At 32.7% G+C, this 60715-nt stretch overlaps 1 protein-coding gene across 1 annotated transcript; it reads right to left on the bottom strand.

The window, feature by feature from the left end:
• Positions 1–10966: 10966 nt before the first annotated feature.
• LOC126978851 (transcriptional repressor scratch 2-like) lies at positions 10967–58171 on the bottom strand. The gene is made up of 2 exons (XM_050827961.1): positions 57885–58171; positions 10967–12925 (listed from the first exon to the last, which is right to left on the bottom strand). Exons 1-2 carry the CDS (start codon positions 58057–58059, stop codon positions 11868–11870), a joined length of 1233 nt encoding a protein of 410 aa, XP_050683918.1. The 5' UTR covers positions 58060–58171; the 3' UTR covers positions 10967–11867.
• Between the last annotated feature and the right edge of the window lie 2544 nt (positions 58172–60715).

Here is a 60715-nt window from a genome sequence, read left to right as displayed (position 1 = left end):
TTTTGTTGTTTTAACGAATGTGTTAGCTTAAATTATAAGTTGTAAAATAGTACTTACGTGTGTAATATGATTTTCTTATTAGACGCGTTGTGACCCTCTGTTACTGTGCAGTAAGTCATTTTTTTAATAAATTTCGCGCGCTCTTTGTTATGGAACTTGACAGCGTGACACTGACTCGGCGGGAAACGTATTCGGCATTAAAAGGCCGGATTGTTACTGCTTCATTTCGCTTGGGCCTACTCACGTTCTGAGTGTTATTATTCTAAGCTCTAAGATTTTTAGTCGACCGAATAGTTTCTTTTTAATTCTTTATTTTTTGGGTTTTTCTTATCTTCTAGGATGCTCCTCCTAATTGCGTGCTGTGTTGTAAGTATTTTGTTCTTAATTTTGTTGGTGTAGACCCATATTTTGCGAACTAAGATTATAATATAAAAACATAAATAATATTATATCAATTATGCCAGAGTTTCTGTTTAAGAAGAATTTAAATCATTTATTTTTCTTTCTTTGCGTTATAGAACCTACGGTCTTGCTAGAGGCGGTCTATCAAGCGTTTGGATTATCCAATGAACTATTTGGCCGACTTTACTAGTCTTGCTGTCTTGGAGTCACATTTCATTCTTATTCTTGTAATATAGTTAAAGGTCACAATTAGAAATATAAAATGATCCTATGTACAAAGTTATACCAACTGCTCATTGTGTACCGAATTTCATTAAAATTCCAGTCGCTTAAGAGTTCATCGTGGACATATCACGTTGACGGCCAGCTGCGTAGTTTTTTATTATGACAGTAAGGGACGAGCCGTGCATGACGTTCAACTGATGGTAATTGATACGCCCTGCCCATTACAATGTAGTGCCGCTTAGGATTCTTGAGCAACCCGAAAATTCTGAGCGGTACTACAATAGCGCTCGTCTGCTTGAGACATACGATGTTAAGTCTCATTTGCCCAGTAATTTCACTAGCTACGGCGCCCTTCAGACCGAAGCATGGTAATGCTTATTAAATAGGCACCGTTGATATGTCGATACCAATAATCTAGCCGGCTTCCTGTGCAGAGGAGCCTCCCACTGGTAAACTGATAGTGTCGGTATATCGTGAAAAGTTATGTATTTTGGTCAACATTTATCATGTTGATGATCAGTGTATTGTCGTATGACTCATGCAGGCTATCCAGGGCCGCCGGTTCAGGTCAAAATGCTATCATCTCCGAGTCTCTCCTGACTAGTTCTTCAGTGCCAGGTAAAATTTAGTCAAATAATTTTACAAGGTCGGTAATTTATGGGACGTGTCAAGAAAAATAATCAAAAAGCTTCGTGAACGGCTGTTGCTATTTTGAGTGGGGGCAGCCTACTATAGAATATATTAAAGAAAAAAAGTATTTATACTTGTACATATACTTTTACAAGTATACATACTTTTTTTCACGCAAGACGATGAACTTATTTAGCGTAATTCTTCGTGCTATTTTACAATATTTTACTTTATTAAATACAACCACTATCAAAACAAAACTTCTCACTACAATTCACTTGACAATCACTCCTCACACTTTTGTAGTTTCATGCAGAGTGCCCTCTATCGAGCCTTTACATCATTGAAATGTTCTTCACGTAAGCAAAGAATTTGATAGGAATTAAACCACACTACAGGTGTCGCTGTTAACCCAAATGTCTTAATTATTTTTTTAAATGAAATCTAGACTAAAGTTAATCGACATACCTATTTGATATAATATAATAATATTTGAATAATATAAAATTATTGAATAAATAAAATGAAGTATCTGTTTCTAGTTAAATTAGTCTGAAGTATGATACAAATAGTCTAGTTCACCATTTAACGTCAGGGTGTCGAATTTGCGAGACGGTGTGCGCGCGCATCGTAAAAATTCACTGTTAAATTTTTTCCCTAAAAATAATATAATTTCCTCCTACTAATCTTATTACATTGTATTTAATCCAATATCTCAAACAAAAAAAATATGAAATTACTATAACATGGTGTATTTTATGTCAGTTGGTCGCTCGAACGTGATAAATAAAGTGTGTATAATCTTAACGCGCTGAACTTAACTTGAAGTTAAACTCAATAATAATTAACTTTAGAATAATAAACATAAGGAAAAGATAAGGAAAGAAAGAATATAATAAATATATACATTGGGTTATAACTCATTCGGTGCTATGAACAACCGCAAAGTAAAGTTATTCCAAGTTTCAAAACTTTTCGTCTGTAACTTACCTTGGTCACTGCATGACGGGTAGAAGTAATTTTAAACTTGAAGTAATATTACACTGTGGTTATTAAGAAGACAGATTTAGTACATGATTCTTAATTAAAGCCGTGTTAACAACTAAATAGTAACGTATTGCTGAAGAGCTAGGAGCATTGTTAGATTTGATAGCTATTTTTGAAGTGAAACCTTCTTTAGCGGCGTTGAGCACTTTTCTTGGGATGGGTATAAAATGTTAACCTCTCGTCAGGACCACGCGGCCTGAGCGAAAATTCGTAACACAGTCGTTGAAATTATGCATTAACGTTGATATTTCTAAGAGATAAACTTTTTAATATAAAATATAATATAAACATGATAGTTCTGAAGTGTTAAATTTTTTATGTAATATAAATTGTCATTCTTGTGTAGGTACGATATCGCAATAAATGTGTATTGAATTTAATTACATATATGCTAGTACTTTTATACTGATAATAAAGTAATCCGAGCGAAATTATTCCCCATTAGCATTCCAATATATTCAAAAATGCACATCGTTAATGTTCAAGTTTTCACTTCTGTCGGCACTCCCGGAGTGCAACCCGTATTTTTTTTCTCGCGAACGCAGATGAAATAAACTCATAAAAGAACAACAAATTAACAAGTGAGATTTTATATATTTTATAAAGAATGATATAAAATGTTATATTTATATTATTCATTAAAAATAAACAACTTTTTTTAGACGTTATTAGCAGGTTCTTGACTTCTCTTATATTTTTACATATTAATAAAAGAGTAATATGTTCCTGAGACTCCGCCATTTTCTTACTTTTACTTCTTTACGTAACGCGATACGAAAGATTTTGTAAACTTTTTGTTTTAAAAAAATAGATTTAAAATGCTCGGTAATATTTTTTGAAAATATTAGGTGTATTTGTTTGTCACGGATTTGAACAATATACCTGAGAAATATACAATTATTAACGCCGTGTTACCAACAAAGCCGATCACTCACGTACCTATTGCTGAAGAGCTAGGAGCATTGTAAAATTTTGCTATTTTTTTTCTCGAGAACGCTGACGATATAACCTTATCTGTTGAGCAAAGTTGGCATTACCTCTACTAGGTAGAGGTAATGCCAACTTTTAAATAATATAATTTTAAAGTATTTTTTTTAACTAAAATTAAAAAAAATACTTTAAAATTATATTATTTTAACAAGTGAGATTGTATATATCTTACAAAGAATAATATAGAGTTATATTGATATTTTTTATTAGAAAATAAACACTTACACTTTTTACAAGTACAATTCATTATCAGGTTCTTGATTTTCTCTTTTATTCTTATGTAATATTCTATTTATAATACATTGATACAACTTTTAAAAGCACATTCTAAAAGTTTCCCTCATTAAATAAAATAATTAATAATAAGAATTGAAGGTTAGATTCTTAGATTAAAGAATGGTTTCCGCTGCGCTCCAACTATATACAACTACCTATGAACATTAGCTGTTTTTACTACGGCAACTATTATTTGCTTGTGTGCGTCGTATCTTGACACTCAATGGCATCTTTCAAATTTGAAACATACGCTTCGTGTTATTTTACTTTGAAAGTAATAAAGTACAAAATTCTTATACTGATGATATGTGATCTTACTGTCTTTCTTATTTCTTGTAGTATTATTTTTACAAAGTTTACTACGGAACCCGGCATTTTAGTTTAAATATATTTTAGCAAATTTTAACAGAACATGTACCACGTCAACGTCACACATTATCCGAGACAAGCTCGAGCGCGCCCACTTGGGCGTACTATTACTTGCCGCACTTTGCGACTACGCCTGCGGTATCTAGTTGGAGCGCAGCGGGGATCAATCCTTAATCTACGGTTAGATTATTATTACCACATATCAATATGACGTTGTTATTGAATAGTAACGAATATGGCTGTATGGGCTCGAACCCTTTGCCTGTCCTTATAGTGGGCTTATGGGTCCTAATAATGGACGAAGAAACCAAAAGTAAATGAAAGAATAATTTGTTATTTTTTAAAGTGATAACCCTCACTTCTGGGATTAATTAAACAAATTCAATTTGTAAACAAAATTTATGAACAATGCGGGACTCGAACCCGCGACCTCACGGAGTCCGAGCGCTCTTCCACTGAGCCAACCATTCGAGTAACGTATCATTTCTAATGAATGAAACATTACACGACTCATGAAAATTCACATACACATATAATTTGGGCGATAAAGGCGGATAAAAACGGCGATAAGAAAAGCTGTTTTAATTTGTTTCATATCATTTCACATCACTCACAAATACCGGGTGCCTTCGTGATGAAAGTTTATAAGCTGATTAGTGTAATAATTAATAAAAAAAAAACAACTAGCAGTAAGTCGAAGGAAACGTCGTTATTTGATGCATTTAAATAGACGATGGTGAGGCCTTCACCTATAGAGGAGTTCTTACAGAATGAAGAATAATAATATAAGATTAAGGAAAATGTAACACAAGTAAATTTTAGGAATCAAAGTTAATTACTAACAAAACTAATAATTGTATGTAGGGAAACTAACTTAATCTAATATACTTCATTCTTCATGTTTTATAAGCTGTAGGAAATAACAGGCTTTTTTATTTTCATTTAAATAGACGATAGATGCTCCCGCCTACTTCCTGCATAATAATTTTTAGGCTGACGGTAAGATATATTTTGCCACAGTTTCGTACCAGCAACCATCTGGTACACACTTCTAGGTCGTGGTATTTAGTTGTTTAATTGCTTAATACCTTATTTAAAAAGAAACGGGTAAATGGCGCAATCTGAAGGAAGCCTAGACTAACTGTTTGAGAATGAGAGAGAGTGTTTATTAGACTAACGCCAAGCCATTAAAAGGATTTGCATGTTTATTTCTATAAAAAAGTTATTTTAACTGTTCTTATCTTGTATCGTACATTACATTTCAGCATTATTAATGCTGGAATTATAGTAATTAATTTGACTTGTTGGGTGAAATAAAACTAGATTATTAATTACAATACAGTTTTATTGGTAGAATAACACAAAAGTAATGAGAACCGCTGCTTACACTGTTTCGTATGTTTATGTTTAACTGATCATGGTGTACAGGTGTCGTGATTTTGAACATAATACATTTTTCCAAGCAGAACATTTGTATGAGACGGACGATTGTAGTAAATCGCTCATTGTATATTTCATCATTAATTTATTTGAGAATAATTAATGTTCGCATCAATACTTAGAAGTGTGCTCGGATAGTACATATTATGTTTTACAGGTAATGTACAGCAAACTAGTTATGTACGATTTCTTATATCTAACAAGGGCTGTAATTCAATATTCAACCCACCTTTCACGAAATCGGCTTCTACGAAAGCCAAATAGAATGCAGTGGACCCAAGATACTTATTTCTAGGTTAATCTTAGGTGGATGTTAACTGGAATGGAGTTTTTTTTTTTTTTTGCAAAAGACATAGATGAGTGTTTGGCTAATATCTAAGTTTAATTAAATAATAAAAGCCACTACGCCTAGCTAGTGACTAAGACGTTACTGATAGCAGACATGGTAATTTTATTGTATATATGTATACTCTCAATTAACTGTGTTCCTGATATAATTGTGATCCAATATTGGGAGCTAAGTATACATATATTATATAACCTTTTGATAGGCCTTACTTTTTATACCTTTTACGTATAATATTGCTATTTATATTCGTAGCTGTGTTCACATATACCGTACTAAGTATATTTTTTATTTGGGTAAGTAATTGGTTTTAAAAAATCAAGAAAGCTTAATATTTTCTATTATCATTATAGATGTAGTACTGTTTGTTAGGGGTCATGTGAGAAAAAAATAGTAAGAGATTTGAAAATTAATATAATTTATCATAATATGATTATGGTATTTAAATTGGGTATAATAGGTACGTTCTAATTAATATACATAGTTTAAATTTATGCAGGGATACCTAATCATCTAATAAGTAGGTATTTCTGTACCTAAACACTAATTACAATAATTGATTAATAGGAAGGATTAATTGAATAAAAATTGACTCACTACTTCTAAGTAATTTTTGTATTGGATATTAGGTACTTAGGATGACGTGCGATTTTTAGTTTTTTATGGAAGAATAATGTAAGTATAAAATTACCTAAATAGGGTTCGAAATATCAGGCCATGAAGGGGAATTTTACTTATTGTTTATTATTAATTTGATTCTGTTCTTATTATCTTTTTAAATTCAAAGAGTTATGTCTATTTTATATAAACTTGATATAGTAAAAGCTATGGCAGTTTTGATAGAACATTTATTTAGTAGGAAAGCAGAGCGGCATTGATTTTCAAAATATTATAATAAAATTAAATCATTCAATCGTAAAGATAAACCAATATTATTAAAATTATAGAAATATAAGAAAAATAATTATTTTTTTCAATAAGATATTTTTTGCGCTAAAAAGTACAGTAGGTATATCTCCGTTACTACACACTTGAACAAAAATGTCTTCAAGAAACCTAAAGATTATATTTGATATATATTTTGAAAATCACTTGCTACGTCATGGTACCTTAATGTATTTGTATACTTATAAGTTTTATAGTAACGAAACTAACCTTCTGTTACCTGTTTAGGCTTGTATGTACGTCATACCTACAACATTATATACTTCAGAATGATAATATACTTTTATGCATCTTATTCTAATCTGATTTAATGTTCTTAACTTGTACAAAAGACTATTGTCTGAAGAGTTAAATAGGTACACAATAAAAATTTACTTATTCCAATGAGTCATGTATTCAGACCCAAAGGCTTTATCAAGGTATAGTCGTTGGCTAACTTACAAATTTTCTTCATTTATGTAAATCCTGACAAATACAAGTCACAATTATTTCGATAACTATTGCTTTTCGTTAATATTGACCGTTTTAAAACGGACTAAGGCAACTATCGAAGAATATCCTTCGCCCTGCACTACATTAATAAAACTTTGATAAGAAAAGAATCGAATACCACTCGACCTCTATTCTAAACTACTAAATTTCAATGGCAGACTAGTAGGTACCATGGTTTTTCTGCATCAAAGTTTCATTAATTTCTACCACGTTATTTTCCATCACATATTATTAATCACGTTATTTACTACAACTACCGGTATATCATTACTTCTAAATTTAAAATAATAATATTATTATCAATAAATAATTAAAACGCGACTAGAACAAAACGTGATACTTGAAAACAATAACAAAAGCTTTAAAACATTTTAAAATCTTCTAAAATAAATATTTTACTTTTAAACATGAAAACAATATAATAAACCTCTTAAAATTATGAACCCTATATTATGTTGCAATAAAAAGCATTGTCTCTTAAATATAAACGTTGATGAAACAATTCGTTGTAGAATTTCGATTGTGTTTATTGCTCGTTGTAATTATTGCTTACAAATTTCCTTAATTTACTTAAACTTATACTTCAGATCATAAAAAGCTTCGGAAAATTGTAAACTCCGAAACTACATCATGAATTTAAATTTAATTTATCAATATACATATTTAAATGACATTTTAAACAAATGTCTGGTGTTTTATGTTATGTTTTTATTATCTGCCTTTTACGACTACCACCACAGTTTGGCGTTTTCATTCCTCTTAACATACTTCGAGAAAAATATATGAATGTAACAATGGTATATTTCCTGTTGTTGAATTGTCATTTAATATATTATATGCTTATCAATATTATGCATTTAATCATTATTAAAACCAATATCCTCTGTATTCCAAAGGGAGTATACGAAAAAGAGCTATAAAATACAAATAGACTAGATATTGCTTTTCGTTTAGTTAATTATTGCTTAGTCATTATAATATCATGCTTATAATAATATTGCTTTTATATTGCTTGTTTTTATTATTTTAATTTTATAGATATACCTCGTTATATACGCTTATGTCTGAGTTTTTTAAATTATTTGTATTTTGGTAACTCTAAAAGTTCTGTATCCATATAAGTAACTTATTTCATTATTCAAAAACCGTGTATATTTACGTTGAAGTTAGAAAATGTTATTTGGAACGTCAACGTCTTTAAAGTTGCAAATAACCTTAACCTTAGAATGAAAGTGTAACAAACGGTACACAAAATTATATATTTTTTTGTTACATTGCAAGTTGCTTTTAGGCAGGAAAGTTTTCAGTTTTACAGAGTTTTGTATTATTATTGCTTTCGACGTAAGTAGACAGATATATCTACTCTATGCTATTATAATTACATTTTTAGATATCTATCGCTAGAGTTATCCTTGTGTGTGAACTGAGTAAATCCAATAGGATTATTGTCAATATAATTTGATGGAGATAAAACAAATTACTAATTCATTCAACAAACTGCGATCACAAACGAACTTTGGTTCCATTATGGCTTAATTTAACGAAAAATTATTTCTCTGTTAAAATGAAATAATGTGTAAGGAACCGCTTGTTTAAAAAATATTCGATGACAAAATAATGATGTGTATTAAGAAAATTAAAAAAAAAAAACAATTCTTTTAGTTGTACTTACGATAATAATATACTGCTAATAATACTTAATTACTTAAGATAAGTCTTCTAAGTTCTAGGACTACGAAAATTGTAAAGAAGTAATATTTTGGTACACAATGAATTGGTATTTACATTTTTTAACCATTTTTAGTATGTTTTGTATATGTTAACTATACTTAATAGAGTCAATTTAATTTCACCGACTACTAAGTTTAGAATAACTACAACTACAATAACATTAGTATAAATATTTGGATAAAATATTTTCTCATTTTTTGTTTTTTTTTTTCATTAATATATTAAAAGCCACAATAATTTTGCATTATTCTACAAAACGAATGTATGTAATAGCTAAATATATTATCGTAGTTATGATAGAAGAATATGCGTCGGAGTACACACGCTATGCTATTTAATAAAGAAACTTTGTTGTAAATGTAATTCAAGTGAAATAGATATAATAAATAAAAGATTTTATTTTATTAATTCGAAACATTTATAAATTTTGAAACAGAATATCACAATAATTTATAAATTATGTTTTATATTCGATGTGTGATTCGTTTAATACTGTACTCCAAAGCACCAAAATCATCTATAAAACTACTAAATATACAATTTTATACATACGTAATATACAACGTGTGAAATACGAATAATATCTTATTCTAATATTGCTTATCGATTTACATTATATTGCTCTTCTTCGCGCAAACTTGTACTAAGCTATGTTACAGCAAAACTTTTTAAACTGCAACTTACCAACGCCACATCAACGAAAACAATAAAGTCAAACTACTAATGATAAAATAAAACAAAGATACGAAAACAACAACACATCTAATTGAAGACAATTAAATATTTAAAATGCACACGCTTAATAAAACAATGAATTGACAGTTATTACATTTCAAATTCACTAAACTTTTTAAAGAGAAGATTCTCTTAATTGACAGTATTAAACAAATTCACAAATTGACCCGCGAGGCTCTACCTAAAAGAGAATACTTTTTATGACATATTATAGTGCAATTGGTGATGTAGTGACAGCCTCATATAATCCTTAAATCGACCTATTCTACTTCGCTTTATCTAAGTGAGTAACGCTAATAGTCTTCTTTGCTAATTGGTCGCGTTTATAATGCAGCTATGATCAATATGAGTCAGTCGCTACATACCGCTTACAATATCTACTGAACGCTACACGAAAATATTTAAGTCAGCTCCGTCGATTGACAGTTGCGCGACATAATTACTACATTATTATTGCTTTTCGAATACCCATTCCTCCCGAACACCTCGTGCTCTCGTCTCCTTAACCTACATTAATACTATCTTAAAAAGTTTATTGCCAGTTACGTTTTTCTTGACGCTAATAACACACTCAATCTAGGCTTATGCACTGCATAATGAGGATTGCCTCACAGGCATCGGCCTGTCACCTAAAGAAGCCGTCATTTGCCACCGCCCGCCCAGAACGAGAGTTATATCATGCTGCGTTGCGCTAATAGCAATTTTTTTTTACAATTTTAGGCTATTAAGCAAAAACAACATTATTAAATAACCTCAGTAAGCATTTGTACTTTTAAAACATACTGATGCCAAAAGGGATATATAGTAAACGCATAATATATCCAATTATTGCGATAAACAACAGTTTGTCGGTTCAGTAGAATGTCTTTTTGTATAATAATAGTTGTAAACAATTTTGAGTTTCTATAAATTTATTTGTCCAATAGCACAAAGCTTCTCATATCGTTATTAATCGACAGATTTCGAGAACAAGAAATACTTTTTTATGTGTATATATTTTTTTCTTAATTAGTTTAAATTGAGTAAATACGAGTAATTTTGTTGTTCGGGAGCAACAAGGAACCTTATAAAAAAGGTTTCGTTATAATAGTGATTACAAAAATTTGCAAATGTATACGTATAATTTTAAGTTTAATCGATCGAATATGTAATATAATAAAGTGTTATTAAAAATTTATGTACTTTTTCTTATGAAAACGATAAGTTTCGTCGTAAATATAATTTTTTAAAAGTACAATTTAATTGAAGTTAAATATAATTTTTTGAAGTTCAAGATTGAGATAATATAAAATATTTAAATTTACATGTACTCATTAGATTTGATATAGCTATGCTATCGTATCATTAACTTTGTAGACAAAAGGATAACTTCTTTAATCTTATATTTCGGTATATTGTGTAACCCGACCATTCATTTACCCAAATTTTATGGTTTTGTTCGTCAAGTAAAGCGCAGGAGAAATGAAGCTAAACTGATGCTAAAATGCCTAGCAATGAATAAACACTGACGAAAACTCGTAGTGACAGGGCCTAGCTTCACTGTGAATTAGTAAATGTGTTTGGAAGACTTTGGCGAGTGCTTAGCGGTAGCGGGACGGGTGCGGCGCTTAGTCGCCGCTAAGGCACTGGTAGGAGCGAGGCGGCGGCGACGGCCGGCGAGGGGCGAGTGACGAGCGACTAGCGGAGCGGTGAGCGGCGAGCGGAGCGGTCCCCGTGCGGAGCTTCGGACGGAAAGTTTCGGCAAGTCCCCACCGAGACGGATGCGGCGCATCCCGACATATGCGCTCCACCGCCTTCACTGAACTATAACTCCTCGACCCTCGCACCTCAAATATACTTACACGCTGATAATCTCTAACCTACGTTGCGCTTGTAAAAATTTCCTACAAAAGATATTAATTTCATTCGTATTTCGTTACTTCTATATATATAAGGGTATATTTACTGTTAATATGTACATGTTTAAGAGGACGCGGCCGCCGGTCTAATCCGCGCGACCAAAGGCAGATACGCCTTCCTAGGGGATTACAGTATTCGTTGTTTGCGAAACGTTGCTCGATTGCGGCACCGCAGGCCGGCTGACGCGTTCGAACGCCACCCGGCCGCCAGTCGCCTCCTATGTACTATTATTAATTTGTAAATTTATATTACTCTAAACAACTAAATTCATAGTAATACTTTAAGTTAGTCAGTTAACCCAACGGTCCCTAATTACATACATATATAAAGCGCTGGTAACCTAGCCTGATTCGGACGCGGATGTGGGAGCGGGCGAAGACGGGTCGTCCTCTCGTACACAGGCTGACTCTTGATGCTTATTGAGGTAGCTTTTCAGAGCAAATGTTTTGTGACATCTTGAACACTCGAAGTTCTTATCTGAAGAATGAGTCTGCATGTGCGCACGTAAGTTGGAGCGATCTGCGAATGCCTTGCCGCAATGCGCACATCCGTAGGGTTTCTCTCCAGTGTGGGAGCGGAGATGTCCTTGCAGCAGCCACGGACGGGAGAACAGCTTTCCGCATACACCGCACACATGCGACAGCTGGTGAGTGAGCACGTGCATAGCGAGGGCGGGCATGGACACGTATGCCTTACCGCATTCTCCGCAACGCTTCGCTGCCATCGAATCCAGACTGCGGTGAGTTTGTTTGTGTCGGGAAAGGTTCGAGGATGTGGCATAGCGCTTTCCACATTCGCTGCAGGTATACTTCGACTTGTGTTCAGGTTGTTGTGCACATTCTACTGGTGCGTTTGCGTAATTCCTTCGCTTAGATCGCCCGTCGCTGACAAAGAAAGCGTCGTATGTATAAGCTACAGTTTCCCGAGCCCGGTCGGTGGATTGCTCTTGCGGGGGCTCGGGAGGTGCGGGGGGCGGTGGCTCAACAGGTGATGGCTCAGCTCTCGGCGGTGTGGTAAGGTAAACAGCGTGTTGGCTCAGATCTAGTATCGCGTGGGCTGCATTGAGATCCTCTTCCGGTCGCTGAAGATAATCGCGATCTCCTAAACAATATGGACGATATATGTCCTTCTTCTTTGGTGGTAGAGAGAGGAGAGTTCCACTACTCGTGTAACACATTGAGTTAGACTTGCCGCTCGCCGGTGGCAAAGGAGGGGAGATAGGCGAAGATTGGATTTGTACTTGTAGAAAGGGCGTTTCAGTCGAATCAGAGTTGGAAAGTTGCAGAAGAGCGTAGGAGACAGGCTGAGGTGCCGGCTGGGAGGGGCCCGGAGGAACCGGACTCACCTCGGTCGGAAGCTGAGCGGTGAACTGAGTGGAAGGCTGCTCCTCGGTGTAACCTGCGATACAAAATAGTCACTATTAATAACATAAAGACGAATATCTATGATAAAAGTGGCGGTCTCATTTATAACAAAACAATAATGCCAAAACCGGGTCTGATTCCAATAAAAATTTCCTTCGATTCTGAATTATTTTAATCATTTACTGATAAATGGCATTTAATATAAAAATTGTGATCACACACAATAGAAATGAGGCTTTTAAAGAACAAGACGAAGGCAGTATCAAATTACGACAGTGCTGATAGGATTTTACTGCATAAAAATAAATATAGAAAATCCTTGTCCAATATAATATACCTAGTGTTCGAACAGACACTCCCTCTCGTGTACAGGAGTATTAACCTCGTGAGGTTAATACTCCTGACGTTTGCTTTATAGATCTTAGCCTAACACGTGTGTTAGGCTAAGATCTATAAAGCAAACTTAGAGTTTACTCAGACTTATCTAGCGAGTTGAGTCGAAGTCCGTATTTATAGACATCGCTTTGAGTGCGCGCTAAGCCTTAAGTCAACAGTAACGGCAACTTAGAAACAAATAAAGGTTGCACTCCGGGAGTCCCCGCATAAAACTTGAACATTATTATATAGAGAATTACGTTGTGCATTTTAGAATATTTTGGAAAGTTTAGGGAATAATTTCGTATTGCTTTATTTATCAGTATAAAAGTACTAGCATTTACAATATTCATTTAATCGCTATCGTACACTAAAATGACAATTTATTTTACATAAAAAATTTAACACTTCAGAACTATTACAATTATTAATAATCTCTCAGAAAAATCAACTTTCATCCACAACTTCAACGACTGTTTTACGAATTTTCTATCAGGTCACGTGTCCTAACGCGAGCTTAACATTTTGTACCCATCCATAATTCCAACGAATACCTTTCAATATTTTAACAAATTCGATCTCTCAGCTAGCCAGTCTTAGTACAGTGTGGTTCAGTTTATGCTGTTAATTATGTTTGTGACTTTTATGTGCCCTTTTTTAATCATTTTCGAGAAGACATTTTCACTGCAGAAATAAATTCCATCGAAAAACTACGTATAAACAAACTAGCCGTTAACTGTAATATTGTTGTTACTACATAATAATTATAAAATACTAGCTGTCCCGACAGACGTTGTTCTGTATATAATAAATAAAATAATGTTTTTATATGAATTTGTCATTAATATATCATAACATCAAAATTACTTCCTAAAATATGCACCCTGCTCTCGTAATGAAATTGTTTCACAGCAGAACTGTCACATCGTGCGTCAATAAATTCTTTCATAGAAATGATGTATGGACACATCAAAGGAAAAACAAATTTGTTGTTTTTATTTAAGTTAGCAGCATTTTCCTATTTATTCACCTTTTAAACCTTCTCTGGACTTCCACAAATAATTCTAGACCAAAATTTGCCAAATCGGTCCAGTCGAGCGAGACTAACGAACAGCAATTCATTTTTATATATATAGATAGATATATATGCAAAACAGTCAAGCAATTAATCGAGGGTTAAATTTCCAAAGCCCCTTGGTAAGATGCGCGTGGATCGAGTATCAAAGGAAGGGTGGATAGTATCCCATTTAACATGAGTTATTCTACCTCTGTTTTATAAGTCACTAAGGCAACCTGTAGAGTGTTGTGTAGCTCAAAAACTACCTGTAGCTCGGTTGTTTTAACTGAAATATTTACGTAGTTGGAGCTATATTCAGCTATGATATTTGAAGTACCGATTTAAAAAGTCTGCGACCGGATTAATTTATGTTTCCAGCGAGTAGTTGTTAAAAGCGAAACATATTAATCCCTAGCTCTGTTATATTTTCTTTTAGTGTATCGTGTTTATCATGAAGTTTTAATAATAAGCTTAATGATGAGTAGCCACTTTGGACTTTTGTTATAATATATCCAGTATCGTTCAAGTAACCATAGAAACTGGGTGGGATGAAATTTGTCCTGTCTTAAACTTCAAAATATTAAACCATTTTGAATAAGTCTTCTATCGAGTCCTCTCTTGCCCTTTCTCTTTTGCCCCATATCCCCCGCAGAAGACGCAGGTTTGTGCGTTTACCACAAAAAGAAACCTCAATATCAATATAGAAATTAAATTTCTGACAAAACTTAAGATTTATCAATCTACATAATAATTATCTGATACTATCTATCAGAAGAAGAAATTAACAACTGTAGTTAATCTACCAACTATAGTTAGCTAAAATTATGTTTATTTTTTACCTCCTGAGAAAGTTAGAAAGATATTATGTATAAAAATTCTAATTAGTTATTCATTTTGAACTATTCTTTCAAAAAACAAAAGTGTTTCGTTTATTTAATTCCGATCATTTCATATTTTAAACCTTCTCTGGACTTTCACAAATAATTCAAGACCAAAATTAGCCAATTCGGTCCAGCCGTTCTCGAGTTTTAGCGAGACTAACGAACAGCAATTCATTTTTATATATATAGATAGATTATATTTTATTGTTTTATAGCAGCAAGTGCTGAATGTTTACTAGGACAATATCAAATATATTTTAAGAAATAGAAATAATATTGTCCTATGTTTGTGCACAGACTTTTTAAACGGAGATTTTGGGATAATTCAAATATTTTGTACTTTACAATATGATGTATTAAGAACACAAACAAAATAGTTTCGATTTAGTGTTTTGCGGAGGCTTTCAAAAACAATACGAAAATGATTTTTTTTAAACATTGATATAATTAAAATCCTTTTATATTTATTTATTCATCTATATATTACTACGTAAAGCGAAAACTTTGAATACATTTTTCGAATTGCGCGAACGGATTTACCCGAAATTTAACACCGTTAAAGTTTAGATGTTGAAGTAGTGCATAAAGCTATTTTTCTTATACAAAATGCCTTATAAATACATTAAAATAAATATAGCACACCACTGCTTGAATGACACACACATATACATTATAGAGGTATTTGTAAAATAAGTTCAAACTTTGAAATAAAATGAATTATGGATGAATTCCGAACACTGTGCTACCGAGTAAACATAAATCATAAACATCTGACATTAAATCATAAATTTTTGCTTTGTTTCTTAGCGTTTAACTTATTAACTCTTAAAATGTGAAGTGGACTTTAAAAAAACACATGTAAATAAAAAATTTGAACATTAAATATGAACATAATAATACGAATATGCATAACTACAGTAGTTGTGCATATAGTACCGTGGATTGTTTTGTAGATATTGATACGTTCTATAACACTGTAGAAGATTTTTTTGTTCTATCATCAATAGTTTCCGGAACGCTAACAGTTTTTTTATGACTAATTTGTTCAGATTGATTCCCTTATATTATCATATAGTAACTACATCAGAAATAATTGTCATTGGGTTGTCAACAGAGTAATAGATGAATAATTTAATACATTATTAATAATTTTATATAATATCATCAATGATATTATAGTATTAAATATCATTGAATATCATCATATCTTATATATCTCTTAAGGTAACTGTAACTGTTAAAATTTGTAAGCTGTAAGTTATAATCAGTACTTGAATACCAAAAACCTCGACCGTTACCAGCGTCTGGAGCAGGCTAGACAACACTTCTGGCAGTGATGGACGAAGGATATGTTTCTGAGCTGCAGCAGCGCTCTAAGTGGCGCACTTAGAGTCGATATATCGAGCTCAATGATCTCGTCTTAATAAAGGAGGAAAACTTGCCCCCTTTATGTTGGCACATGGGCCCCAAAGTCAAACAGTTTCCGGGCAACGACAATATTCCTCCCGTTGCGAATATTTCTACCTTGGGTGGAACAATAAGAAAAGCCCTCAACAAGATTTGTCCACTACCGACTTCAGAGGAAACTTGTTAAAATAAAGGAGCTTTCAACGGCCAGGAGGATGTCGACACCAGATTTCATATCATCGACCGTATTACGTTTATATTATTACATACACCTCGACCAATCAAAAAACTCAAATATTACTTCATCACCTACTTCCTTCATCTAACCGTCAAATACAAATTTCATTCATTCATTCATTTTATTCTACATCTACTACTTGCACACGACACCGACGATAAGATATTGTAAACCTGTTAAAAAAGACAAACATACATCTATGAGAAGATACCCAGTCTCTCTTTTTTTCCAATCTATTTATGTGTACCTTATAGCGGGTATTGCATATGAAGGAGATATTTTTAAATTTACAAAAATGAATGGATTAAAAATAACAATTATTTATAAAACCTGTACATGTCCGCTACAAAAGTTTTAAAAGCTTTCATTTGTTATCCATACGTTTTATACAGCTTAAATTATTAGTCGAGTAGTGCTCTTAAGCCCTTCACTACTGTACAGTTTTAGAGTGGTATGCTCGATGCTGTATACGGATGGATCAATTTGTTTTTTTTTACGATAAGTAATTTGATACGTAAACATTTTTCAATCTAAATCGGCTTGAAGTAGTAAAACATAGGGATTAATTTGTTCGAAATTTTTCAAATGACCGATATAGATAAAATCCTTAATATTTGAGTTTTAGTTCTTTAGATTTTGTACTAAAATAATATGGACTACATCAATCATCAACAGAAATAAAAAATCAATCACATAATTTAGGCATCCATTTCTGCCATGCTACTTCTAGTAACGATTACTGTTATTTTTTGCTACTCCTTCTTGAAGTCGGTTAAAAATGTAATAGTTAATAACAAAGTAAACTCTCCATACTGTTGAATATATCAACAAGTACGTTAAACAGAATTGCTAACACAGAGAATTGTTTAGTTTCCCTTAATGAAATCAAGGTTAATTATAAAGTAAGCTTACCGATTTAACGTATCGCAATATTGAATTTAAATCAACCAAACAAACATTACATTCCGCTTGTATTCCAATTTGCGGCTTGCACGAGCCTATACCTTTATACCCATTTCATTGACTTTGTAAATAACACAGGTGTTTATTTTGTCGAACCAGTTATTTTACATTTGATGTTCGCAGGCGTATGAAGATCCATGACAAACATTATTCATTGCCAAAATACTTCAGGGCCATTGTTTTTTCATTTTCATAGTGATTCATAATGATTGTTCAAAAGTTTTTCCCTTGATAAAACTATGTAAGTAACAATAATATTATCAATTCTTTTTTTTATAAACTAGAACTTAATTTACACATGACTTAATTAATAACACTCTTTATATAAAAAATAATATAATAAAACATTAATAATCTATTTAAATTAATTAATTACAAATATTATATATCGCGAAGATCGTGGTCGGCATGTAAGGACATAAGGTGCCCATGAAGCTGGCAACGTTGACTCTTTGTATGGCCAAACTTCTCCTCTGACAGAGGCACGTACCAGCACTTGGGTTACCTGTCAAATCAGTTACACGCTTGGACAACTCTGTTATGAGTCTTTGTACCGATGTACCCCAAGGACCCCTCGTCTCCACCCCAAAGGGAACAAAAAAGTATCCATCACGGAGTAAAGCATCCTCAGCATTAGATTTCCGAAAATTTCCGCCGCCACACCTGCTGCATTGGAGAAACCCTCTATGCATCTATTTATGAACCATCAGCAGTAAATTAATGATTAAATGATATTCGAAGCCTCTGGCTCTAACGCGGCCTATAATCTGTCTGGCCGCAAATCAATGAATTTACACACTATTCCATGCGAAATTTAGACACTGCTTGTTCCAGAGATTTCTTGAGCGACTCGATGGCGGCGTATCGTTTTAAGGATGCCATGTTTTTAAAAAAAATCATAATTAGTAATTCAATGGGTTCAGATCATGGTTCAGACCGAGATGAGAGCCAATTTTCAGTTTTTATAAAGTCCGGGATATTTACTTCCAGTCAAGCTTGGATAGTTCGTGTCATATGACTGTGAGTGACAGAACCTTGCTGGAAAGTGCAAGGTACATTTAAAAAAAATAAAAAATATTGATTAAAGACAGTCTGGCTTGATATAATTCTTACTCGTTTCTTTACAAAAATGAAGGTTTGTGACTCTTTATTATACCCCCACCAAACTTTCACTGTTGCAAAGATGGTGATCACGTTACACTTTTTCAATCACTTGTGAGGCTTCTTTGGAGGACCTTGTCATTTTGCTCGTTATAGTGTAATCATTTGAGATTGACTTAGGCTATGCCTGTATATTGACGACAAGCACCACGCTTCTGTTCTTCTTTGATGAAACATGAACGAATTCAAGTGGGTTTTTGAGTTCTAATAGCGTGTTTCGGTCTAATAATATCTCAAGTTCCAATATTGTTTCAGTCTGAAGGGCGTCGTACCTTGTGTAATTACTGGGAAAATGAGGCTTAACATCTTATGTGTCAAGGTGACGAGCGCAATTATTGTAGTGTCGCTCAGAATTTTTAGGTTTTTCAAAAATCTTGAGCGGTAATGTGCAGGGCGTATCAATTACCATCACCTGAACGTCCTGCTCGTTTAGTCCTTTATTTTACTAAAAAAAGCATGTGGCCGCCTAGCCTTTTATGTTCTTAGATTTAATATTAACCTCGAAAATGTTTGTAAAATGGCAGGAAATGATAGATGTTTTTAACCAAAGAGGCGTTCCACCTTTGAATTAAATAAAAATAAAATTTAATCATATTTATGGCCAGACTTGTTATGTAAGAAATCCCACAGCATTCAATTAATTTAAAATTTCAAAGAAGTCCTGAAACGAAATAAAATGTAGCAACGACAAAGCAATACAACGTAAGCTTTGTGGCTAAAAGAGCTTCGTATTTCTCAACTAAAGTAAATGAAACTTGGTTACGAGTTAGGATTAGATGTTACGATAGTAAATTAAATGGAGGTTGCACGCCGATGCCCTGCGGCGTTTCCTCGTCATTTCCTTGTTAAAAGCAGGCTTTGACTTTTGACAGGAGAATTTTATATGATAACCACCTGATAACAATAAATATATTTTATTGATAAAGTTTAAATATGTATAATATTTATATTAACCAGCTTTCAATTATAATATTAATTTAATAAAATATAATAAAACAAATAATCTATAAAACAATTTTTAATAAAAATCAGTAAATATAATTATCATTAACCACAATGATATTTACGATTTTTATTTTGTTATTTCAAATGAGACGCGAATAGTTTTCAAACTTTTATTGCAATTGAAGCAATTTCGAGTTATAAAACATGATTCATTCAAGACGAGTACTACAATTTTCACAAGTGTTTTTATGTTAGTAGCAGTTAGTTGGAATTGCAAGAGGCATCTCGAATTGCAACATTGAATGTTCCGTAATATTTTATTGAATTTTAAAGTGAGGAAAAAGAGTAACAAACATTTAACTAGCAATTAGTAAACATAAGTATATTGAATGGTATGACGACCTGTATAGCCGAGTGGTTACCGATCCTACCTACTAAGCTAGAGGTGCCGGGTTCGAATCCTGGTAGGTGCAAGCATTTATATGATGAATATGGATGTTTGTTTCCGAGTCATGGATGTTTAAATGTATTTATGTATGTTTAAATGAATTTATGTATGTTTAAGTAAATATATTGTATTAAATATATCATTGTCTTGTAACCCATAACACAGGCTATATATGCTTAACTTGGGGCAAGATAATTTGTGTAAAAAGTGTGTCAATATAATTATTTTTATAAGTGAATAATAAAGAATACTATATTTACAAAAAAAAAGAATCACTTACCATCCAGTTATTAAAAAAAAATTGTTATCTTATTACATTTTCGTAGATATCAAAATTCACCGCCGAAGGAAAAGTATAATAATTATATATAAAGATGAATGTAGAGTGATATCTATGAGTATATGCGAAAATGAGACATAAAAATAAGTAACAGGGAACAAAACATGTGACAAAAAGAGAGGATGAAATAAAAGAACTCTTGGACTATTCTGGATACTAGTCGCACAGGATGGAGACATTTCGAGTTCCTTAAGTGTCAAAGTCAAAGTCAAATAAACTCTATTAAATTAGGTTTAAACTAAACGTTTTTGAATAGACACTATAAATATTTCTTTTCCATTAATTAAATATTTTATTTTTTTCATTAATTGTTCAAAACAAAGCATATAATAAAATTTCTTCATCTAAATACCCCGAAAACCCCTAAAGGGTTTATCTGGTTAAGTTGTCGCTCGCGATTTCATCGTTAATTTACTATATAATAATTATATAATGGTATATTGATATTTACATTAGTCTTCACTTAGATGTGGTTGTTGTTCTAAAAATGTTATTTTCAGTAAGTAATATTTTGCATTCATTTTATATAAATTTTGTAAATTGTGTGGCAAATTGTTTAAAATATTAGATATTATATTACTTAGCATTATTGTGCCATAGATGTTTTTGGTCTTTGGAATGCAAAATCTCTTAGATTTTACTAAGTTTCTTAAATTGCTTGGCCTTTGATACTCTATAAAAATGATGGTTCATTAACTTCTCTAACAATTAAATATTTAACTTTATCATATACATTAATAATCTTGCAATGTTTAAACAACATACGTTTATAGTCTTTATAGTTATTAATAATATTTTTATGAGCCAATAATTTTAACATTTTCAACTGAATTTTATAAATTTTATTAATATGAGTTTTATAAGTTCTGGTATAACTACTCAGGCCATAGTTAATAATAGAATCTGCTAGAGCTGTGTAAATTAATCTCATAGTAGAGTGTGGCAGCTTTGGTTTTAATATTAATAGTTTACTGTGTTTAGATCGTAGTTTGAAGCATACATATTCAATATGAGGTTTCCAATTGAATCTATTGTCAATTATAAGGCCGAGATACAATATATTTAATTTACCTTATGTTCGGAAAAAGTTGAGCTCATGAGTAGAACATACAAGAAACTCAACGGCCACTCTTTGCAATCAAATAGAGTATTTTACAATGGCTGTAATATACATAAAAAATAGTTTGTAAGGTTCTGCGTCCAATAAATGAATCGTGTTTAAGTAATATCAATTATTTCATAAAAGTAATAAAGAATGAACTGTATAAATATAAATTAATTATCGTATACTGGATGCATCAACCTTTAGAGCTTGAATGCAATGTTTGTGTAAAGATGTCTCGTGAACATGACGGTCGTGATTACTGTCATAATTACTATAACAGGGCGAACTGACACCACAAGCAACACTCAAGTATCCGAATTGACGCATGGACCAGTCATCGTTCCCTTTGCACATTTTTGAGGAGAGCACATACAAATTACAGTATTTTATTGATATAAAAGGTATTAAGTTTGCATAAGAGGTATATTAAATTAAATCTTTATTAACTTGTTTTATCCTTTTTAGGTTTTGAAGTCAGTTTTGTTAAACGTACTTTTTGTTATTGTCAAATTCGTTTTTGTTTTATTATTTGAAGAAACAATCTGGTCGCGAATAATACGTTTTGCGTCTTTACAAACTTTTTAAATATTTAAGAATAGTTACGCACATATTCCTTGAATATTGGATCATTGTTAAAATTTCTAAGCTCATAGAGTTTGTAAAGACGCGTTCTACTCATATAATGTAATATAATAATATATAATATTGACACACTTTTCACACAAACTATCTTGCCCCAAGTTAAGTATATATAGCCTGTGTTATGGGTTACAAGACAATGATATATTTAATACAATATACTTACTTAAACATAGATAAATTCATATAAACATACATAAATACATTTAAGGCATAAAAAGGCATAAAAGGCATTTATTTTCTCAAAATTGATTCCTTTAGAATTCTTTTTGATGTCATTTCTTATACTACTAGATACTACTACCGCTTCGGAAACAAATGGCGCTCTGAGAGAGAAGAAGCGGCGCAAGAAACTCTCCCAGCATTCTTTTTTTTTGCGCTCTTTTCAATAAAAATATTTAAACATCCATGACTCGGAAACAAACATCCATATTCTATAAAAAAGATGTAAATCAACAATCGATCGAAATTCAGTGAATGGGCTTCAGCAAGCATTCATATGACGACCTGTATAGCCGAGTGGTTAGCGATCCTACCTACTGAGCTAGAGGTCCCGGGTTTGAATCCCGGTAGGTGCAAGCATTTTTATAATGAAAATGGATGTTTGTTTCCGAGTCATGGATGTTTATATATATTTATGTATGTTTAAGTAAGTATATTGTATTTAATATATCGTTGTCTTGCGACCCATACAACAGGCTATATGCCTAATTTGGGGCAAGATAATTTGTGTTAAAAGTGTGTCAATATTATTAAAAATAAAATACATATATCAGTTTAACACATAATTGAATTAGGCGTACCATGGACAATAATACAATGTCTTTTCTCTTCTTACACTTTAGTTAATTATAAATTGTATTTTGTCTAGAAAATCTGCTTACAATTTTATGATTATTAATACTAAATTGAAACTCATTACTTTTAATCCAATGCTCTGTGACATAAAACAAACTAATGTTTTTATTATTTAAAAATAATTTTCTAAAAGTTTGCCGGATAATTAATAGAATATAAAGTTAAAATAAAGGTTTAAGATTTGATTCGAATTAATATTATTATCATTACTCTTAAGTAATTTGATACTTGTATTATTATAAGTATTATTATTTAAATTTACTAGAAAAGTTGTAAGTTCTTCTACATTAAAAGCTAATAAAGTAGCTATCTGTCGCTTAATATATAATTGTTAAAGTGTTGGCCATTATGTGGACTACGGAATAATTTCTGTCTGACACCGGTACGAGCGTGACGGTTTAGTAAAAATCGCTAAAAATAAATTTTTACATCAATAATAATAATTTGATTAACAACAGATTCACTAATAAAACCTTAGCTAAAATGTTGGAGAAATTATAGAAATACTAAATAAGCATTTGATTGTATTTATTTCTGACAAAATTAACATTTAACGAATGGAACAAGTGTGAGTATATAATTAGTATTAAAGTGGAGCGGGGAATCATAAGGGTGAATTTGTTTCATGCTCCGAAATACCGAAGCAAAATTTACAATTCCAATTTTGCATAGAAGCTTTTGCACACAGAGATAAAGCCACCTAGAGTTAAGCTTGTGTAAGCCGGAACAAAGTTCATGTAAATTTGCTTTTTGGCAAATATTAGTGCTAAAGTTTTAAATTGCCGTTTTAACTTAAATATTTAAACATATTGTTAAGGCTAAATATGTTTATTTATTACGAAGTATTTACAATAATATCACGGGAATGACATTCATTAACGTGTTAATATTACTGTGTTTCGATCTGAAGGTCGCCGTAGCTAGTGAAATTACTGGGCAAATGAGACTTAACATCTTATGTCTCAAGGTGACGAGCGTAATTGTAGTGCCACTCAGAATATTTGGGTTTTTCAAGAATCCTGGGCGGCACTGCATTGTAATGGGCATGGCGTATCAATTACCTTCAGCTGAACGTCCTGCTCGTCTTGTCCCTTATTATCATAAAAAAATCATCAAGAGGCTTACGGTTATTGCCTGATTTAGTAAACACTTTTAAAATAGTCATGTGAACAATGTGTGTCATAGTGAACAATGACCGGCTCGATATCGGATAACCAACCGATGTTAATCAAAAATTGGTTAAATAAAAGTCAGACATGGTTTAGATCTGTTGAAGCGTTCAACAGGTAAGTGATACGCCCTGGCCATTGAATCTCAGTGGCGCTCAGGATTCTTCCAAAATTCTGAGCTGCACTGCGAATACCCTTAAGACTTCTCAGTTGCTCAGTAATTTCACTAGATTCGGAGCCCATCTTTACCAAAAAAATACTATCAAGTTGTCATGTGGCATACTACTTACCCTTATTAGCATATTATTTCATTCTTAAAAAAAATGAATTCAAAAATATGATGATCAATTCTCTAACCAATAATATTATTAGGGCAGGCAAAAAATGTTCGTGTTTGCATGTAACCCTGCAACAGCTGAACGTTCATAAACATAAATATAAAATTTCACCACACGAAGGTTCAGCTTTGATATTATAATTCTATCTTTGATATTAAAACCAAATATTTTAAAAATGGAGCTCTAGTTACAAATGCAACAGGTTTCAGGCGATTTTCAGCTTCAATGGCTACACGGGGATACGGCTATTTTACTGATTTATACGCGTAACATATTTCTTCTTTTTGATGGAGTATTATCTATGATATTAAGCTGGCATATTGAAATATGAGCTATTAATTTAATATTCAATTTTAATTATCCGGCCGCTTAATATTATAAGGTCTTTGCATATGAAATTCGTGTTATGTAATACTGGGCCACTTTGATCTGAAATATCTTCTGTTTGGTATAAAATTCCAAATTATTATTTTTAAATCCATTTAGCTATACTTGAAGTAGTATACCATTTAAATTTCGAAAACAGTTTAGCATTTTTTTTCTGATTATTTTTTTTTTGCGTCGCTCATATCGCAAAGTAGAAAACTTGAAATATCGCCTTATTTGGTGCTGCAGAAAACGCTCGAAGAATTGACGGTATGTATGACGCTGTTGTCTCAAAAGAAAAAAAGATTAGATTGTAATGCCAACGAGTTCGTTTTGAAAATTTCGCCCTGTAGAAAATGCCCCATCCATGGATGAAAAGTAAGAAAAAGTGGAAGCGGATCCATAACAAACCAATGAAATTTAAGCCCGATGTGGCAGTCCAAAACGCTTTCTGAGAGTTTATTGACTCTCTAACTACCTATGAGGTAGCAAATTTGTTGTAAACATGGTGTAGTTGGTTTGATGCATTACCACTATATAAGAGTCAATGTAGTTATAAAAATTAAATATAGTATAGCAATATTGATATTTCACAAAATATTCAGGTTTGCGATATCAAATTCGAAATAAAAAAAGACTCATTCCTGGATGCTTCTTCGTTCGCTAAGCTTCGAGCGCAACAACATTTTTCTTCAGAAACTCGTTAGACATTTAAATAATTTGCAACAGCAAAAATAAGTAAAATCTTCCGAGAATATTTTATCAAAGCTTCAATATTATCAACCTTGATAATTAAATAACTTACACTAAAACAATGTGATCTATTTTTAGTGAAACAACACTTTTCTACAGAAACTCGTTAGACATTTAAATAATTTGCAACGGCAAAAATAAGTAAAATCTTCCGAGAATATTTTATCAAAGCTTCGATATTATCAACCTTGATAATTAAATAACTTACACTAAAACAATATGATCCTTTTTTAGTGAAATTATTGACATTTTTTTAAAAAGGATTTCTATGGTTCATTTTTTATTTCAAGCTTTATTTGTTGTAGAATAATAGAATGGTCGTTACTGTTACTGAAATAGAAACCAACCCGGAGCGGACGCGTAGTAATAATAACTATAGCTAAACTCTCCAACTTCTCGACCGTCGGTCCCCGTCTGTCTGTCAGTGTTGAAACAGTGTGTTTTTCTGCTTTTATTTATTTATTTATTTATTTAATTTAGGTACAAAAACGATTACAAAGTAAAACATGCGTAATATAAAATAAAAATAAAGAAGATCTTTATTTTTAATAAAAATAAAGAAGATCTTTATTTTTATTTTATATCACTATAAAATTGTTAATCTAACTATTGTACACAGCGTTAAATTATTTACAATCACATTGAAAATATGTAAGTACAACTAATATTTGAGTTCTATGGTACAGTGCTTCTTAATTATTAATTTAAAATTATATAAACTTTGCTTAAATATGTCAATTTCACAATTTTTAATACTATTTAACTCGTTATATAATTGGCACATACGATGAAGTGGATTATTATATGCGACATTGTTGTAACAGTGCGGTATTGCAAAAATTGTAGGCATACGAGTGGCTTGCTTGTGAGTAATAAAGTGAACATCTGTTAATAAATCATTGCTAAAAGTCCCATGCACAATCCTGTGTAGGATAGCCATGTCAGCAATTTCTCGCCTGCATTTAAGAGTTTGAAATTTAAAATATACCAAGCGGTCCTCATACTCAGGTATGGCTCGTCTAAATCCCATTCTTATACATAATTTTCTAATGAATCGCTTTGGAACTGTTTCTATACTATCTTTGTCAGCTTTGTAAATGGGTGCCCAGACTGAGGAACAGTACTCAAGTTGCTGTCTTACTAGTGAGGTGTAAAGTATCTTTAGCAAATCTATGTGCTTGAATGGTTTTGATGTGCGCATCATAAATCCTAGCATCCTACTTGCTTTTTTCACTATGGTTTCATAATGATGTTTAAAACTTAATGATGAATCGAACCACACACCTAAATCACGTAGAACACCAACCCTGACTAAATTAGTACCATCTATGGAATAGTTAAAATTTATTGTATTCCTTTTTTTTGTGAAGCTAATAAATTGACATTTTTTTATATTTACTGACATGTTGTTAGTTTTACACCATTCATTTAAAGTATTAACGTTATCCTGAAGTAAATAGCAATCTTCAATTCTTGATATCTGGTTGTATAATTTAATATCATCAGCATAAGCTAAACATTTACATGTCATTTTATCAAGGTCATTGATGAAGATCAAAAATAGCAGGGGTCCTAAATTTGAGCCCTGAGGGACCCCGGAAGTGGGTTCAAAAGGAAAAGATTCAAAACCATACAATGCAACTATCTGGGAACGATTCATGAGATAACTATGTAACCAACGATGAAGATTACCATTAAAACCTAAGTGTTCTAGCTTGTTTAAGAGAATAAAATGATTGACCCGATCAAAAGCTTTAGAAAAATCAATATACACTGAATCCACTTGGGATTTACTATTAAAAGATTGACATAAGTAATTTGAATATGTTAACAGATTGGATTATAGAGTGAATTATAAACTATACTCTCAAATATTTTGGCAAAACAGTTTAATATAATAATAGGCCGGTAGCTTGTTGCGTCAGTTTTGTCACCTGCTTTATGTATGGGAGTGATTTTAGCAATTTTCCATAGCTCAGGAAAAACCCCTTCACTTAGTGATTTGTTTATAATAATTGTCAAAGGTACTTTCAGAGACGACGCACACATCTTAATAAATATTGGTGGTATCTGGTCCACTACCTTTGTTAATGTCGATTTTGTTGATGTGCTGATATACTTCATATTCAGAAAATTTAATTGAACATATTGAGTAACTGGAACTTGGAAAATCTGGATCATACGCTGTAGCTGAGTTATTAGATTTGTAAACAGATGAGAAGTATTCAGCAAAAAGATTCGATATATCATTTCCAGAGCTAGCAGTATTATTCAAATATCTAATTGACTTAGGCAGATCATTGGTAATACGCTTAGATTTGGTATATCGCCAAAATGCTTTCACATTATTTTTAAGACTGCACTCTATATTACATATATAAGACCGGAAACATTGGTTCATCAATAATTTTGAGCGAGTCATTAGCAGAGCATACTGATCATAGTCGCGAGGGTTGTTGTAGGCTTTAAATCGATGATGATATTTACTTTGCTCTTTTAATGTCTTAATTAGTGGTTTGGAAAACCATGTAGGATGTAGAGTACTTTTACGTGATCCAGAAGGTGTATTCTTATTAATTATATCCCAGAGATTGTTAAAGAAAAAATCTACGAAATCATTGCATTGTAATGAATCAGCACTGAACCAATCAATGTCACCTATTTCTGTGATACATTTCGCGTAGTCAGTTTTTCTAAAATTTAACATAGAAAATAGTGTGTTCTCTCTTAAGTGCTTGGATAGATCTATAGTAAAATCAATTGGTGGATGAAATTTATCTTCTGGTCTGCTTATAGGAACAGTGCGAGACACATTAATTACATTCAGATCTGTAAGTATTAATTCAAGAACATTATTACAGCAATTTGTAATTTTATTATATTGCACTAAGTTAGTTTTGTTCATAAAATCATCGAGGAAATGTAACCTGTCGTTGTTCTTGAGAGCAATGTTCGTATGATAGCTTTGCCATATAGTATCGGGTATATTGAAATCACCCATGATGATAGTTTTAATAGTAGGTGATGATGAAACTATTTGAGTACATTTGTTTAAGAATTGTTTAAATACAGCAATGGGAATATATGCAGGTATGTAAACCACGCAAAGATTAATAATAAAACTATTTATACGGAGACGCATCCACAGATCTTCAAGAACAGTTTCGTTAACGTTTAAAAGTTCGTAGTTTATATGTTTTGATAAAGCAATTAGCACTCCACCTCCATGATCTTTGTTATGCTTTTTCAAGAAATTGGAATCCCTATCACGCCTTATTACTCGATATCTAGCATCAAAAATTTCTGAAGAAAATACAGCATCAGTTAGCCATGTCTCACATAAACATATTACATCAAAGTCAGTACATAATATAGTGTTAAAAATGTACACATTTAGTATTCATACCTCTAATATTTTGCAAATAGACTTTCAGACCCATAGTTGGTGGTAAGATGAACTAAAAGAACCTTGACATAAAAAATAAACTAATATTCTTAAACTATTTTATCTAAAGATTGGGAAGATTTAATGAGGATATAGCGGGAATTTTCGTCCTTTCTTACATAGATGTACTTTAACAACAATAAATTTACAACGTTTCCTTTAAATAATATGACAGTGAAATTTAAATTTAAATATTTTAAACTCACTCTTTTGTTTCTTAAAAGTATTTTAATTTTTTTTAGTTGTATCACATACAAGCCATAGATACCTTACATATAAAGTTATGTCCTGTGTAATGGTAATATGCGAGTCCATAACGCAACTAACCACCATATCGGAATTAATATATTTTTAATTTTATTCAGTATCTGTATTGAAAGTTGTGTTTCTTATTTGGTGGCAGAGTGCAATCAAGCCGAAATCGTGACGCCCGCTGTTTGCAGCTAGCTGCCGCTTTTCATGCATTAGACCAGGGAATTGTGATCTGCCATAAACTGCTTAGTTTTGTGACTCACGTGACGGGTCGCTGGTGTTCTACGATTGATTGGCATAACACTCCTGACCAAGCACTTACATTTTACTTCAATTGCCCTAAACCAGAATTAAGCATAGAGTCTTGCGTAAATTTTGGTACGCGTCTCGCGTTGCGTAAACTAAGTTGATCGCACTTATGCGTGCTGAAGTCATCGAATACTGCGACGTCACATGAGGGGTGTGGGCAAGCACGTTGTTAACATGCATTACTCCTCCCTATAATGTGCTATTTAAGTTCGGAATCTCAGCATGAGACATAAAAGTGCCAATAGGTTGTTGGTCAAGTGCTGTAAGAGTGCGCTAATTCAGCAAACGGGGATTCAGCTGCGTTGGGGACACTACAATTTTATCTCGAATTTATCCAGCAATAGCATTCGGAATTAATCATATTAATGTTCTTCTTAATCGTCTTAAGATATTAAATTCCTGCCAGTATCAATTTAGTTATAAAGAATAGCACCTAAATAATTTTTTTGCGTTTTAATCATTTTAAAAAGTACAAAAGAGTGACGGCCCCTACATGAATAAGTTTTTCCGTAGCGTGTTAGCCATTCAAGTCAATTACAAAATAATACCTCCCTTATAACTTCATCAAGGAATGCGAAACGACTATATATTTTGTAATTATCAGCAGTTATTTAACTTTCCTTGGTTACCAGTGAATTGACTGAGTGAAAGTGATGAAATACCTATGAATTAAATATAGCAACAGTATTCAAAAATTAATATTACGTTCATATAAATGATTAGACAACAATGCCTGGTTAATAAGGTACGAGTAACTAGGTATTAAATGAAAGAATTTAACGAAAACGAAGAACTGTCTAAGACTTCGGACCGACGGTCAGCGCTGACGTTGGTCGAGCGTAGCTATAATTATGAAAACATAGGAACGCGTTCAGTGCAGCGCTGATGAATTGCTACGCGCGTAGAGCTACGGCGCACTGACGAGAATCATCGGTCGAGCTCGTCAGCCCGCTGACGCGCTATGGTGATAAATAAGTGCGTTCAGTGCGACCCTGACCGAGCGACCTATCGTACACAAAAATTCGCGCGCGTGTATCATTGTAAACAAAAATTCGTGTTCTGACATGTTCGAATATATTGTATAAACTTCTCCTTCAATTTGACGCTCTTTAATAATTGGGTAAACATGATTTCTTCTCCGTTTTTTATTCTGTAATCGTTTCCGTAGTTAGTGTAATGTGTGCGATATTCATTTCTTTCGCAATGATACTCGCGAAATCAAGTTTGCTGTTAGCTGAGCACTAAACGCAGCTTGGTCAGAGCTACGCTCGACCGACGTCACACTGACCGTCGATCGAGCACTAAATGCAGCCTAAAGCTAGAAAATGTTTTTGAACATTTTTTTTTTAATTTATTATTGCAAGTAGTTTTCTAAATTTAATGTCAGTGCCAACATGTCTTGAACAATCTTTTTTATATTTATTTATTATAAGAACGTCAGTTGGAAAATATTGAACTCATGTTAATTGAAATATGAATTGAAGTAAATTGTAACACCTCAACTTTGCGAAAAACGAGCGTACGGGTACCCCATCTGGAAAAAAAACTTTCCATTTTTAAAAATATTTTATTCAATTGGATACGAAAAAATAAAACTATTATCAATTTATTATAGAAGAAGGCGAATCAGTATATTAGTTTTTTTATAATTAATTAATTTTATGTACAAAATAAACTTTTTATTAACTTTCTTTCGTATAGTATAAAGTACAAAATTACATTCTTATTCGTCATGTTATTAGCTGAGCTGAAAAGTTTACTTTGAAAAGATAGTTTTAGGCACGGTAACCACTATTACTAATGTGCTCAACATTGAATAAGACTGAGATCGGTATATCGGCGATGCTCTCATATGTGACATTCGTTCGGGTAAATTCGGCTCGAATTTCGTTTGCTTGTATATTTATTTCTAAACATGATACCTATTCATTAATAAGTAATTTAATTCAATTGAATTTATCAACAGTGTTTAGTATAAGGCTACATCTTTAGCTTATCTCCAATATTATATTTCACTAACACGCGGTTTAATAAGTTATTGTAAAGCAAATGTTATAATCTGCATCAGTATGCAATAATATTTTATACCATCTTTTACAACATACAATTAAATAACTAATATAATACCTATCCAAGATTGATAATAAAGCAACTACACTATTAATATTATCTTATGTTGACTGGTTTAAAATTAATATAGGTTTTAATATGGGTATCCTGAAGCCATAAAGTAGTAAATTTTACTTCAATAAAGAACATGTAAGGCTGCTCTCACCCACTTGTGTTATAGATCGTGAGCACTTTGAAACACACTACAAGTATTGAACTGCAAGCGATGAACTCGTTTTTCAATTCTTTATACGGGTCTTGAGTACACAAACTGAGCTGCGCTTTAAAGAGTACTATAGAGCAAGTTAGCTGTAGAAATATACATATACAAGTTGTAATCGTTTTTTTGAAGGGAAAACTTCTTTAAGATCGTTGTGATTTCAAAGTCGATGAAACGATATAGCGAGACAGTAAAAAGAGACACACACATAAATTCATAAGATTTAACGTGGGAGAAAATGAGATAAGAATTATTATATAGTGTTTTGGTACCAGGCGATCATAGTTGAAGATGAGATTGTCTTATGTATGATGCGTGTATACCTTCATAATATATTACTTACGTATTACTACTACATAGGTACCATTAGAACACAAATATGGTAGCGGTGATAGTAATGTCTTTCATAGTGGTTGAAATCATGTGTCATCCTAGCAACATATACCAGGACTTAATATGCAGTTTAGAGGTTCATGCACAATGCAGGTTTCACTTCTGACATGACTTTGTACGCACGCAATTTTTTTTAATGAAAATAAGGGGCGAGACTAGCAGGACGTTCAGCTAATGGTAATTGATACGCCATGCCCATTACAATGCAGAGCCGCTCGGAATTCTTGAAAAACCCAAAAATTCTGAGCAGCACTACAGTTGCGCTCGTCACCTTGAGACGATAGATGTTAAGTCTCATTTGCCCAGTATTTCACTAGCTACGGCGCCTTTCAGACCGAAACACAGTAATGTTTACACAGTACTTGTTCACGATAGAAATAGGCGCCGTTGCGGTACCCATAATCTAGCCGGCATCCTGTGCAGAGAAGCCTCCCACTGGTACTGACTGGAAATTGTTTCCAAGTTTATGATTCAATATTGAAAGATAGAAGATTTTTAGTTATATTCTTGTTTAAATGATTGATGCACTGCCATTTGTTTAACGAAGATAATATATATATATATACATATATTTAAATCTAGTGAGATGTTGATATTTATAAAGAAGCTTATAGTATACAATTAAGTAATACTATTATTGCATTCAGGAACTTAAGTATAAAAATAGGATGGTATTGTAAAAACAGTAACTGAATAGTATTTTAAAGGAGGTAATATAAAAGTGCGTTAATTTTCTTCTAGCTACGTGCTGGATGGATTTAAACATCTGAGCATTTCGGATTTCCTAAGAGTCTGTCTAGTAGCAAAAATGGAAAAAGAAAGCGAATTGATAACTAGCCAAGCCTAATTTAAATTATTAGAAAAGAGACGTAACAAAATAAACGCCAGTGCCAACTGTATGCCGCAGATACAATAGCAAAAACAAACCGGCACAGTGGGATGAGTGAAGGGGTTCTCCGCATTGCACCAGTTGAATCTCGACCCCTGCACACCCCACGTGCCTCGACACACACCCCATCATCCCCGACAAGAACGAGGGAACCGAGTACTTGTTGACGCACTTTCCTATGCGATCAGGACTTGCGCTTACCCGTTTGATTCCCTAGAAAATACATACATTGTATTGATCTGGATATTACACCGGGCAATAAAAATAATATAATAATTATTATATTAACGTAAGAAACTAAAAATCATTTTAATATTATGTGGATTTCATATCTACACTGAGTGTACAATATTACTCTTACATCTGTATAATATTTTTCTACTTATATTTGTATAATAAAACATTATTATCAAATAATATAATTAACTAAAACATTCTTAAAGCACTTACAAAATGACGAAGAACTATCTATTTATTTAATATACCCGGGTAGGGCTTGGCTACAGAATTAGTAGATTATACAATAGCTTTATGTGTAGCTTACAAGTCAAACACCAAGTACAATATCCTGGATTAGAACGCAACTATGACAAAGCAAAGACACTAGTTCTACGTAAATTGTCGTCACGTGCGCCTTATCTAGAATTTCATTTCCGTACTCAGGAGAATCCGATGCCTTTGAACTTGAAATATACTGCAATTCCGTGAAGTCATACATTTTCAATACAAATGTATTCAAGTAAATTGTTATTGATACACTGCTTAAAAGCTGAAAGAAATTACTGATGCAAAATTCTTGCTTTTAATATTAAAAGTCGACTCGAAAACAACAACAATCGTTCTAAGAAAGTCTCACTTTAATATGAAGAATGATAATTTCAACGACATATAACACTATATTGTGAAGAGAGATTGGTTGTTCTACATTTTCTGGGTCGATTCGAGGGAACTACAAACACAAAGCTATAAGTCATCGGTCTTGAAGCTGAAGGGCAAAATGAAGGTTACGAACGCCTAAGATTGGAATAAGTACAGTTTTTAGATTTTCACATAATGTGCTAGTTTGTAGATATCTAATTTTATTAAAATTTTGATAAAATACTTATGTCATACGTTATATTAAGGCTTATATCAATTAAGTCTATTGAACTAAATTTAAGCTAAACAGTTTTAGCGTTGTTGCAAACATTTTAACTCCAATATTATTTTGAGAAAATGTATTCAAAAATTATGCATCAGAAAAAAAACGAACTACTGAGAAAAGGAGAATAAAAAAGTGGCATATCAACGACCAAACTGATATAAAATTCAATAAATGTATTAGTTATAAGCATCCTTGTAAATCAATATCTTACACATCTTTGAACAGGCGAAAGGTATTATTTCTTCAGAATTTTCTATTGATCTCACGTTCCCCGCAATATCTGTAGACATATCTCCAGAGGAGGTTGAATAAAGAGGCGGAGAATGAATAATGTTTCTTTTTATCACTTTGAAAACATTATTTTACAACTTCTTATGTTAAAGACAATCTAGGGCAAGATATTGACTATGATAAATTATTTTTGCTTCGACAAAATGTCGATGCAGAGACTTATGCGTCACTACGTAGACCCATGCACTAATTATACTTACAATACTTAACAGGTAACATGAGCTGCGGGCTTCCTCAGTCTCAAAACTCTAAAACAATTTCTGTCGCATTAACGCGGTTGTGACAATAATCAGTTTGCAGCAACTGCAGCTCCGACTAAAAATCACTATTAAAAAGCTCAAAAAACTGGATAATTTTCTCGACAATTTCCTCCTGTAACAGTTGGCTAATCTAAATAAATTTATCGTTTAAAAAGTGTTTTATTTAAATGAAATACTTAATATTATAATGTGCTTTTGTGGTTCGCTTATCAGAAGTCAGAATATTGTTCAAATTTCAACCACAACCTCCTCTAGTCCGCCAATACATACGGACAATGTCCGCCGGGAACGCTAGTAAAATTTAAATTTTGATGGCACACCTGTTGCTGAACTCGTTGGTGGCCTTGCCTAAATTATTTGTGACACTCTAGCGATGGATATATTCATATTGTTCAACTAAATCAATTAAATACCTTGTAAACCAATAACTAGTAACATGCACCAACGTTATTTCAATATTACTACGAATAAACAACCATTTCCGCAAAGCCGTGGGTGTACATTTAGAATTTATTTACAAAACAAAATACACGTATACGATTTGATTACATACCCAACACAAAATGGACAAAATTTTCACTTTTGATTCGTTGAATTTATACCGAATGATCGAGATTTATCAGATTACATCACTATCATAACCTACTGTAACATATTCTATAATAATTGGTGAGTTCTGTATAATTTTTTTTGCTGCAGATGAAGGCTATTCACGTTATTTATAGCCGAGGTTCTAAAAAAATATTAAGAGAAATATTTAAAGAATAAAACATTTAACCTTTGCCCTCTCAATGTATTATTGATAATGTTATGTATATAGATAATATGCAGATTACGAATATTCTAGAAACTGTGATAGTAATAATGTTAACAACAGAAGCACACTTACAAACTTACTATTCCTATTACTAGACTTAGTCGTGTTAGTACGTCTTCTGTTGGGCGACGTTAATACTTTTACAATATGATCCCAGAAAATCTAAAATAACATCAACAAACACGTTTAACGAAATAAAAAAAATGTTATAAGCATTTATGTGGTCCTTTACCACTTAGAATCCTTATTCTATAATATAAATAACTTTCTTAATGATACTACAAATTGGAAACGGAGCGTCCGCATTCTGGCTATTTAAATAATAAATTTAAATGTTACGAAATTTTATTAAAAAAAGAAGCCCGTTGACTTCTTCACGTCCGCTCTAATTAGTTCTCAGGCATTAATTTTTGAATATTATAGTATTTGAAGTTCTACGAGTATAATTGATTTTAAATACTATTATAAATCAAAATATTTTAATTTTAATTCAAATTTGAATAATGAGTATAAGATAAATATGGTAATCAGGAAACGAAAAATTAATCCTAAACGAAGTGCACTTCAAATATCAAAGGAAAAATTCATTTCAAGTAGGCACCTAACAAATCTCAACAATCTACGTCACGTGGGAAGGGAAAAATCGATGAGAGGGTCTACAGTAAGGGAGAAATGAACTAGAGCTACGATGGAATAGATTTGGTACGTGTAGTGTTTGAGCAGTAAAGATATAAATCAAAGTTTCAAGCATTCGAGTTTGAAAAGTTTTATCTCGTTAACACTAGTAATGTTAGACTTGTAAAACTGTGTTATAATACTGAATGTTATTTTAAACGGCCTAACTTACCCATTAGATTGTTTACGTCAATTTAAAAACAACAACAATAATGTGTAAACATTACTGTGTTTCGGTCTGTAGGGCGGCGTAGCTGGTGAAATTACTGGGCAAATGAGACTTAACTTTGTCTCAAGGTGACGAGCGCAATTGTGGTGCCGCTCAGAGGTTTGAGTTTTTCAAGAATCCTGAGCGGCACTACATTGTACTGAGTGGGGCGTATCAATCACCATCAGCTGAGCGTCCTTCTCGTCTCGTCCCTAATTTTCATTAAAAAAAAATGTTCAATAATAAGATTTATTACATAAAAAGTTAATTAAACAGAAAATAACAAGTGAAACGGGAAGACACTAGAATTCTCACAGAAATTTAGTAGATAATCTCATAATTTATTGTTTGTTTCAAATGAAATTTAAATCATACTTTTAAATGGTTAAAAATATGTTCTATATAATCACTTGCTGAACAGAAGGGTTCAAATACACAAATGAAGTAGAAAAAGCACAAATGACTGGGATGATAACCTTATCTCATTTTGGCGTAAATAAATATTTACGTATGGAGAATAGAAATGCGGGACGCGTAAGGGAGACTTAACAACATCTGCTCGTAGCAATAAATTTAGGGAACACGAGAAAAATAGCTTGAACACAAACAATACATACAGCATGTTTTGCTTACGTTTATCACATGATATTTCCAATACTATATATCATGTACTTATATTTTAGTATAGACACAAAAGGAACATTTTAAATTTCTCACTCTTTCGATTTTATTCGGCAAACATTGTATTGATCTAGTGACTAGCAGTTGTTCAGAAATCAAATATTGCTTCACGAAATGATATATTTTTTTAAAGTTACATATCTGCAATGCAGCAAGCGTTCAGTCTTCTATGCAACACTTATTTTAGGTGAATGCGTCATATCTTGTTTCTTCCTTATCGTCACATTTGTAACATCAAAAATAGTTTTAAAATATTAAACAGACTCACAGGACACAAGTGTATGATATAGCTATAGAAGCATTATAGTTTACTAGATTATATAGAGGATGGTAATGTCATTCAAATTTTTACAGTAGAATATTTTTATTTAATATTTAACTCTATACATTTATACTAAGTCCTTTGAGTCGAATAAGAATTTCATTTTAAACTGATTCCTGCCGCCGAATTCCACCTTCGCACGACATGCCACTAGGAATGCCATGCCAATTAGGATATCATCCCCACCATTTGGATGATGCCGGTCCTCCACAGTGAGGTTTTCAAGGAACTCTCTTCCACGTTCTACAAAGCTATGGAATGTGCTTCCTTGCGGTGTTTCCGGACCGAAACGACATGGGTACCTTAAAAAAACGCTTCCTTATAGGCCGGCAACGCTCCTGTGATTACTCTGGTGTTGTAAGATGTGGGCGGTGGTGATTACTTAACACCAGGTAACCCATACGTTTGTCCCCCTTTTCCATAAAAAAATGAATCTGATATATCGAAATCTTTTAGAAGGCAAACTAAAACTACACATGAAGTTCAGTGAGAGTATTGCCGATATTTCAACATAATCACATGAAATACAACCTCAATTAGTGGCTACAAGAGGGCTACTTCATTCACCAATATGCAATTAGTATGCTTTGAAATCCTCTGTTTATCTACATCCGTATTTATCTACTGAAAATTTGCGCTAATATTTAAGCTGGTTATAAATGCTCATAAAATTTATTTACATGTATTTAATCGTTAAATTTTTTGGTCATTGTATGTTTGGCCTGACAAATGATCAATACTTGTACTAGTGTAATAATACTGCTTGTAATAATAATAATTTGGTTTTTTATGGAATAGGAGGACAAACGAGCGTACGGGTCACCTGGTGATAAGTGATCACCGCCGCCCACATTCTCTTGCAACACCAGAGGAAACACAGGAGATATGCCTTTAATGAAGGTGTGCGTGCTTTTTTTGTAGGTACCCATGTCGTATCGTCCCGGAACCACCGCACAAGGAAGCTCATTTCACAGCTTTGTAGTACATGGAAGAAAGCTCCTTGAAATCCGCACTGTAGTGGACCGCCACACATCCAGATAGTGGATAAAGATATCCTAACTTGTGAGGTATCGTGCGAAGGTGGAATTCGGCGGCAGGAATCAGGTGAAACAGCTCTTCGAAACACTCCCGTGATTAATGCGATAGAGGACATACAATGAAGCGACGTCTCTATGCACCGCTAAGTGATCCAGCCGTTCACAGAGCACTGGGTCCCCGACAATTCGAGCATGCTTTGGATCAATTACAAAAAAAGCTTAGATCTTGCCAAAACTTACAATAAGAAAAATTTCAGGTGGAACAAACAAAAAAAAATCAAAAAATAGTAACTCGTAGAACTGCCGTCACAAGTGAAAACTTCTATTTTTTCACGAATTTCTTAAAATTATTTTTGTGTATTTAAGAAATATTATTATAGAAATTATTTTATCAAAGTATATACTTGATATGTATTATGAACTTCAATCTCTTTGGCGTGATGGTTACGCGAGGTCAGTGGTTTTTCCTCCATCGAAAATGCCTAACATGCCTAAAGAAGCTTTCACCTCATAAATACCAATTACACACATATAATTCAATGTAATTCAAATGTAAAACATTAAAAAAGTATGTGTGCCGTTATGCACGCTTAAGAAGTATACTTCTAAGTAACAAAACAAAAATCCTTAAGAAATGTTATTCCTCGTGCTATTTTGCGATTGTAGAAAGAACAATATTATAATAAAGAAATATAACCGTGGAAAATAATAATATATTTGATTATTTTTTATACAATTAGACGGAAATGATTTTATATGTTAGAACTTTAACACATTGAAATTTATTTAATTCTCGTCCAGAGGCTTATGGTAAATGAAGTATGATATAAATGGGTGTAGATGATAAACTCTTACCTCTGATAATTTTTCGCTTACTCACTAAAATAACTTTATAATAATTTGCCACGTTTTACACGATTAAAAGTTATGCGTGAAACAACGAGCATAAAGTCTACCTGATATTAAAATAATATACTTTGATAATAACAGCCCATAACAGTGAAAATATGATTTCAGACGTGGTGCATAATAAAACAAAATTGTAGTGAAATGCAAAATGATTCACAATGCGCCCGTTACTGTAAGGACTATGTTTCACACCAGAATCATGATGTCCGAGCTGGTTGTGCCACCAAACGGACACCAGGTAAGTAACTCTCTATAGAGCTGTATACATTTTGTTGGAGGCCAGGCCACTGGTTCTAAAAGGTGGTAAAAGATCTACACGCAATCGTAAAACTCATATCAACTATAGATTATTTGAATAAATATATTCTAAACTATTATTATCAGAATCAGAAATAAGGAGGTCCGTGTGAGAACCAAAGTTACCGACATAATCCAAATGATTGCGAATTGATAGTTCGACGGACAGATGGCCATTGGGGCAGTAAAGTCCTCGAATGGCGACCACGTACCGGAAGACGCAGTGTGGGTAGGCACAAAATGGACCGATGATCTGGTGAAGATCGCCGGAATACGTTGGATGAGGGCAGCGCAGGACCGATCGTCGTGGAAATCTTTGGGGGAGGCCTTTGTCCAGCAGTGGACGTCTTCCGGCTGATGACGATGAAACTATTACTACGAAATTAGTAACTAATCTACTTTTGTTGGCTACTCTAGCATCAATAATTCTATGTTCTATTACAGCATAATACGAACATGTTCAAGTTTATTTAAGACAACAAAACTACATTTACTTTATTAAGTTTTATAAGAGAAATTCAACCTAATTATATTAAAAATGAATTCTCCAACAGCGGCGTTGAATAAACAGTAATAATGAGGCGCAAACTCTTTCAAACTGTAAATACTGGCTGGCAAAGCTGGAATATTATTTAAATTAAAAAATAAATATTTGGCATACCTTTGTGTGGGTGCATTTTTTTGTTATTAGTTTATCGTAGCATTTTGTCGAAAATAGATAAAATCGATTACCATCTGGTTATCACCTGTACTTGAAAAATTTCAGTATGGAACAAGTTAATCAAGGCTTATAGGTACTTAAGGTAGAAACACTCCACCGTATAATATATTCTATAATTGCAATTTGTTTTGTAACTAATTCAAGCCTTTAATAACATCTTCCAAATTCACAAAATATGGCATCACCATACGATCCAGAAACAAAATTACAGTCTAGAACCTGGCAGAGATCTACAATCCAGTAAGAGATTTAAGACGTGTCATTTAGGCTTTCTTTTCTATAGTAGTGTGGTTGTAATTGAATATTTTGACTATAGAACAAATATTACTGGCTCTTTATATGCAGAACAAATAAAAATTTTGCGATACGAAATCGTTGTGAAACGGCGAGGCATTCTAGCAAAAATTGTTTTGTTCCATCAATATAATGCCCCGGCTCACAGGGCTACCGTTGCTATGGCTGCAGCTCGAAATGGGGGCTTCGAAATACATAGCACCCTATATATTCATTCCTATTATTCATCCGACGTAAAGCTCATTGATTTTTATCTATTTCCAAAGCTGTAAGATTATTTGAAGGCAGTCGTTATGAATTAAGTCGATTATGAAGCCATATTATTCGATATAGTACAGGAATTATAAGGTGTGCAGAATTAAGAAAATATTAAGGAAAAAAAAAATTAAGTTTAAAAACAGGGTATTTTAAGGTATGCTAAAACCCAAAAATATAAAAAAGTACGCACTTATTATAAAAGAATAACACAAATTTTTAACCAGTATTAACAATTAGCTTCTTCGAGCGTTGTAATTGGTTGATTTATTATAAAGTGCTCCGCAACTTTTCATTATTGATAATATAGATGTCTTTCCCTCAGTCCCCATCCTTATCTGCGGTGTATAATGACCACACTTACTTTTAATAAATTCAGTAACGTAGCATAGCCGTAAAAATATTAATATTATTATACCTGACTAATACATAATTAACGTAAATAATCATTTTGCTCAGTTACCATAAGCGCATTAAAATCACGAATATAACACATTGTGAAGCGTAATTGTAAGTAATCCGGCACTCGCGCGGTTCTTGCTGTTCCGCTACTTCCACTTTATAATAGAAGCTCTAAACACTAAAATTTTGATACTAAATAAGTATGATGTTCATTACACGCCTCGTACAGAGTATACATTACGGAAGTACAACATTAACTAGAGTTTAATTAAGTGTTGGAAACTCGAAGATATAACATTAGCTATTATATTGTAGCACAATAAACAATATTACCTCTAGTACAAGTTGTTCACACACAAATTTCTGAGCATGAAAGGTACTGTTAAAGTAAATATTATGTTAGTTTAGTTTGAAATTTCATGCAGCATATTAACGTCAACAAAATTTAATTGGATGACTTAGGAATACAGTGTAATTACACATAATTTTGCACGTTTGATATAACAACCTGGTAAAATGAAATATGTTTTGAATATTCTGTAATTCTAACGTTCCTATTTTAACTCATAATTTGTTATTCTTGCTTTCAAAATAAGTTATAACTGGCCAGTGTCTCATACATTAAAACTTTCTATGTGCTCTAGTATTTGGTCTAGACGGACAGTGCCGAAGCCTTTTATTTTAATTTCAAGAGTTATTGTTATAGGTAGCAGCTATTTTCGGGCTTCCTATAAATTGTAATATTTAATAATATTCTTCTTAATTTACTATCAGTTTTTTCGTTCTTTACTGTAGTTAATTTTTCGATAAGGGATAATTTCAGGGTTATGAGTTTCGCGAACTCGTTAAACAGGCTTTTGTCGTAATAACCACATCAAAGACTTCCTTTGAAAGTAGGGATTTTTATACAGAGTGTTTCAAACTTGTAACGTCAAAATGAATAATACGAGTATTACTGTTGTCAGTTGGAATATCACAATTCTCATGTTCCACTCACTTTTACAAAGTGTTACTCTAAAGCAAATATAAGTGTATCTATAAACGAGTAACAGATTTGATAATAATTTTAGAAAGTACAGCTTACTTTCTTTGAGTGGATAAGAGAGATAGAGGGTCCCTACACACAAGAGTTTGTTTGTAAAATACAGAATTAAATTTATACACATTCAAAATAAAATTGGAGTTACTGCTTGTGGTTTTAATGTTACAGATCTGTTTTTCTTTATTATGGCTAATTTTTAAAACGGCACAGCCGATGATGTGATAGTCTTTCTTAAAATTATTTTACATTACAAAAAATAATTTGTAACGTACGTTAGTAGAACGGATTCCGCAAAAAATAATATAAATACATAATTAAATGTTTACGCTCAGTAAAACATGAAAACCCAGAACATTCATATGTGAAATGAACACAATGGAAAAGCTGCGAGAAACAATTTCATGAGTTAGTTTCACGAGTAACAATATTCTCTTCAAGTTTCCTTCCACTTTATCATAGTTTGAAAGTGCTGCATTTTCTCTTTAAAACTTATCAATTTAGTCGGAAGAGATATTCAACAATATTTTGTTGTTTTATTTTATTTATTCAATTTCACATGATTCATGAGGTTAGTACTTAATAGTTTGAATGATTTCATGAATTAATGTTTTTGTATTTAATTGTAGTAGTATTCTGAATTATTCTTACTTATAACACTGAGTAGGGATGAATGGTTACTTGATAACTTTTAATAATATTAATTCAGTTTACAATATATAACCAAGGGACACGAAAAAAGATTAAAAAAATATTTACAGTAACATAAAAAGGAAGTGAGGTATGCCAACATATTACGATGAGTTGACGAAATAAAGGTCACAGCAGTACATGGGCTAAATTGTCTTGTAACTGAGATGTATCGTTCTCCCTTTGGACACCTCTTTAGGCATACAGACAAATGTCGAAGTAAAATCGGTTTCAGTTTAAGTTTAAAATATTCTGTTTATGCGATCTAAAGGACTTGATAATAATCTTTATTATAAGAATATTAAGAAAGAAATATAAATATTAGGATAGGTTTTAACACGGCTTTGTTAAATAAATGTGCTTGAATTTTCCCGACCAAAATTGCCTCGAAAAGAATGTGAAAAATGTGTTAGCGAGGGAGAATTTAGCCGAACCACATGAAGGGTGGCTGTAAAATTGGTAGGCATCGTTCAAAGTCCTGTTTCAGCAGCTATTTGACTAATGTAAAAGTACTTTTCGGCTAAATACGCGTTGGATTTATTCAAATATTGGAATATAGCTAGAACCTTCTAGCTGCAAATTCAATATTGAGTTAAATTTTTCTATTATTGCTTTTAAAACCTATCACTAACATTAACCTCATTTGAATTTTTAAGTTCCCGATATTTCAAAGTTACCTCTAGTAGCAACTTACTATCAAGGCTAACGTCTAGATTGTCTCTCAAACAAGAAGACATCATAAAAGTCAGGTAGCAGATTATCGCATATATGTCACAAACTTTGTACGAATCGAAGATGAGAAGTGAAGTGTTGTGCATTAAATATTTGTTAGTTAAAATTATAGCGAAACTCAGAGTTAAATCAGGGCTAATAATTTTAATTCTATTGCAGATGTATATTTGACAAAAAATGTATACGCTATTGATTCGGTATATTTTCATTTTGACACAGTGAGATTAATTAGAAATATAAAGTATACATTTTATAATAAAATATTAATTATTGCTTCACCGATACGATAAACTGCAATTCAATACACAAAGAACAACTACAAATATATTTTTGTATGGTGGTGCAATCGGGAATGCTATTCAAGAAATCTATTCGAGGTCAAGTTTTTAAACGCTGTGTGCCTTGTGCAAAACAAAAGAGTTTGCTTAAAAAAGTCATAGTAGGTATTAGGCTAGACGCCGAATAGGCGCAACCTTGTATTAATCTATCGACTCCAAATAGATAGATCAAATTTTTAGTAAATTTTTCTGGTAATTTTCACATTATTCCAGCGAGGGATAAAGTAACGTTTGATAGTAATCCAAGTTGTTCGATTGAGCAAAAGTTTTTTGCCAAAGGCGTCAATTATTAATAAGAGCTTGTAAAATATTTTCAATAACAAGCTGAAAAATATTTACTAAGTAATTATCGATGTTAGCCCATGGTTAGCCTACTTGTTGCATAAAATACTGGGTAGCGATCCTTGGAAGTGTTATACGCTTCTACTTGTAAGGTTTCTACTTGACACCGTCTACAGTATAAAGTACTTAACGATGGTTTTATTTATTTCTGTAAACAGGTAGACGTTTATTTATTTCTTTCTAATACGATAGTGTAATAAATAACAAGTCTTAGAACTTGACTTATACTAGAACTGCAAACAGAATACTTTGCTCAAATTAAATACTCAAAATCTATTAAATAATATAATATGTTAATTTTCTATTCACTTCGAAAAACAACGTACTATCGAATTGAGTTGAATTGATAACTTCAAATAATCATAGAGGTAATTTATTATTTACATTTTAATGGTTCGAAATATTAGCTTTTTGAGTCTTTATTTATAAAAAAAAATAGTTACCTGTTGATTCCATATAAATATAAATACTTTAAGTTTTAAAGAAGACATTTATTTCAAATTCAGCTGTACTGAAAATAATATACTTTTTTAATTTATATATCAGTAGATACATATATTTTTCACATAAATCTAATTTTAGGAGTAAATTAGGAACTTTATCGACACTTAATAAAATCTCAACCAGCATACTGTTGCGATACCAGGCTGCGGCGCGAGCACCCAGCTATTTAAATACGTTGTATGTATTAATATACTTTTACAGTGTCGAAGAAAATTCTACTTTGTGTCAAGGGCTGTAAAGTCGATTTTTGACGTCAGACCTTAGCTTACAAAACCTCTATTATTTGATCAAGTGGATAACAAAGTGAAAGAACATTCTTATAACAGATAAATAGAAACTCGGGAGTACGGTATATATACGTTATTAGTTTGCAGGCGAAACACAGCGACACAATCCAAAGAAATGAAGAAGTTTCAACAAGTCCACGTTCTCTTTGTTGTAGAATACTCTATTTGAGATTTGAAACTTATGTGTTCCTTATTTTGTAGTCGATAAAGTAGAAACTAAAAAGCAGGGTAAAAGTTAGTAGCGTCTATATCAGGATTTTATTGAATTTAGTCTCCGTCTCGTCGGTCTGTCTGAACTCATAAACTTACACCAAATGGATGATCAAGCAGTTTGATCCAACAGAGTAAGTGATTCACTAGAATTTTGTTAATGATTTATCATGGAAAAGCTATAAATTAGAAATAGGTAATTTTCTGCTGCCGTGATATGTTTTCATTAACAACAACAAAACTCCCAATGCTACTTGACAAACTCATATTTATTTGAACAAAATAATTCATTCGAAAAAATTTTTAGGTAGATACAAGCTTTTTTCGTTAACTCGACGTCTTTTATTTATTATTAAAATAGGCGTTATTTTACTAATAAATAAAAGACGCCCCGGGTTTCAAGCCCTTTTAAGCCCAGTTGGTCAACTTTACTTACAGCCTTTGAATTTCTTCGTGTGTTTGTTGTGTAATGTTTTCCTTCGCCGTAAGAACGTTGAATGAACGTATATATAAATCCGAAAATTAAAACACATGGCTACGCGTTGAAGATTAAATTTACATCTCCCAGATGAGTGGCAATGGCTCTCTAGCCTTGGCCCCAACAGTGTCTTGAGGCAAACAGTATTTGACGTAGTATCCGAAAAAGTAAAAAAAAAGTAATATTAATTATACTATTCAAGATCATATTTAATGAGTTCTAAGTTAAAATATTAAATGTTTTTTGACCCAATTTTTCATCATGTACAACTAACAGACTAATATATAATGTTATAAATAAAGTATTAAATAGTATAAAGTACTAAAACTGCTGTAAAAGTGGAGCGATCAAATTTCATGCAAAATGAGCAAACACTCATAATAAAGCAACTTTTAACAATTAATTAGCTTATGGAGTGTTATTCAATTAGGTTTCAGAATTGGCTTTTATCAATGTTTCAAAATGGTTTCTCTTAAAAGGATATTAAATTAATACCCATTTTAAAAGGGAATGCGGAATGCTCGAACTTGTTTCAATCAGCTATTAATCGGATTATTGTTGCAATAATATTTGATAGCGCAATATGCACAAATTGTGATAATTTCCCTTCACAAAGTGATCATTACTTTATTATTTCTTTGTGTTCTGATTTTACAACGTAATGGATGTGCTAAATTATTTTCGTATATTTTATTCAATTCGTCAATGTTTAATAGTTGTATAATGTTTAATAGGATTAGGTTCAATTAAGGAAAATGATCAAATTCAAATTGTTGATTATGTAAGGCCTTACTTAAATAGCATTTTTACATGATTCAACATTCCTTGAATACGGTACTGTTGTTAACGCCACATATTAGGACGTTGAAGACGACTTTTAAGGTTGAAATTCCAGAAGGTGTCTCTAAATCTATGATCGAGTGCTCGATAGGTTCAGGGAAAAAGTCTTTACGGATTTAGTATGTATTTGTTATACATAATATATGCGTTTATTTGTAAAAAATTGTTTTCTTTTTCGATGTAAATGAGTTTCTAGGAAAGAAAGCAATTCAATGCAAGACACCAAATAAAATTTGAAATTTTCAAAACTAGTGCAATTTCAGTAGGAATAGGACAAAGTTGTTTTAAGTAAGTTTTAAGATCCGGGAATTTTGGTGTCATATATACACTTTGATCTGGTCGCCATGCTAATGATAATTAATAAGTTTTCGAAAAAGTGGCGCAAGATATCAGTTATGTTACAACATAGCTATATATAATAACTGGTAATAGACAAAAATAGTTTTCACACATTTGACAAAAGCTAGGTACATAAAAGAGCTCGATATTTGGGTGCCACACGAGCTCACTGAAGGAAACCTAATGAGCCGTGTACTCTTTTGTGATTGAGAAGTAATGGAACCGAACTGTTATTTGGAGAGATTGGTAGGTACGACAAGGACATCCTAAATAGGTTTTTCAAGGTCGGTCAGTCTTCACAGACTATTAAGACCCAAGTTAGCTCACAATATAGAGTTCCGACAGTCGGATATTTTAATATCATATCTCCTTCTCTTTAAATGGATCTTTAATTCCTCATACAATAAAGGTTTTAGACGAGAAACTATATGCTATCTTTTTTCATCTTAATTTGTTATTCATAACTGGGAATTTCGATGTGTTTCCGAAGCGGTAGTAGTATCTAGTATATTAGAAATGATATCAAAAAGAATTGTAAAGGAATAAGTTTTGAGAAAATAAATGCCTTTTATTGCCCTTTAAGAAGTTAAAAGTTCCAATCTCACAATACACAGCTTATTGTGAGATTGGAACATTGGGCAGAATAATTGATACAGGCCTCTTCTGTCAACAACTATGAGATTAAAGCAATAAGTTATAAGAAAGCAGCCGGAATAATGATCAAGAGAGGTGACAAGCGGGATATTGTAATAAATATAATATCAGCATTTTGTTTACATGATGGCAAAACAGACGTCACGATTTTTTATTTAAGAAGATCAGTGAAAAATATTTATTGCAACAATATTGATTTATTTATTTATTTATTTTTATTTATTAATTATTAACAAATTATATTTTCAATATCATTATTCTTGTACAAACCATAAACTCATTAAAGTTTTAGAAGGGTCGTCAAAATACACAATATTACTTAAATTTAAAATAAAGAGTATAATAAAAAAGAAAAAGAAAACAACTTAAAACTATTTACGAAACAAAAGCATTTACGTGCTAAGACTTAACAACAACATTACAAACTAAAGAATTTACGAATACCCTCAATGTAAAAGTCTCTTGTTATCATTTACCGTTATGTATCATTGCGTTCTTGTTGACATGTTGATATCGTTGGACTTGTAATATATTTTTAATCAAAGATGGTCACCGCGCAAAATTATAATAGCATAAATGGATGTTGTTCCCAGCACTCCCAATGTGACAGAACGAATTGGGCGCTCAAAACTGACTATTTTTCAAGAGTCTATGAGTGGCTAACAATTAATTTGGGATCAAATTTTATCCGAAGCGGTCTGATATGCAAAATCATCATTGTAACAACATGTATTTCCTTTCCAATTTTTTGAAGGTAGCAGAATTTGGGATATAAATTGTTGTCAAGATTGGTTGCGGCGCAAGATTATTTATATGGATAATATGGATAGTGTTTCATCTGTTCTCAAAGCAGTAAAGAGCAAATTTGTTATTATTTAAAATACAAAAAATTGGTTTATCTATTGCCATAATTATATAACTTCTATCACATAACAAAAAATTCCAATTATTTATCCCATGAAAATGGCAAAGAGAATATTTTATCTTTTTCAGGCGTTCTCAATGGCTACATAATAAATAAAACTAATTCATTACCATGTCTTCATCTACCAGATGTACAAAAAAAAAAGATGTACAAACGTTAACCGAAGCTACGAAGTTGGTTGAAATTTACACACAGACGGAAGAAAATGTAGTACTTTCAGCGAGTGACACTTGTCAAACTTTCAGATCTCTTTCATCGGACATGCCACGGAAAAGAAAACTAAAATCCGATCTTTTAGAGTGTAGAAAAATAAATAAATTATACGAAGTTCAAAATAAAAGGAGATAATATGAAATAGATAAATTCCATGAAATGTGTGACACATTACTGACAAAAGAGGATCTCAAATCTTAAAATAGATGTTATATTTGGAATAGACACTCCGGAAAATCTCGAAAATTATACCCATATTGATTTGATTGAAAATATAACATGCGCCATCTTGTCTATCAATCTAAATATTTTGTCAACTAGGCTTAGTTTCCATACTATTACATATTTCTACTGTAGTGTAAATATGCAAAGTATTGAAAAAAATAATCGAAGTTGAAATGTTTTCAATTCTGACGTGCAGTTATTAAACAATTTTTTTATATATAGCCTGTGATATATCTTAATATTTATTTATGACCACATTAAAGGTATAAAGATCTTAAAAATTCTACTAATAACCAAGATAGAAGAATTACTATTTCAGTGCTGTACGGTTGAATATATAAATAGCGTAGCACGTCGTAATCCACGTAGCGCGTCGTAGGATGTAATAGTGTCACTGTTCCATATAAACTTAACGTAGGTAACCTTTACGAGCAGCGCGATATTAAAGTTTGAAATACATGAACTATTCTTCGTATTCACGATAATCATACTTATGGAGCGAATTTACATAAACAATGCATTCAAGCTGGAAAGGTTATCATCGATACAGTGCGATAATTTTTATTTATATGCTTTTGTTTTCATTAAATATTGAAAAACACTTTTAAGATTAAGTTACATATTGGATGCAGAATGTATGTTCAAACAATTTGTACTACAATTATTGTTAATATGTTAATGACTGTGGGAGGCAATCCACAAAAGTGACGCTAAGAAAGTATGGGTTTATAGTTCGTGGTGCTACATATCTACTAATCACTTACAAAAATATACCACTCGAGAGCCAAATAATAATAAAAAAATTCCACACTGAGTGACGAATGTGAATTGTTGCGTCTCGTGGAGCACCAATAGTTTGGAGTATTTTCACAGACAATATTTGCTTAGAATTTCCTTCAACTTGGATGTGATATATGGACATATCGTCTTTAAAGTTCAAATTATAATAGGAAAATTATTTAACCGGATTTTGTACACTCGCCAAATAGCCAACTCAAAATACGGAAATCGTGTATGATTAAGAAGGCCTGTCTTGAGATAGAAAGAGAGAAAGAAAGAAATATATGCCTTTGAAGGCAATGATACCCATGAAAAAGTGATGACTTAATAAAGTGGTGTCGGGAACGTAAAATAATGAAGGCGGCCTGTATATTTTGTGCTCTTTCAAAATACTTACACAACACTTACGGGAAACACATACCTCTACTAAATAATACTATCAAGACGATGTGTCTGTCGACTGTGTGTCTTCTACCGCATTTGTGATGGGGATTTGAGTGTTCCGAAGAGCTGTTTCAACTGATTCCTGCCGCCGAATTCTACCTTAGCACGACACACCATAAATTCGAATATCATCCTCATCATCTGGATGTGTCTTGTGCGATGTTTTCGGACGATACGAATGCACCCTTCAAAAAAAATGCATCACCTTCCTTACAGGCTGAAATAGCTCTTGTGATTCCTATGGTGTTGCAAAAGAATGTGGACGGCGGATATCACTTAATACCAGGTGATCCGTACGCTCATTTGTACTCCTTTTCCTTAAAATAGACCTGTGTAACCTGTGTAATTATGTACATTCATACCGATTTTCGGTTACAAAGAGTAGCCATTGATTTTATTGTTTGTTCTTCTCGTAGGCTCTTTTACTGAACCTTTGATAAATTCAGTAAATTAAATGAAAAATGTTGTAAAGATTCAAAGGCGCTGAATAAAGCCAATTTGAGATTTTTTTACTTTGACTATAGCCAGTCATTTTCCATTTGGAGAGCCCTTCGTTATTGTTATTTGGTGTTAGTCATAGTTTTCAGGGTTTGAAACCTCCCTTTATAAATGGAATTGGAATGGAACAGAATGGAATGGAATTTGAATCTTTCATACTATCACCGGGCTTACATTAAAAAATAATATATTCATAAAGCATTTACTACTAATGCAAATGAAACAGGAGCACGGTCGCGCATGTCATTGACCTTGTTGGTATTGAATTACGTTGGTATAGGTGTGTAGCGCACGTGTTGTACTGGATTTTAATTATTGACAATAGATTGAAAAGATCAGACTTAGTTACCACCATAGTTTAAATAATAGTACTACACAGTCACATTATCTATGAACCACGCTGGGACGTGAAGTTCTCTCCTGATCTCTCTTCATCCCCCCGCACTCATCCTGCTGCGTTAGTATGGTTTGTTTCATTACGGTTGGGTACATGTCGTGATATTTTCATGCTATCACTGTTTTATTTTTTATGTTTTAATAGTCACAGTTTGACTTTTGTTGTTAATAATTTTGTAGATTTTTTGTTCTGTGTCGCTATGATAGTACTGCCAGAAAAATTAATACTTTTATTACTTAACCCAGATTCCTTCCTTGATTTTTTATAATTATAGAAATAATAATCAGCATCACAACACAACACCTTTACATCAATCGATAAAACTGAAAAAATAAATAGTTGTTTATTTGTTGATAAAAGATGCTTGTTTTGCACACCGTAACAAGGTGACGTCATCGAGGACTAGAGGTAATGTGACCGGGTAGTAGTAACGTGGCATACATCGCGCACTCACGACCATCTGTGGTCAAGATAAGACGTCTCTTTAGATGATTTCACAACAGTGGTAGGGCATTTTTTGTGATTTGTCCAAAGCATTTGACTGCGTGCACCATGAAAATTTCCTCCTAATATTTAAGCATTATGGAGTAAAAAAAAGCTCTAAATCTGTTAAAATCATATGTTAGCGAAGAAGTTCAGATAGACAATGTGAACGGCAAACGGTCTTCGGGTAAAACTGTAGGAATAGGTGTTCCGCAGGGTTCTATTCTCGGTCCTTTCTTGTTCGTATATATTAACGATTTACCGTTTATGGTAGATGATAGCCATGAGATTTTATTGTTTGCTGATGATACTTCACTTATTTAAAAAGTAAAGGGACGTACAGATATTGATGACGAGGTAAACAATGCCTTCTCAAATATAGTGCATAGGTTTGAGACGAATAATCTGCACTTAAACAATAAAAAAACAAAGTGTCCATTATAACAAACACAGCGAAAGAACAAACCAACGCACTTATAAATGACCGGAGATTGGAACTTGTGGACAATATGGTCTTTTGAGTATCACGTTAGATAAAAAGCTTCAGTGGGGTCCATATGTTGCCCAAGTAGCAGATAGACTCAGCACTGCGGCATATACCGTTAGAAAGATGAACGAATATTGCTATCACTAGATTAGTGTATTTCAGTTATTTTCATAGCACCATGACGTACAGTATTTTGCTGTGGGGTCATGCTGCTGGCATTGATATTATAGTGTTTGCTCTGCAAAAGAGAGCTAGCTCTTCGTGTTGTCTATCAGTTGGGTTGTAGACAGTCACTCAAAGAAAAAATTAAAGCAAACTGTATATATATATATACTATACATTGTCAGTATATTTATTAACATTTAGTAAACGTTCACAAAAAGTGTCACTTTTTTGCTCATAATAGTGATTTTCATTATTAAAATACTAGAAAGGCATTGCTTGTAACTAATTCTAGTAGGCTTCATAAGATACATAATAGCTTTAAGGGTAAATGCACTTTTATTATTATCCCAGCCACTGTACAGGCTTTGTCTATAAATAAATTTAAATGTTTTATAAAAAAATTGGCTCTATCGTAAATCCACAGCTGAATATCTTTTTAATTTAGAATGATTTTTGATGTAATTTCTTATAATCGTTGCTCTTAATCATTACATTTACCTATATTAAAAATTGTTCTCTCGTCAATCCTACTACTCCACAGCTGAATATATTAGTGATCGGACAGCCTGGGTCCTCTTATATTTATGGAATTGCAATAAATTGAAATTGAAATCGAAAATATTTGTCATAACCGGAGCCATCTCATATACATATTATTGCAATATCATGAAAGCTGTAATATTTAATATGCAGACATTATTAAAAATTTCAGATGCACGATCATAACGTCAACATGTTGTTATTGAAATGTTATGTATCAATTTTAGGTTTATTGGAGACTAAATAGATTTAATTTATTATATTGTTTAGTTTATGTTGCAATATTTGCGTTTAGCTGTGAAAATTTTATATTTATTTATGATTTTATTATTAAAACAACTAATAATAATATGCGATGATAAACTCATTTGCAAAAAAGCAAGCTATTTTAATTTGTTTTAAGTGTTGTGGTGAATAAAAAAATTATTTCAAATTCAAAGGGGAATGTCCATTTGCCGCCTAGGTTTTCTCATGCGTCAAAATGAAAATAATATAGTAATTATTTGCTTAATTTTTGGAATCAATGGTTTGAACTTTGAACAGGGGATTCAATTTAAAATAAAATAAAACATTATAAAGATATTCCTGTAAATGGCGGTGACGGAAATAAAAGACCAATTTCTTTGAGTGTGGTGGTGTAGCAAATGATTATAATTTAGGAACTATTGACATTTATTGACTCGAATCGATGTTTATATATGTATTTGAATTGATTTTGGCAAGACCCACATTCTCTGAAATCAGTCACGCAAAAGCTTTTTTAGGTAATCGAAACTAACTAAAAATCTTAATTATCCTTATAAGCCCTTATCCCACTTTATGTGGAGTCGACACCCCAAATGTGACTCTCAAAGTAAAATAAGTAAGGATAAGAGAAAAAATAAATAAATAAAAGAGATAAAAAAAATAAAACAGTAAGGGATAAGACTAGCAGGACGTTCAGCTGATCAGTGAACCCCAAAAATTCTGAGCGGCACTACAATTGCGCTTGAGGCATCCTGTGCATAGAAGTCCCACAGATGAATTACATTTTTCATTATCAGCTCTGTGCAAATCTTGTTGAAACTCTAAAAATTCACCCTCGATTAGTTATTTTATTTTATATTTTTAGTAGGATGAAAAAAAACATTTTATGTTCAAAAATCGTAACATGACATGACTGACATACAGGTCTACCATCGGTGCCGCCCGGCCGCAAAAACCATTGCAGTTCGTATTGGTTGTGGTGTCGATCAGGTTTTTACTCTCACCCCAAACTTCATAATTCTAAATATTTCAATATTTTAAAGAGTAACTTGTTTCACACAAGTGTAAGTTGTTGTTGTTCAAGTAACTTGTTTTGTGGTGAACTACTTACAGTTTAACGTGTTTACTTACGAAAGGACTTATTTGCATACTTTAGGAATAAGATAGGGCGTTTTAATTTTATTTAGTTTGTGTGGTTTTGTAATACTGACTGCACATAATATATGAGTGTAAAAACGATCAATAAAATCTCCAAATGTTGAAATGCTAAGTTGTACTTACTATCTGCGTAATAGTGTAATGAAAAACATTTTTTGACCTAAATAGCGCGTTTCTTTATTCCTGTAAGTACATAAATGTTGTTGCACATATAAATGTAAATTATTTTATCAAATATGTGTTTTATTCCACAGTTTAGTGTAGTGTAGTTTAAATCCCCCCGTAAACAAGCGACATTCAATGTTTAGAGAGCCCGGAAGTACGGGTTAAGATAAAGTCGCACTTTAACAATAATTGCAGTTAATTTCGAATCGTGGCGGGAATCGTTTATAGTTCATATTAACGCATCAAATCATTCGGATTGTCCTATTTCCTTGATATTTTTAAGTCATATAAGTATTATTAAGTGGTCTCTAAAGTGGTTGATAGAACGATAACAGCGAGAATAATTATAGCGCTACTTGTGTAAGGGTGTAGTCATTGTTATGTGTCCCAGAGTATGAGTCGTGAAATAAATATATCTAGTCTTGCCATAAATACTAGTATTACTAATAAAAAGAAAAAGAAGTTTCTATTGCAAATAACATTTATTACTTTTACAGTGTGTTAGTTTTAATACATAAATATAAAGCAATTTAAAATATAAAAAGCTTATTCGATGTGGTCTCCATTGGCTGCCATATAGTCTTTTAAACGTTGAAGCCTGTTATCCATTATTCCATTGGAAAATTCTTCACTGCCAATCGTACGGCTTGTTTAAGGGATTCCAAATTATCATGGCGTTTAGAGCAAGCCGTACTGACCATAAATCACAATCCAGTGGATTAAGATCGGGACTAGACGACGGCCAGTCTTCTGCTCTGATGAAGTCCGAAACGTTCATTTCCTACCAAGACTGCGTAGACAGAGCTTTATGACCTGGCGTCGAGTTTTCCTCGAAAGACCATTCTTGGTTATTGTAAATGGTGTTGTTAAGGGGCTTCTCTACCTTCTCAAAAATGGTATCTTGATGAAATCTTTGCTTTCGGACAGGATTTATTCGAATTCTTTACCTTACTCCTTTGACCACCTTTTTCGTACGAATACTATGTGGACGGCCAGATCTTTTTCTGTCACAAGCAGAAGAGGTCTCATTGTATCTATTAATAGCCCGATACACAAATATTTCACTAATACCAAGCCTATGGAGAGTTTTAAAAATTGCCTTTGGCTGCATACCTACTTATTGTAATGCAATCACAGCGATTCAGCTCTCTTTATCACCTTATAAAATGGAGTGGCCATTTCAATATCGCAAAGTATTATACAATGTATTGACGCCAAAATGAGTAAACTCAATGAACAATCATATAAAAATAACAGATGCCAAATTCAAATGCAATATTTTGTTTATTTTTAATTGTAACAGTATTAATGGCCAGACTAACTAGTTGGACACTTTTTGGATCGGTGAAATCTCGTGACTTTTTGTCACGGAAATGCTTATAAGCAGTATATCAGTAGCTATACAGCTATACATGACGTATTGTGCAACATTAGTGCTGTGTATATCTTATAAGTTGAGTGAATTTAGTGAAAAGTTGAATGTGTATATATTTGTATATGTACTGTGAATTGTCGAAATAGTATTTGTGTTTCATTAAAATAGTATTGATAATAAGATTTAAAAATCAATCTTCATTACTTATTTGTTTTTAAACGTTATGAAACTTCAATTCTAAAAGTTATAAGTTTTCACTTCGATCGGCAGTCTCTACAACTGTCATTTTTTTTTAAATAATAACGAATGCTTGCTGCTTAAAAAAGGAGACATCATTTACCCGTTTAAACTAAAATGACAAAATAGTGGTATTGTGTCACTTTAGTATGATGCGATTGTCTCAATTTGTTATAATCCTGTGATTGGTACCGAGGACTTCCCTACGGAGCAGGTTGGTTTTTTTATGATTTCATTTCTGAAGCTGATTGGTCTTTTTTGTATCATACATCGTGTAATTTATTTCGAGTAAGTGAGCCTACTATTGTGTATTTGTATGTGTTTCAATGTATTTTACGGACTATTCACATAAGTTATTATAAAAGTTTAAACTCTGCTGAGCGAATATAGTAAATTTTTACTGTTTCATCTGTGAATATCTTGAATGAGGAATCAGCATCAATCACCAATTACAAAAAAAATGTGTCATCTTGCTATCGCGTAAAAAGCAATTTATTATCAATAGTGAACAAATGACACCTATAGTTGATATGAAATATGTACTGTGGATTAAGATATATTAAGAATAAAACTTTGTGTCCTTAAATGACATGACAGAAGTTCAAATTCGTTAGTCGAATCGAGCCGACTTTACCCGATTGCGATTGTGCTACCTATTCTATAGTGACGGCTCAAACTCATTCAATACCCGGGTAAATAATAAAATCCTTAGCCTATTTATAAAAGATTTCTATTTCTCTGACTTCTTTTCTATTATGAATCACGCTGCTTAAAACATTATGGGTTAGTTGTATAATATTATATAGTCTTTGACTTTTAGTTTGAGATATCTTTGATTGGCATAAGAAATGAAGAATTTCCCAAGTCGATCTATGTGTGATAGTCGTCTTCAATAAAGAAAAGATGATCTCGCATGCGCTTAGCAAAGTATCCGTGATGAAAGGGATAAAATTCGCAAATGAACGAGGCAGTCGCTAAGCTAAGAAAGCATTCAATACCATACTTACTTTTGCACATGTCATCAGAGATGTCTAAACCTAGATGTCAATGACTTACATTGTATTGAGCCCAAGATAAATGTTTGTGTACAGTTTGTAATCATGTAGTTATAAGTTGAATCAGCCAACGCGATGTTCTGCTGCAGGTACCGCCAGTTGATCGTCGGGTCCAACAAGTTGACAGTGGGAGTGAGATAAGTGAGAGAGTAAATATGAGTAACAAGTGCTCACCGTTGTAGAGAAGCGTCGGTTCTGGATCGCGGGGCGAGGGCCCAGGGGCGGTGGCAGCGGGCGCGGGGCTGCGGCCGCGCCCCTCGCCGACCACGTCGATCTCCTCATCGGAGTCGTCAAGCAGCTCCCCCGCCGGAGCCACCTTCCACTTCTTAGCCATGAGGCAGCGCGGCATGGCGGCGCCCGCATCGGCCTCAGCGCGACCGCATCAGCGAGAAACAGACGAACAGAGAAAAAGAGAGAAAGAGAAAGAGCGGCGCCCCGGACGAGCGGCTTTGTGGGCGTTCGCACGCGTTCCTCTTGCGTTGTGAGGTTCGTGTATGCGGCGTGCGGTATATATTGGACGAGGGGTGGTGCGCGCGCTGCTCTTCGATCCGTGCGGGCGGCAGGGGCGTCGCGGTCAGGCGGCGAAACGCTGGAACACTGAGACTCACAAACTTTGTCCGCCGCCAAGTTGGAGCGACACGCGCCGAGTGAGCCTTCTACCGAATGCGAAGCGTTGCACGAACGCCGCGCCAACCTGTGGAGACTCGACACGCGCCGCGGCACCGGGCCTACGCTGTAGCGTACACTCATACGTCATCGAGTGAAGCACTCACAACATACACTGTTACATTTAAAGCTTTCACACAAAAACTTTATAATTCTTTATGTCACCTATAGATAAGTTAGTAGATGAAAATAGATATATCAATAGATAACAGGTATATCATTTATGAAACATTAGTATTCTTATACTGGTGTTTCAGTACTACCTGGCAAGTTTTCCCGCGTGTAAGAATAGATACATCAAATCGTAAATGTGAGAAAGAGATGATTGATATTTTTTTTTGTGAAAAACCAGGTTATGCTCTCGAAACTGTACCATGGCACAGAACAAGAGTTTGAAACAATTTCTTATAATCACTAGATTACAAAGTAATTTCATTTTAAGTTATATTGAGATTAATTAAAAAACGTGTATTAATTAGGTACAAATAATTCCTGTAAAATGTTAGAATGCACGTCAAAAGTAAAAATAAGAGAATAGCTCGCAGGCATATTATTTGCGTTCAGAAATATTTTTACTATTAAAGTATTTTTTTGTAAGAAATTATTTTTATCAACGTATTAATATTGTTATAACATTTTTTTGTTATTATGCGCCGTTTTACGTGAAAATGAATTATTATTGTGTATAAAATATAAGCAGATGTATATACATATCGATTTATAAAATTTAATTAGTTGGATTTTCAAATCCAGTCAAATCAAAACACAATCACTTTATTCATTTAGGTCAAAGAAATGAAACTAATGAATATGAAAAAATATATATTATTAGCATGTACCACAACTTCGAAAAAAGTTTAGCTTTTATGAGAAAAAGTTATATGTAACTGTTTTAAATCAATTTACACCTTCATCGTTGTACAAAATATTTTAATTACAGTATACACATATATATATACAGTAAAGTGATTCAACAAAAATACTCAAACGTTAAATACTTAACGACTTACACGAGCTAATGAGCTCACTATGCATCGATCCACAAACACTGTAAATAAATAAAGGTATTATGCGAACATTGTGCTCAATTATAAACATAATATCCAGAATACCGAGCCTTGCTCGGATTTTTAAGAATGTACAAAACTTGAACAAAAAAAAACTAATAGGATATCTGGATTCAAACTGGGGTTATGCTATCCGCATCACCCAATGTCGCATCTGAGCTATTATGTTAATAAGCTAATGTTATTGAAGCTATTTCTCATTAAAACACGGATAGAACTACATTTTTTTAAATTGAAACCTAGTTAGATCGAATTGTCGCGCCCGAGATCCCCTGTATACTAAATTTTATCAAAATCGTTGGAGCCGTTTCCTAGATTCAGATTATATAAGATATAAGATAATATATAACTGTAACTATATGACAGGGTCATCATTGCCTTCATAATTTTTCACATAGAATTTGACTATTCTCTCAATGATTTTTAGATTATTTATATTATTTATTTTAATTTTTAGATTATTTACTTCTCGCATATTCAGTTTCGCCCCCATCTCAAAAGTGCCCAGCGTGTTTTTAAATCAAAAAATCAAGTCTACTGAATTTAATAATAATTAAATCATTTTAAAATAATTAAAGTCTTGTCAAGTAGTCAAGCTCTTAATTTGCTGTATTTACGAAGTACATGAAAAATATTAATTAACTACATAATGTTACTATAATTTAATAATACTATGAACAATACAACCTTTCATTAATTCAATAGGGATCGTACATATAAACGGGAGATTAATTAACTGCAACTGCATGTTTTATAATGCCAAACATGTTTTATTTTAACTTTTGTTTCTCACTCATTGATTAATTTAACGGATTTTTTTTTTCTGAACTTGGGATAGAAATATTTGGAATATAAGTATATATTTTTTTATAAATTTGGTGTATCTTTTACTTGTATGGGGCTTAAATTGTACCAAAATTTAAGCGCCTCTCGGGTGCCGTCCGAGCGCTCAAAACAAATGTGCCAACCGTCCAAGTGACGCGTTGAATGTAAATCTTGGTATATCTTGTTCAAATCTCCGGTTGTGGTATTTTGTTACAAATGAAATTTGTACACTTAATGCCGGAAGTGAGGGATATCACTTAAAAATAACAAACTGTGTTTATGTGGTTGCTAGTTGATTACGGATTATGCGTCATTTTCTAGTCTGTGGTCAGCAAAATGACTAGGTTTCCGAGACTTAATATCTTATGTATCAAGGTGACGAGCATAATCGCCGGTTCGCTTAGAAAGGGCGTATTATTTACCAGCAGTAATCGTCTTGCTCGGTTC

The sequence above is a fragment of the Leptidea sinapis genome, chromosome Z, assembly GCF_905404315.1.
Source record: "Leptidea sinapis chromosome Z, ilLepSina1.1, whole genome shotgun sequence".
In the NCBI taxonomy this organism is placed as follows: domain Eukaryota; kingdom Metazoa; phylum Arthropoda; class Insecta; order Lepidoptera; family Pieridae; genus Leptidea; species Leptidea sinapis.
The sequence above is the reverse complement of the archived record's forward strand: the minus strand, read 5'-3'. Positions and strand labels throughout refer to the sequence as shown.

Bases quoted from the DNA above. Each gene is read 5' to 3' on its own strand.
- LOC126978851 (XM_050827961.1), bottom strand. From the start codon at position 58,059: ATGCCGCGCTGCCTCATGGCTAAGAAGTGGAAGGTGGCTCCGGCGGGG. The intron at 12,926-57,884 runs GTGAGCACTTGT...TTTGTATCGCAG, and splicing joins ACCGACGCTTCTCTACAACG to GTTACACCGAGGAGCAGCCT.